The sequence below is a fragment of the Branchiostoma belcheri genome, unplaced genomic scaffold (genome assembly GCF_001625305.1).
Source record: "Branchiostoma belcheri isolate BF01 breed outbred unplaced genomic scaffold, Haploidv18h27 scaffold31, whole genome shotgun sequence".
Lineage (NCBI taxonomy): Eukaryota > Metazoa > Chordata > Leptocardii > Amphioxiformes > Branchiostomatidae > Branchiostoma > Branchiostoma belcheri.
The window spans coordinates 1,458,652-1,523,620 of record NW_017803921.1 but is presented as its reverse complement, the minus strand read 5'-3'; the positions used below and the strand labels follow the sequence as shown (position 1 = coordinate 1,523,620).

Sequence of the window (64,969 nt, the reverse complement as noted above, 5' to 3'; positions counted from 1 at the left end):
CGAATGCGAAAGGCCTTCCTAGCGTAATTTAAAACACAGGCCTGTAGGATGCAAATTGGCCCTAGGTTTGACCTTAGATACCGTGATCAACAACCGGTACATGGTACAGTCATCTGTCATCCCGAGATCCTGTATTTACAATAAATGGGGAGCTGTATTATACCCAGCATAACATCATCGTCAAGCAATCCGTCTTCAGCGGCAACACTTCCCCACTTACATGCACTTCATTCTGCCTGACCTACACTGTTACACTCGGCAATTTGGTTACAGCTGAGGTTGATTAACCCCGCTGTTCTGACATTTAGCGAAGTAGTTTCTCGCCTCCGCTGTCGCCATGAATCTGCCAAGTCCTTCCTCATCAGAGCGGTTCCGGCCGGCGCGAGCAAGCCTCGTCCATCATAGACCGGCTCGCAGCTGCAATATGTTTGATCACGGCGCATGGGAGTCATTAAAACCCGGTATTTTATCCCCCTGCCTGGCCTTAGGTAAGGCAGAAGACATCTGTCACCCTGCTGTGTCATTGTTAGGTTCGATTAGGTCCTTTTTGCCCCCCTGTGGGCGGATGTACCGCGCGTTGTCAATGGCAACACAACGGTGATCACAACTACAGGATCACTATAATTCTCAAGGAAGGAGCACAGGGCGTGCTTCGGAGAATGACATGAATTTGCATAATTCTACAGAACAAGTTTGTCGCCATTATTTCACCACCTTCTACACGTCTATTCAATCACTCTCCCGGTTCATAGGCTGGTCTCTGCCCTGTGTTTTCGATTCCACTAAGATTGATGGGACGGCAAGTGTGTGCAACGTGGAGCAGATTCTAAAGTAGTCTTATATTGATTTGAAGAGGTCATGAGGTTTGCCCGGACCTGATCCACCACTCTCCGGCTGTGTAGCTGCAGCACCGGTTAGAGAGCAGTTTCAGGAAAGGACGTCTTGATAAATGGTGCACACAGAACGTAACTTCCACAGGCATTATTGTTTTACTATCCGGCTGATTAGAAGTTGCTCTGAGGTTGGGGCTGACCACGCTCGTTCTGCAGCTTTGGTGGCCACAGTTTTGCATTGAGGCACTACAAACATCATAACAATCTTACCAATCGTGTGTTTGGAAGCATATCATATAAAACGTTCTGAAGCATCTGGATATTAAGGCTTTTAGTACCTGTTGCCCATGCCATTTTATTCATTTGCAATAGATACTTTAAATATAATTACACTGAAATGAAATTGTTACATATTTTGAAAATGACTTATCTTATATTATGAATGTAAATGCTACCATTGTCTTTTAGAAAGTACCAAGTATTGTAATGATATCCACAATTCAGTAAAATGGTTGAGAGTAATTTTAACCCGAATAAACCATTCATTAATTCATTTACTCACTCATTCATTCATTTAAGCTGGCTACTTCATTCTGGAAGGACTCGAAATGGAAGCACACCACTTAGACTAACTAGGATTTACCACACGCGAGCTAACAAGTACATAAGAGGAAACGTAACCTGATATTTGATTTGCTTGTCAGCAACTGTCTATCGATCAAATCAAGCCCAATGCTAGTAACACACACAAAAAAGAAAATCGATTCAACTCACTAACTCTAAAGATTGTTACCTGAGCCCTCACGTGCAGAACAGTAGATTTTGTAGGCTTCCATATTTAGTCAAGTGCCTGGCGAGCGACTCGGAGGGTTGAAGACTAAAATGGAGAGTTTCGTTGATGTTATGTAAGAGTGCACTTTGTGTTGCTGTATGCTCTCTGGAAATACTTTACATAATACTCAATCCTGGCGGTTGAAAACAAGAGCGGCACCTGCAGGCCTTTGGAGAACCTTTTGAAGCTACCGAGCGTCAAAGACAAGCAAAACGCGTTACTGTTCAAGTGTAAAGGATTTTGTGTCAATCAATGCTGGCTGAATCTTCTTGTGCACGTTTTCATAATTGCTCGCGGGTCTCAAGCGCACTCAAACCATTGCCGGAACTGTCAGGAAATGATTCCCTTAGACGTAACATGTCTTAGTCAAAATCCACCCGGGACTTTTGGTTTGCTAATGCAATATTCGCTGCATTAAGTGGTATTCCGGCACTTCACGTCCCTGGTATCGTTGATGTTCGGTCCAATGTTTTTGTGCAGGGGTGATCCCATACCAACAAATAACATCACTAAAGCCTTTATTTTGCCAATACGGACTGAAGCAGTGGTGTTTGTAGACGTGTAGGTTTATGCCGTTGACCCTGATACCTTTCACTACATTGAATGTATTGAAGTGTACCAAGGGTGTCAGAAAACCTTTAGTTAGTAACTAATAGTAAGAATCCCTGATAATCTGCTAAGATGGATGCCCTACAGAAACAACGCCATAGAAGTGTTTTTGTTGATGGATTTGAGGAAACTTCACGCCAGCCTATAGCCATAAAATATCGAGTCTCACCTTCACTTGTGTTTCGCTCTTCCTACAAAAGTTATTGTAGTTCTAAAACTCAGACCATCTTTAGATTGTGAGAAAATCCTTTTTACCGACATGTGCACAACTTTGTCAAAAGAAGCTCCGCTCAGGATTTTAATCAGACCAAACTCTGCGGGAGGACGGTAACCAGTCTTTCATCACTTCTGTCTTCTTTTAAGCCTCGGTCACAACTCGCCGTGCGTGCTTTTTGTCCGTACGTTTTTGTCGTGGCTACGTCTGCTACGTTTTTTCTGCAAACGTAGGGTGGCCGGCCGAGGGAGTACGTCACTCGCAAGGTGTACGTACGTGGTCTGCACGACACGCCTGACCGTCAGCGGTTGCGTGCATCGTACGTTGCGCAAGTGGTAAGTGAGTTGTACGTGCTTACAACGTACGATCTCTGTGCGATTGCCACGTTGCCGCGTACAGGCCGTACCTACACGTGCGGCGTGCGCACGATTTCCTTACTCACTCGACGTTGTAAGTGCGTGCACCTCCTGTTAACTTCATCATCACTAGCCGCCCTGGTGTCTTCCGCGGCCCGTTTCTTTGGATCTTGTCTGGTAGACTTCTTCTGAGCCTTCCTGGGCATCTTGGAGACGAGTTGGCAGTCGCCCGTCAAGTCGTCTTTATATACTGTAGAAATAAGGTGCGTTGCGCGTGCGTTGCACGTGCGGAGCACCTAGTATGGTGCACGTGTGTTCTGCGTGGTCATTGAGCAGGTCAACTGGGAAGTGAGGAGTAAGCACGGATGACGCAAGCACCGTGCGTGGCACTGACGTGCTTCGTGCGCTGTCCGTACAGCAATTGCACGTGAGAATAGTGAAGTTAGACTCACGGAGTCCGTACGTTGCACGCTCATAGGCTGTACGGGGCACGCGCGTCGCACGTACTCGCACGCACGTGTGGTAAATCCGCAGACCGCACGTAGAAAAAGTATTACATGCACTTAAGGTTCTACGGCGTGTCTGCGTGCTCCCAAATCCGTAGGATTCCGTACGGAGGCGGTACTCACCACGCACGGATGCCGTACGTTTGCCCACGTTTTTGCACGTAGACAGCACGCAGAAGCACGTACGGCGAGTTGTGACCGTCGCTTTAATTACGTCTGGATCCCGTAATTTTCATCGCCAAGGCACGGATGTAATGGAATCTTCTGAGGTGCACTTTTTAATGAGGGATATCCTCCAGGGAAGATCTTCATCACAAGCCATCTAATGTTCGTTTCTATCCTATTAATTTCGTAATTAGGTACACTTTAACTACTCATTTACTCAGATACAGGACGGTAAATTGGAAATTGCGGTATTGCGAATTCGATTCATGTACGGGAGCTTGTTTTCAGCTGCTTGGCAAGACGAGTGCGAGGGAAGATAAACTTCACTCATTAAATCTCACTCCCCCCGGAAGGGCCTTACGGATATGAGGAAGCAAAGGCGTCTTAGTTATGGAAAATTTGTTTGGGTCCTCAAGTCATGATTGATTAGTCTGGGCTTAACACGCCGCAGAATGTTATAATTGTTGGCACAGTGAACTGACATCGGTAAACCATGCAGGTTGAAGCCGAAGCTAATAAAGTTTGGCTTACTTTGACAGGACCTGGTCCCACATAGTCTGATATCTTAGTCTCTTTTAACCAATTTAGTAATTAGTTTCACTGCATCTGCACGCGGCATGTACATAAGCATGATTTAGGTATTGGAATCCGTTAACAGTATTTGATGGACAGTGATCTAACTGTTATGTAAAGAAAAATGGAGGTCCTCAGAGCTAACAATGTTTTAAACCAGTACAGCCGTCTGTTATAGAGCATACCAGTATACCATTCTGGAATTCGGGACTAATTATATATTGGATTAGAATGTATTATTGATTTCACTTAAAAATCGAAGAAGGCAAACTGCGGAACTGATTTCATTAGGCCGATCATTACGGGACATTATCTAAACAGGTAACTGCATATCCGGGTGAACCCTATAGACAATATGCATGGGAGTCACATCCATGTCTAGATGTTAATTATAGATTTCTATTCACCCTGCTGCTGCTGAAGACCAAGGTGACGAAAGAGTTGAGAGAACCTCACTGTGCCGTGCAAATTATTTCAACAACCAACTCATGGTAATGGTTTTCCCTGTATAGTTGACTGCGATAGTACTCTGGAAGTATAGCTGCCACCGGTGGTACTTTCACAAGCAAGGAACATGGAAGACTCAACGAAACTACCACTGTGCAGCTCCAGTGTCGTCAATGAGTGATGACTGTAGTGAAGTTATGTCGGTTAGGGGACTATAAACTAGATGGGTTTATTATCACGCCAGTGATGCTGTCCATAGCAGGGGAAACATTGAAAGCCTTATGTAGATAACGTGAAACTGTACGACATTTACCCGATTCTTCAACTGCCCATGACTTGCAGCTAAACCGCCCAACTCAGAATTATATCGATACATCTTAGGACTGGACTAAGTAGACATTTTCCCAATTTTTCAACTGTTCATACAACATTCTGCATAAGAGTTCCAGGTTAAGAGCATGACTGCCGGCGGATCGATGTGGAGTAAGATTGCTTACACTGTCGGGATCGGGCAGGCCTGGATGATTGCCCTCCAGCCGAGCGGCGACTGCATGGATTTCTGATATTCCTTCTGGACATTTGCAATTTGTGAGCAAATTCTGCCATGCCGTCTTTCACTAATCATTATTCAGTACGACATCATGTCCGAGGGAGAGGTATTGCTCAGAATCGTTTTGTGTGCCCAAGTCTGCATTATTTTCATTTTTACTTCTACCGCTCTTCTTAACATTTACCACATTGGTTGAACAATTGGCACAGCAGGTGACTATCCCCTCTTCAAGATGTCCAACCTGGAAGCAGAGTATAAGGTTTAAATCACTCACACAAGTATAAGGCCCCAACTCTTTTCGATAAGTGCTCAAGGTGTGGCTTTCCCTGAGCACCTCGGCCTGCCAGGGATTCAACCCAAAAAACCGTCGGATTCTGATTCGACAGTTCTGAACAGCTTGCCATCATTCTGTATGGGTCCATATCTGCTGGGAAGACTAAGAGAAAGTATACTTTTATTTCATTATTATGAGAAAGCTTTGGAAATGCATTTATTCATTTATAAACTCTTGAAATAATCATCGTTTTTATTCCAGCAAACGTTTCTCTATTGTATCGGCACAGGGAAAAGTTGGCACCGGCTATGCTCAGATTTTACTGTCCTCACTGGCAGCTGTAAGTAAGCTACGCCAAATGGTCTTTTCGTTTGGCGGCCGTAAAAGCACATAATTTAGCATTTTATTGCAATGTAATGTATATGGTGGATACTGTATGCCTTTATGGCAACTTTAGCGGTTCAGGAATGGATTAGTGTGTCGCCATGCTACAGACCTGAAGGCTGGCCGGGAAAGCCCCTCCTGACTTTTTTCGATTAGACGTCTGTCAGAAATCAATCCGACGTCCTTGTAAATTTTGATGTTAAAAAGTAATTGATTTTGGCCAACATAATCTATATCGGACCAGACGTAGAAATTGAAAATTTATCGAATGTTGTGAACGGTAAGGTTTTATGGCATCACCAAAAAGTTGTCTGAAGTGAGTTTTCGCCTGCCAAACTAACTGGTACTTATTTTGTTCGTCACTAGGTTCCGGCGGGCTCTTCTTACATGTGTCTTAGTTCTACACTTAGGTATTGGTCTATTCCTTTACAGAAAATGGCTTTAGAAAGTTCTTGATATTTCTTTTTACGTGGGAGAAACTAAGTAAAAGTAAGTCTAGTCCTACATTAGTGTTAGGTATTGGTCTATTTCTAGCCAGACAATGACTTACACGCTCCATTGTGTTGTAACTGACATTTTAAGCACTACTCTGCATATTCATCCGCCAGTGGACGTCTCACTGCTATTAACCAAACCCATTTCGCGGGGATTAGAGTAATCCTTATATCTGGCACGTCATGTTTTACTGACAAACTAACGTGGCGCTTGGAATGCATAACAAGACACAAAGCAGTGCTCTCGGTTATGGATGAACAGAGAACAGCATGATTTCATGCCAGTCTTATACTTCTCCAGCCCAGAGATATATTTTCTAAGTTACGGTTACATAACTTGCTTTGAATGATGCAGCTGTGTGCTCAACAGGAAACTGGTCGATACATATAATGATTCTTAACACTTTCTTGTAAGGACATTAGTGGTAGCCACAGGGTGACCATTTTATAAATCAATGCTATCAACATTGTAGACTATTGCCTTTTAACCTTGTGTCGTATGACCCGGTAATATTTTAGTAGCAGGACTTTTGTAGCCAACATTCTACAAAGATGTATTTTCAATGGTATTCTACTGATAAATGAGACATACACGTAACCAACGGCGTTTTCTAGAAACAAGGCTCTGATAACATTGATACCTCCTCATCCCTATGTACCCTTATGACCACTACCATAACGCACATAGGAGGTGAGATAAGATAACGTTTAATGTTCTATTTTGTCTCCATAAGGCAGAGTCAAGGACATTTGTAACGACCACCTAAGAAGAGAAGTGGTTGATATAAGAGATAAGAGCCATGGCCGTACATCTCTTAAAAAACATAGACATACGCTATCGCACGTTTCACTATCTTTTCAGAATAAATCATCAGCAATGAAATATGCAAAAGACAGACTGTCCTTCATGCTTGAAGAGTGCGGTATGGCTTGCATCGTATATCAGGGATAGATGGGAGAGAGGCACCGTTTGTTGGATCAAAATAACGATCTATAAATCAACATCAGAAGGATGGAAGGTCACAATGTCACAATGAATAACCATATGGTGTTGAAGACGGAAGATCTACGTATCTACGACCTACGAGTTCAAATGCAATATTGGAAAACAAAAAGTATTACTATTTTAAAAATTCATTGTAAAGATCAATCTGAAAAGAATACTAGTTATCAAGTTGTAGACATCAGAGGTTGTAGATTGAATATTGCTGACAGCACATGTGCATCTAACACTTGCAGGTTATATTGATTCTTATGTACATGGGCGTGACAAAAGCCGTTAGACAGACTGGTCATTGGATCATTGGATCTCTGCATGTAACATTTTCATATAATCGCTCCTGCAAGAATGCTCGTCACTTTAAATATGCACCAATATCTGGATTATAAATCCACCCATCCCTGAATGCCGTATGTCAAAGACAATGACATATTGATACAGCCAGGCGCGCGTCATTGAGAAAAGTTCCGAAGCGGGATTGTGGTTCAACCGCCCCTGACGGGCTGACGACAGACGACAAATCAGCGCCACGGCATGTAACCATCCGCGAACAACTGACGCAGCCTGCGATGAGATATTGATAACGATCAGCCCGCCTGCTGTGCACCTGTACCCTGTGGTAGAGATATCATCGTTCGTCATCAACTCAGAGCAAGAGTGATCTGGGATGGGGGGAGTAAACCCGATGGGGGAGTAAGCCCTAGCACAAACAATCCAGGGGGATGAAACGCCCCATGTAAAAGTCCTAGGGAGTACACAATAGCAAGGAAAAGCTATACTTCCTAGTAAACCTTATTGTTTTCCGTTTCATCATTGTTCTGAATTACTTACTGTATTCAAAAACGTATGTTAACTTACAAGATGATATGGTCTAGACCAGGGATATATTTACCATAGCAAGTGACTAAGAATGAAGAAAAAAACAATTCTACGACTATGTAAAAAAACGTGCTTTCACGAGCAACCACGATAAGATAAGCAATCAGGCTTCGACTTCATCATTAGCTATAGACTGTGTTTGACATCAACCTATAGCAACTGATTAGAACAGCCTATGCATGCTAGTACCGCCTAGGACAGCCCGTGTGAGATAAAACAAAGGTAAGAGTTATAGGGTACTAGCTACATGCGATTTGAGATCTATATCACTATCGCATGTCGTTAAGAATAACAAAAAATACTGATGTTGGAGTAAATGATACATCCTGGAGCAGCATACGATAGCAACAATGAAGGACCGGGTAGTCGGTCTACTGGCTATATGTATTTGTCAGCAACAATGACACAGTGATGGTCAGAGATGAATATCGCTATCGCATGAGGCTGAGGATAGCAAAATAGCTGATGGAAGACTACACCATACATCCTTGGGCAGGTACAAGCAATCAGTCATATATATATCTGATTACTGGCTAGACAGCGTCTGTCAACGGAGTCACTAACCCAAAATGGCTAATGATAGAAAAATACTACAAAGAGACAAATAATTATCAGTCTGGAGAGTTGGCTTGGCTACTGCCCAGGCCCGAATGATAAAACTCAATCATATTCTTTAGAAAAAAAACGCTTGATACGAGTAATCAGTCTACTAGCTAGACAGTAGTTGCCATTAACAAATTGATCCTTTTCACTATTCTCAGGTGGCTACGAATAGACTGACGTGGCTAACTTTAGACTCCATCCTATATGATGAGGCAGCCCGAGCCGAGTCAATATAAAACTACAAGCGACAGGCCTACAACGAGTCGACTACTAGCAAGACAACGAGGGTCAGTGACTGATAGCAACTGAGAAAATAAATGGTGGTCCGAGATCCATTTCACTAAAGCTTGCGGCTAAGAATTGCAAACATCCACAAATAAACGAGCAATTAGTTTCCAGAGTTGACTACTGGCCAGACGCAATTGATCAGCCAGCTTGGCGAAGTTGAAACCACTTGTTAGGAAACTTTAAAGAAGGTGAGGGTCGAAGTTTGCCCTTACGAATCACACACAAAGCTGGTTAGTACAGATACAAATTGTGCAGATCTGGGGATGTATTGTTCAATCGCTGGTCGGATGCAGCTCAGCTTTTAACCAAATACCTGGGGATCAGTTGGGGGGAATGTGGTCATAATGCTACGGTTTATCACTTACTAGCTTCGCGTTGTCGATACGGCAAGGGAACATGGCAAGCTGAAATAGATGGATGGATAGACCATATTCAACATGGCCAACAATTTGTCTTACTTTAAAGTTTTACTTCAATGATGACAATAAAAGTATATCTTGCTTGAGCAGCGGATTACTGCATGTATCCTATAAGAAAGCCGTAACAAAAGGGGTTTAGAAAATGTACATTCGCACCATTAAGTACCCATGCTGGACATTTAGTTTAATGCATGCAAAAACTTGGGTAAGCTCGTGATATCTTAGATTCTAGTTTCTAGTTAAGAGTCATGCAGGGCAATACCTTCTACGATTAATGTGAAACCTGTTTATACAGAGCCAAACTACATCTTCCTTGGTTCATTGGGTCTGTAAGATTGGGAGGCGTTGCTAAGATTGGTGTTGAAGCCTGTTGAATAGGAGTCAAACAGATATTCTTTGGCTCACTTTCTATTCAGAAGTTACACAGAATTGGATATATAAATATGTGCGAGTCGATTTGTTTGAGTAACGTCTGAAAAAAAAATCGGTGGTAATTAGATTTTTACCCCCGGGAAGGAAAAAAGAAAGCTACGCGAGGTTTGATTGCTGATTTATTTTGTTTGGTGCAGAACTGGTTAGGAGGACATAACACTAATGGGGACATCGATCACTCCAGCATCGAGGATGTACAAACCCATGCTTACATTTCATGCACGAAAAGTCGGATTTACAATGGCAAAATGCCAACGAAGTCTGGTAAAGTAAACGTCCGGTTGTCTTTACAAAGTAAACGTTACCAGACTTTATTGGCATTTACTGCTTTTCGTCGTGCAGTGTTAAAACCTGTGGTCAGGTTTATTGTCTCTTGAAATGTCTTGAAAAGTTGAGTTTATGTGAGGATGCAGCTATTGTGATGTTCATGTTCTCTCTGTGGACACTTTGCTTTGGTACAGTACCTAAAACACAGGATGTGCCGTAAATGTATCCGTGTGTACTAATTAGCCAGCCGAGGGCTTAAAAGTAGCGCCAGGCAACAAAACATCAGGTGGCTACATCCGGCCCAGGTTCTTTGATGACTTGGCCACAGTTTGACTGCAGCGTTCTTCTATCCCCGACAGGTACTAAATCACATGATATTGCTCTTTGCAACAGACACGTTTATATCCATTTATTGCCATTGAGCTTCCACCCTTCAGCTTCCTAATTATCAGTCTCGTCACGTCGCGTTACTCCGCCAGCCGTACTGATAACTTATCATGCCGACAAATAAGTCACGGCGTGTGTTCGGGAGGCAAAGATCCGCCGTATAATTCAATGACTCTGCGACCTTCGTCACGCGTTTAGCCACTTCCCCCATGAAATCACAGGATACATATTCATATCTTCCCGTGTCGACGACCCTACCTTCTGCGCTGCTGAAGTCTCTAATCGAGCCTGTTACTCTCTCAGGGAAGAGGTGTGGGTAATGCTCCCTCTTGTCAGGAGTGGTTTAGATAACAATCATTTCTGGACTGAGAAAGCGTTGCTTTGGACCCAGGCATGAACCGCGACCTGGATTGAACCGCCGCCAACAACCGGACCCGCTGACGGTGCGGGTAGGTGTGTCCCGGCAGGGGACGTGCCAAAGATGCCGGAACTGGTCATATTTAGGTTCCTATCGACAGGCGAGGCATACGTACATGGATCCTGCATTAATCCACAGCTACTTACCGGCGGTGCCGCGCACTTATTAAAAGCTAGAACAGCAGTCTGACTGTTTTCTGACGTACAGTTCAGACGGGGGGCAGTTTTCTTGGCGAACTTGATACCTTGCCGGATCGATCGACGGTTCTGCCGTGATGATGCATACGTCACACTTGGCAGCCGAGGCCGATCATTCCGGATATAAACTGCCATATACCTAACTGCAATGCAATATTACTCTGAAGTAGTTTCACCCTGCCTTTCTGCATCGATGCGTTCCCCGTTGGTTATGGCCATCTATATTTCTGTTAGGCTCACGTCTGCAGCAGCGTGGTTTTGAGAAAAAAACATAAATTTGCGAAGATGTAAATCTATATGGGTTGCAATGTATACGTAAATGCATTGGGTACTTTTAATTTACAATCCGACGTTTTCCGGTCTGTTTAGTCGTTCTTGTAACCCATATTTTCAATCAGAAGTAAAAATAACAGCATATTTTCAGTTTTAAAAACGCTCACGCAATAGCTAATGTGCAATACAGTACATACATAACATGCAATAGGCTCCGTTCGGAAAATATAAACATCTACTATCATGGCGATTTTAGACATTTGACCAACACAGCTGCCTGTTGGCAATTCCTCATCTGGTGTGCCGGGATAATGGGACAATGAGTATAATTTATAAGGGTCATAATGCTTCTAGCGCATATGCTACCTCTCTGGCAGCGCCATATATATACATGTAGCCAGGCCGGTGCGTGGCTGGTCGCTGATTGGTCGTCCTCGGAGCGTCAGTCGCCCCGCCCGCTAACAAATTTCCTTCCTGGTTTTTTTCAAGGTCTGTTGGTTCAGACCACCTGGCCCGCCCGCAGCTGCCGCGTTCACTCGCACGTCTGTAACCATCGGGCGGTTCTACAGGGGCAAGGACGGGTACAGGACTGATGAACGCCAGCCTTGTTATCTAGAGAACGTGCTATCTAGACATCCAAAGGTTTTCCTGGAACGTCACGCGAAGGAATCATCTGCCTTCTCCGGGAAGTGTGGTAAGCACGGTGGCTGCAATTTACGACGTCTGAGCCAGAACCGCCGGTTGTACAGTGTAGGTTTACAGGCGTGGATGGGGGGTATCACGAACCGCGAAGATTTCCCCGTAATCTGGCGGATTGGAGTCAATTAGGCGTATTGCATAGTCATCACGGAAGGTGTTTATACAGCAGACAGGCCCGGTTGGGGACTTACCGTGGCGGCGGCGTGTCTGTGGGCGGAAGGTGAGGCACACGGGGCCCGCGGGACACGATGGGCCGAGCCGGAGGTGTAAATGGACCTCGTTTCACAGGTTGATATCTGGTGACAACCGCAGTGGTCGCCCAGACGTATTGATCAGCGGACACTCGTGAACAGGGCGGCGGAACTAGCTCTCACGAGCAGAAGGTTGAAAGGCGTGCGAGCGTACGCCGTGTACTATCAGACATCGGAGCATCACCTCAACCTAGCTACCCCCTGCATTCATTTCCCGTGTAATCAGCTATCTACAATGCTTCTCTAATACTATTCTGGGTCCATGTAATCCTTTGACTCTGCAGTATAATTGGGGTGTTGCCCAGAAGATGCAGCGTCTACGCTGAGGCTCGGACTGCAGTGAGCCCTGACTTCACCCCGCTCTCAGATCCATACAGGACGCTCTACAGATGACTACCCCCGGCCTACTCTCTCATCCCGTATCTCAAAACAAATTGCCATAATTCATTCACCGGGCGTGGGGAGTTGAAAGGATTTCTGTAGACCCTCCGATGAGTTGGAGTTCCGCTGCCGGTTTCCAGTTGCAGTGGTAGGCTCCTTTGGGAAGCTCTGCAGCGGGGAAGATGGATAATTGCCTGGGGCCGATTCTACTTGTCTCCGTGACATTGGCTCTACTAGGGGCTTCTAAGGAGCAGTCTGTAGGTAAGTCGTGTCTTTTGTTTATCGGTACTGCCATATTTGTCTTATCTTATCTAAGAAAACTGATGGTTGTACCTTTTGTATAAAACCTGAGTAAACTACATATATCAGGTGGGGCCGTGTGGCGAAGCGGCAGAGTACTCGACTCGGAACCCTGAGGTTCGAGTTCTGACATGCCACCGATCTTGTGCCCTTGGGAAAGGCACTTTACACGACTTTCCTCACTTCACTCAAGTGAAAATGAGTATTGTCCCGTTCCGTATTTGTCCTCTGCGTTGGTGACGGTATAAAATAAGTTGATATAACTTGAGTGTGCCGTCACCATGTCCAGTCATGAAATGTTGGAATGAAAAAAACTACATACTTTGCGATGAGGACAACACCAGTAATCATAAGAAATATACTTTCTCTTTACCCATTTTTAATACATTTTTTGTGTTAACAATTTGAAATGTTTTTGTAGTTATCTATTATGTATTTGCATCGCTGTACTGTTTTTGAGTTCTTGAATAAAAAGTAAGAAAAGATCGTTTTCATTAACGCGGACAAAAAAGAGCGATGGGGTGATGATGAAAATCCAAAACCAACAACAAGTTAATGGCAGTATCTGTGCGTTAAAAGTATGTTTTCCTTTTATAATCCATATATGTGGAGATCGGCACTTGATTCTTTCGCTCTACACCATATTTTATGGAATTTCAGAGGTATATAATGCTGTGCTCACAATGTTAATGCACATGTTCCTCAAATTGATGACGACCGGTAAAAAGTCCAATATCCTAAGTAATACCTAATGCCTAATCATCGAACCCAACGTACAATCAATGAAGAGACCTAATAACTCTATTTAGCGGTAGTTAGGTAAGTCGCATCTTCCTTTAGCATCAAGAAAACAAAAAAAAAAGAAAACAAAGTGGTAAAACACAAAGCCCTTTTAGTATGAGTTGTATTCATCGGAGGATATCGTTAACGTACGAACGTATCTAGGTACTAGGTATAACGAACGATGACACTTGATACTAAACACGAAAACGTGGCGAATGAGGGATATAACGCAGTGATTACAATTCTGAGGCACAAATCCCCCATATTGATGACTACTAGGAAAAAAGTCCAATATCCCAGTAGTACCCAGGATTTATCTACCGTCGACTATGGTTCCAAATACGAGTTTTTACCTGCTGCTATGAGCGTGTTCTGCCTCTATAGTACGTGTAACTCGCGTTGGTTTCTGCAGCGCGAATATGAATCAGTCTATTTTTGGGGTTATTTACATCCCTCTTAATTGGTTAGCCATTTTGAACGCATTTGAAGTATCCACAAAGGGACATTAAAGTCTCTAATTTGTGGCGAAGTACAAAATTTACACCTACTACCCAGTTAGTGTCACGTAGCATTCAAATAACGAATTAAAGAAGCTGAATCGTAATTGTATTAACCATATTTTACATCATAGGAATGATTGATGCAACATATCTCAACTTTTAAGTTCAACACATACTTGATCATTCTCAATTTCAGTCTGAGTAGTACTTTGCATGACGACAGAAATGAATGGACCTATACCATTATTGCGTCACAGTTTGTTTACCTGTTCTAAAGAACATTCTAGAACGGTCAGTTAAAGAATAAAGATCATTTCAAAGTTTTCAAAGTAAGGTATGTCTGATTTTTGCTGCATCTAGTTGTGTTGACACAGCATTACATACCACATGGGTGATTTAGTTGTGACGTTAGACAAAAGTAGTAACTGTATTAAAAGCCTTATATCAGGCTAACGCTACACAAACACACGCCGCGCTACGCACCCCTGTACAATATAAACGTCGATTGACCGGCATTCATTGCGGTAAACAAACTGTGACGTAATAATGGTATAGGTCCATTTCGTACCATATAACCAGGACACGCAACACTGGGATGATAACACTACCATGAAATCAAAGCAGCAGCATAACGATATTGGCGACGTACATTATTGATAGATATATGAAATACGTATCAGTTAACATCAGGGATAATGTCATCAGGTTGGTTAATGATTGAATATCAAAGATTTTTTATTCACAATCATTTTTTTACAAGAGCCGACGTTTTGATGACCCTCTGTGATCTTGACTGGTTGGCTGTGCACTTAAGCTGGGTGTTACTGGTGTTATGTACAATATACATTGTATATGTTGCGTTTGAAACGTCGGCTCTTACAAACAAGTGTTTGTGGATAAAGAGAATAAAGAACTGTTGAAAGTATTTACGGCCGTCTCAGTAAACAGTTCGTCAGCATGACTGATTATGTAGTTTCACGGCGGTGCCCTGCGTGAGTGAGATACAGGCGGTAACAGTCCTCCGTCTTACCCGGTTCCATCAGACTTTTGTCAACATCCCCCGGAGCACATCCTATCACCGGGTATTCGCCAGGAATCACCGCGGGCGGGGATTTTATACCCAGATAAGTACCCGCAACAAGCATCCTTATATCCCGCCATTACTTAATGCGCCTCAATAGCTAAATCCCGCGGGTGATCGCAGGAGGCGAACGGAGGCTTCCCGTAATTCAGCTAAAATTGGCAGATCGAGGCAAGCGGCGACGGTGATGTTGGTAATAGGAGGGGAAAGGTAGAGAGGTGGAGGGCGTCACCATGGGTCGCAGGGATGTCGTTTCTACACAAGCTTAAGGTTTTACGGCTGTTTACAGCTAGTTCCATAATGAGTAATGTATGTACATAAAACATCTTAAGTGGTTTCATGAAGAACAATCTACGAAGTCCTCGATTATTTAAAGGATATGGAAGTTACACCATGCTTTCTGTTTTTTCTGTAGCTGTGTATATAATATAATATTTTATCTGCTGTGGTGTTATACTTCTCTTACACTGTGGTTGAAATGACCGAGTGTCTAATTACGAAGGATTAGATTTGGCAGAGTAATGGGTTCCCCAGCATGACTGAACATTTGCGTAACAAGCATTGACAGCAACCCTATGGATGCCATCTTCATCGTTAGAAGCCAATGAAGTCCCACAAGAAAGACAGCCAACATTCAAATCTAGTATTTGCTCACATACTGTCGTATAGCAGCCAGATGACGCCAAACTGTAGGGTTTGTAAACGATACACATTGTTCGGAGCCTACTCATCCCAAAGTCATGTCATGCCTCCCAAGAGACCCGCGCATCTTTCGTTACTTGATTTGGAAAGCTCGCAACCCGGGGGTAATTTGGAGTTCCTCCAGGTTTCCTCTCAGCCCAGATGAACTCATCCGTCTTCCCCCGCCGATCTCGGCTGCCCAACTCCCGCAGAACGAATGTCATATCCCGGCTAGAATTGAACTCATTACGGGAGGCGCTCGCCATAGACGTCTGTGTTGAGGCGCATAGCCTGTGGCTGAAGCAGGCCGGCTTTGTCAGAAAACTTCCATTTCATCCCGTACTACTCCCCAAGCCTTTTGCAAAGCTTCGTCCAGGGTATTGCATAAAGAACCATTCAGTATTAGGAACGCCGGTGCAATGTTAAGTATCAACAGATGGGTTTTTCGCACAAAAGATCACTGCCTTGGCTCTCTGAAGTGATGAACTGATGGGGAGAGATGATGTGATGTTATCTGATCTTACAAAGCTTGGCATAGTATCTAACGTACTAAATCACGGTAGAAGTCAGCAGTAACAAACGGTTTACTTAGTATGGGAGAGTCGTATGGTCTAGATCGATGTTGTAGCATCTGGTTATAACTAGTTTCGATGAATACTGGCTAGGTGATTCTAAAAGTCGTTATCTGATAACAGGTAGATGACCAAAATGTCACATTTCAGGATCATTATTATCATTGAAAAATTCCCACCTTGTTGAGTACCTGTAATACTATTCGCGATATAGTACACCGTGCTTTGACCAAAGCCTTCAACGAAATATTGGTCTTAACTATAAGCAATATCGACAGAACTATATAAATCCCCTTCGCAAAGAATTACAATTATCTCATGGCATTTTGACTATAGTGATAAACTTTGTTACCTTTCTCATCTGGTTGCAGAGTACTATACTAGTATGTATATCACTACAACTATTATCATTAGTTTGTTTTTATGAAATCTAGACTACAAACCAACGCATAAGAGTCCATTTGAATGCAGTAGATAAGTTGTGTAGTCACTGCTAACAACTTTACCCACGGCGTCCCCATCTTCTGTCGTTGCCTCCATCCAATCTATTAAAAGCCCTCCCGTTGCTTCGGCGTCCCCACGTCAATACACACATCAAGTCGGGCCGAAAGCCCGCCGCAAACCCGATATGATTTCGGCGGATCAAGCGAAAGGAATTTCCGGAATCAGCGGGAAATTCTATTTCACGGTCGGGGCAACTTGTCCCGGCTGATAATCTGTCTCCAGGCCCCGGGCTCGGCGACAATTTTATTGATACTATCTGGGGTGGCATCCTGGGCTGTTTGCTTGGCTGCAGAAACATAATGACGGACCGAAATAGACGAAACGCTGCGGGGAAAAACGCTCGATCACTGCTACACATGGTCGGCAACTTTTACCCAGGCTGTAACATCAAAAATTAGTTTCGAAACGCAATCTAGATGTCAATATTTTTCCAAAACTTTGTTCAGGGGTATGGTATATGGAAACACTCGATCACTGCGACACACGGTCGGCAAGTGTTACCTAGGCTGTGACATCAAAAATTACTTTCCAGATGCAATCTACATGTTATTTCTTTACAGAACTGTATCCAGAAGTATCATATGAGAGCGCTCGATCACTGCGCCACGCGGTTGGCTGGTTGACAACATCAAACATACGTCTCCAAAGACAACCTATCCGTCAGGATTTGTGCAAAACCTTGCAGTAGTATGATCCAACGGCGATCACATCAAATCTATCCATGAACTCAACGACTTATGTTGAAGTCACATTTCCAAAAAGCACAATAATGTTGACAAAAGTAATAATGGGAACTACCTGTGTATATCTTTTATATAAATTGATATAAGTTGATTTTTAATAGAAACAGCCCGGCCGGGCCCCGGTTTGGAGATGCGACCTCAGCATTACTAAAGACGCGACGGGCTGCATCTACAGAAGCAAAGAATCCATAATACACCCACCATGTACCATTCCAAACCTTAGGCGAGAGTTTGATGCTAACAGTCCCCTTCAATGACTTGCGTCTTTATAGAGCAAACTATCTCCAGAAGGCTTTCAGGATGACATATATGACCTTGCCTCTAGACGTCAAGGTCAATATAACAACCTTACCATGGATACGACGACCTCATGTTCTACTTTTATATCTTTCATTATTTTCCACTCCATCACGAGCAGAATTTATGTCACCCCTAACCCTAAATGCCTCTAGTGCCTTGTTAGGCGGTGGCTGTACAAAATAGTGTATATAGAATAAATGAACATAGAGGATGGTGTTGCCCCTTGTGTATCTGTATCTTGCTATACTTGTGCCGGCTTTTGAACTTCTTTATCATCCGTATTCCTATTCCTATTCCCGTCTTATTACCAGTAATGTTACATGTTGTATCTAATCCCAATTTCAAATTTTTAACTTCCACCTTTCGTCTGTTCAGGTGGAGACGCGAACATAACGAGCCCTGAATGCTACCCTGGTTCTCCGGAACTGTGTATAAGTGCGTAATTTCATATCGTGTAATGCCATACCCCATTTGCAGCCTGAGATTGCTCGTCTTCCCGTCCCAAAGGGAGTTCGGCCCGTCTCAAAAGTACGTCAATGGCACCACAAGATGCATTCGTGAGTCGCTGTTGTGTAACGTATTGATATCCGATCTGTGACGGGATCCCTCGAGCGAAATGTAATTGAATGCAGCATAATACTGCCGTAAAACTTATTAGAACCAGTGATGAAACTTATCATTCTCGATAATGTATTTAAACGTCGACAACGTCAAATAACTCCCAGGCAAAGATAAGTTTTCATCGAAATGATCGATACCCGTCAAGTGAAGTCAAACTCTGCTTTCCCCCTAAAGCTAAATCACTGTTTGTGTAGTCATCTCATCTATACCTTAATCTGATTTTTCGACCGTTTGGTCACCACAGATGAACTAACAACCAATTTTATCCACTCTTCTGGGTTTTCTGTTTCTCTCTGGTACATTCTCTGATGTTATCATCCTATCCTGTTGCCTACCCTAGCACTTTTTCTTATTTAGTGTTGTAATTTCTATCCATCTAAAACGCTAACTATATTGTAAAAGCAAACACGGCGTTTGCATATGGTCCATCCTCTATTTATCATGATAATTATGTACACGTATCCTCTTCAGAGTTGTTATCCATCCAAACTGATGACTATATTGCAGCCTCCTAACGGTTACTTAAATGCAGTTTTAAACCAGCAGGTATGTCTGCGGGTGTCTTTATCCAATATTGTGTTGACGATGAAATATGTAGCCTCCGCGCAGCAATATTGGCATTTTCCTTTTCAGGCTCGGAGAGAATTATGTTGCAGCAGGCAACTATCTTAATGGCTTAATATTTGATATTGGAACCGGGAGTTGGGGGCTATTTTTGCACTTGTTCATTCTTACATGTCCAAATTTGGACAGGCCACCGGGGGGTCCAGCGGGGACCTATTTGTAACATGGGGGACGTTTATATGTGTGTATATATATATATAATTGCAGAAGTGTGTAGTAACTCATCTGACACAGCCAACTATAGCACACGTTTTTCCTTTTACTAATGATGTACATTTACGACCTTTCCTAATGCATCTAAACATGATAATAAATATATCATTTTAGACGTATTTTGTATGTTACACTACATTTATAGGAGAAATAAACCATGTTAAGACTGTACTAATGTAATATTCCCCTCTTAGATAAATGTGCAAATTCAGATGGAGGTAATTACCTGCGCAGTTTAATTATCCATTTTCATAACTAATTACGTATACGCAAAGGGACCGCCCTGACATATGGCAAGTCGCATTCTATGTACTTTTATGCACATTTAGAAGAGACGGGTTTAGACAATGTTGACTCATACAACAATGACAAAACAATCAATGCGAACACTCCAATAAAGTTATAACCCTTGCAGTTCAATAATCCGTTGTCCTAACTAATTACGTACACATTCGGACACAACATATGGGAACTCGTATTCTACGCATGCTTGTGGTCATTTAGAAGAGACAGTTACGGCCTAACTTCTAATATAAAAACGCCATTATCTGTTCATTTAATTCCCGCTGCAGTTAAGATGGAAACCCCCGTCGGGTTCCGTATTATCCGGAACGCAATCATGACGTGGTAATTGCGCGGCCAGGGCGGAGGCGCCGGGCGAAGTATCTCGTAAAGACTCCGATATAATGTGTTTACGAGATACTCCGGTCGTAATGAAAAAAGTGAACACTTTCCCAAAGGCGCTTCCCACATCAGATGGCCGGTTAGGAGATTGCGGATTTGGGCTGCAGGTGGGGATACTAGGTCGGGGAGAAGGGCGCAGGTGTATCGATGTTCATGACGGATGCACAGAATACCCGTGAGATGCCTTATGAAGAGATATACCGGTATACCGCTCATTCATTTGGCGTGCAAGTCTTCACTCAGAGAAGGGTTAACGTCATAAGAATCGCAGTGAGCATGTTCCAGACGCGAGTCAACGGGAGATATCAGGGGCCACATCTGCCGAGATCTCTTCTTTAAGACGAGGATTGTGTAAGGTAATGGTGAAGGGCTTTGCCGCATCTTATGGCATCGCCGTTTCCACTTACTGACGGATAGCCGCGTGAGCCAGACTCGTTACCCCTCCCCTCGTAAAAAAGACTTCTATCTCCTCGTTTCATTTCGGTTTTACTAAAAGGCTTGAGTGAACAAGACCTTGCAAATCCGCGCCCGGCGCTCTCTGTACGGCTGGCAGAGAATGCTCAATTGAAAGCTCGACATGTGATATAGTGGTCATCCCAGTTTCAATTCTATTGATTCATGGTTCCATTTGTTTTAGCGAAAAAAAAGCTGTTGATGAGTCGTTTAGTATGCATTAAAGACTACCCGGCAATTCGTCATGGTCACATCAAACCTTATGGTTGCTATTGCATTTGAAAGAAATTTATAATATGAGAAAAAAAAAAGCTAAAGGTTCATCGGTAGTTTTTCATACAATGGACTACGGCATTATAATATTTGTTCTTGAAAATAGTATCCGCAAATTCTAACCACATACGGCTATACCCACCAGGGAAGAAACAGCGGGGAAGTTTGTTCCATTAAGATATGGATCTAGGAAAAGAGCTTTTAGCGTTGAACTTCCTCCTGAGATTTAGAGTATGTAACAGGATTATTTTTTTCAGTGAGAGTTACTTACTGAAAGGGTTTACGTACCATTCATCATCTGAAACTCCCGCCTTTATGCAGTGTGTTTTGACCGCTGATGTACATATAGATTGATTCCAGTTATCACTACGCTCCGTGTGACCACAGGCGGGCTAAGATTACGATCTCGGATATCACAGCAGTTTGACCTGAGACAATTTCAGAGTTCACAGTTTGGACCTGGGTGCTGCTGCATCTCAGATACTATGATAACAGTCCATCTGTGTCGTAATATTTGCCCACAAGTGACGATATGGGGATGGATACATAATTTGTTATATTTCTAAAAATAGTTGTATATGGTCTCACATTCATCATAACATCAGCAGCAGAACTATGAGAATATCTTTTTAATTCTAATATCACATGTTCCCATAATCAGATTCCAGGTTAAATTATATCCATGTATGTGCGCAGCGTTGTAAGATTTAGAGGCTTTTCAGATATTATTACATTTTTGCATATCTGGAGTGCAGCAAGATTTACAGGTGACTGAGTTAGAAAACACGGAGTACATACCAAACTAAATGCAGAAGAACAACACTGAAATTCGAAAAAAAATACTGTTTGTGTCAATCTTCTAATGTCGTTCTCCATGAAGGCATTGCGATCTAGCAAAATTCTGAATTTTTTCTGTGACATTAATCAAAGTGCAACGCTAATGCTGATCAAAGTCTGATGTATGATGAGACTGATGTATGATTAGCACGCTGCTGTAGGTGTATGTTTTCTAGTCCGTGCTGGTTACAATATGGGTGACCCGTACCTTACATGCGCTGGTTTCGCTTCATCTGATTATCGCCTTCCTGTGCTTTGATGTGTTCAGACTTTGATCTCCTCTGCTTACCACATGGCATTTAGAAAAAAGACTCAGGCATGTCTAACGGCAAAGTAACGGTATCTATCATGGCTACTGTGAAAGAGGCGCCGTAAAATGGCAATACACGTAGCATGAAAAGATACAATATCTTTGGACATCTCGTCCATATTTATTACTTTAAAGATAGATAGGTTGTATTTAGCACCGCCGTTTCCAGCCCGTCCCTTTCTTTTACCAAATGTCAGACGATCCCCTCTGGTCTTTAGTGCCTCAAGTGTTTCTGACAGCTTCCTATTAATCTCCGTAGATTGGGGGATCCCCAAATGTCACATGGAATAAGTGTTAGCCTTCCTATCACATAAGCCAGGGCTTACGACAAGATGTGTTCTAACCTTGGACGAGAGTGACCTTAAGATCCTTTGTCTGCCGAAGGATGATATTGATACGTGCTGACGGGGATATATCAGCTTCAATTAGAGGCGTCCATGGGCGGGAGGGCCGCGTGACAGGACTAATCTGCCGAGACCAATCGGTCAAGCAACTCTGATCTTTGTGCAGGCTGTCCTTTCTATCCCCCTGTAATAGGATTTTCTATTTCATTTAGTACAAATCCTCCCTTCAGACCGTATTCACACATCTGATACACAGGAGATAAAGGTATCTAGTGAAGGGCAAACCTAAGGCCACAGACATATTCAAATCGTGTCCGGACCTGGTGCTGTTACTGAGTGAAATGTGAGGGCAGTGGATTTTCCTAGAAAAAACATGACCAATTCGGAGAACTGCGGAATAACATATCATCAAGCAGCTTTAAAAAAAAATCAAGTTACAGAACAGCTAGCACTCTCGCCACAGGTTCATAGAAGTTTTGCAAGTATCCTATCAACCGTGTATCGTTTCAATTTGGCTTTCAGGGAACCGCTTGCTTTGATCCGTGAATGAGTTCATCAAGTTGGTGAATGATTAAATATCAAAGTTGCTTACCACAGCCGAGGTTTCGATGGCCTTCTGCCATCTTCATCAGGGCGATTCAGAATTGGAAACTTCCCAGACATTCGCTTTCTTTCATTTATGATTAAAGCATACTGAAGTTAGGATATACGCAGAATCTGATCTGCTATACAAATATCAATTCTTATTATATTTCGTAGTCCTGAAAATATACTAATATACTGAACGAGTCTCCTGTAGCTCTAGCACCACTAACTTCTGTATTCTATTTTAACTATCATATTAAGTGGGCTAGATATAAAATTGAAGCACTACTTTGCCATTTTCCTCGGATATTGCGTGGTTGAATGGGTGGTTGAATCTCGAGGTCCCCACGCAGTTAGGATTTTGCGGTTTAAATAAGTGTCTTTTCCACTTGAGCGCTGTTTAAATTACCTGGAAAATTCATCTATTTGAAGCAATACCCTCGTACTGGAAATTAATGGACAGTGGGGAGAGAAAACATCAAAAAGAGAGTGCCGACTTTGCCCCAAGGCGACTTCAAACTTCAAACCGTCTCAATCGATACTTCCGATCGATAAAACTACGAGACATCCGCGGATCTAAAAACGTCTGAAAGTCTTCATACAAGAAGAGCAATTGAGCAGGATTACTGTTCTTACTGCACGTACGTACCAGCCGGGGCACGGCGTGAATATATAAGACTCAAGCAGATTCCACTGCTTTAATTATCTTTCGATACTGGAAACTATGACCAGGCTGGCTCTATTCCTGTAACGGGCATATCGCCATGCAAGATGACTTTGGCAACTGCTAAGATAAGTGGACATTTGAGTGAGAATGAGACACAGTTTTCGACATGGATAAAATACCCTAACGTCGCAAAAAGCTTAGACTAATGACGCTGTCAACCATTGCATTAAGATGAATCAATAAGGCGATGCTTGGTGCTCTTTCACGGTCAAATTATGGCTTGACCGATTAGAATCTTCAGAACAGAGGAAGAATATTATCTCGGTCGCAGCGCATAATGTACTCGTTAATTTTATTATGAACTAATAAAGATGCAGACTGAAGAAGAGTTTTAACCCAGAGGTGAAGAGTTGAAGAAAGACTTTCTACATGAAAAGGAGGGAGGGGGTGGTCTCAATTTCCATCTTGAAAGGAAAATGTGTACATCGTTAACCCGAAAGAAGAACCCAAAGCGTCTTGTAACCATACACAGAGTCAATACCTGGCACACAGAGTGCCGAAAGTTACACAGAGAAGGGAATTGACAGTAGCTGATTAAGAAAAGCAGCGACATATAACCATGCCAACCCACTACAATACCAGCCACATGTTAAGCTGATGAGATTACGACCATCCCTCTCTCAACGCGTACTTTAAACAATCGATAACTTTCATGTCTAAAGCTTAAGGCAAAGTCCTCGAGTAAGTCAACCATAAAAATCGTTAGATCTTTTAATGGCATTTTTTCTGGTCACGACATCATTGTAAAGTCTCGATTGCTTTGTATCTCTGCGATTGACTACTTTATGTAGATGTGTTTCGTCTGCATTAAAGTTTAACGAGGGCATCTTGCATTTTGTTCCTTGGCAAGGATTTTTATCACCAGACAGTAAGACGAGGTGTGGGGGAAATATATTTAGCAGGTAAAAATCAACGATGCATTTCGCTTTTAAGAAATTCCGATGGTGCAACGACCGATGAAAAATGCATAAAGGTACTATAATGATAGCTAAACCTATAGAAATTATTTAAACAGTGTGTCAGAAATTGTTAGAATATTGATGATGATGTTCAATGACGAACGATGATTAGAAAATGACGAACAAAACGATAAGAAAAAGTTCCTCACTCTTCATAGAACAGTCATTCATATTAATGATTTAAGCACCTACCGCCATTAATGAATTGGTATTCAGGTCTATAACCAGGAGGGGGAGTGACCGGGGAGCATACCGACAAGTTGCAAGCTGTCCCTACGAATTACCATCAAACGCAGGCTGTAGTAAAAAATGCATGCCCTCTTTTCATTGAATATGTCACACGTCAGACCTGATTCGACTTACTCCAATCAGGACGCGAATCAGCTGCAGCAGCCGGCCCACCCGCTGTGTAACAAGTCGCCCCTACGGTGTGCGGAAAAGTCAGGTCCCCAGAAATATCGCGAGTTTGGTGCCATTTCTTGTGAGACTAACAAATTTTCTCAAAGGGCGCTTGTGCACTTTTGTGAAATGACCCACATTTCGTGAGGAATGTTTCCAGCTCCTTGGAGAGCGCGTTGTTATTAAGACCAGGGTGAAGACATTTCCAGTTGCGTCGGTGCGGCTTTTGTCTCCCTGTGAGTACCGTTACCTTTACGTCAGTGCGGTCATACATCACAGCCAGACGGAAAGGTCGGCACCATGCATCACGTCGAGCTCCTGCCATTTCCCAGGCGTGAGGGGTTCAGGCAAAGCCGACGTGAGCAGACGGGGCACCGGAGCAATTCATCTTCGTCAAACAGCATTAGGAAACTTCTGTGACAAGGTTACTGAAAGCGGCGCTCTGTGTCACCGATGCCAATAAAGCAGTAGTACGTTTGGCCACTATCTGGCACAGGTAGCGCAAGAACAAGCTAATCCATTGTTCTTTGATGTTCCGATCAGAAAAAAAATGAATAAAGTATGCTAGATAAATAATTCATATTAGAAGTAAGCTCAAGTTTAAACTACAATGATCCACGATAAGCCTTTCAACCTGCCGCCTCAAAGAAATATCAATCTCAGCAGTTATAGATTATCATACTTTTGGAAAGTTCGTTTGACTTTTAAAACTTTGGTATTACCCAAATTAACTGCATCAAAAGTACGCCAATATTCATCCATTATATATATGAATAGAGAAAGGGAGGGACAGAGAGAGATGTTGAATGTTAAATTGTATTTTTCAGTGGTATGTTTGCATCACTGGGACTATACATATGATTGTGTTTGTCTGTAATCAGGTGGAGTGCCGAGACTGGAGGCGAGATCTGCCGCCACATTCCCGGAAGACAGCCTCCCTCCCCAAGAGAACGACAGTAACGTGGAGGTACGTACTAAAAATAACGGATATAAAAATATCACTACAATTGTACTTCTATCATTTTCTTTCTGAGCCATGTGCGTTCCTCTATGTATGCCTCTGTTTTTTTATTCATCTCTCTATGCGTGTGAATTCATTTCCGAGTCTGTAATATTTTCTTGGTATCTCAAAAAAAAAGAACCCAGTCAATGACATATGGACGCTTATAGTTGAGAAAGTTTGCAGTGAAACTTGAAAAATAGCGGCACAGACTCCATGTACTGTCGTACATCTTATCGTAACGTTTATTTGATCATCTGTCTTGGAAAATTAGGTTTGGACCTATAATGTGTGTAATACGCCTATTTTTCAATATGCCCTAAGTATGATGCTTAGTACCTTTGAACCACGCCTACAACGACTGACGGATGCGAAAATCGATAGGCAGTATTTCATACAGTTATACAACAGAAGGTCGTTAGTTACCAAACCACACGGTACAATTTTATCTGTATACTCACCATGTTTTCCCCTTCAGTTATTATATCAATCAAAACTGACAACGTTTAGTTATGTAGGTTGAACAACCCTGGCGATTACAGTAATAGCTACGGTAATGACTGTAATGCAGATAATGCTAATGTATGATAATAAGCACCATAGAACATCTAAGCACCGTATTCCTGTAATATGGGTTTTTACCACTTAAAAGCTGGCATTCTCCTTCAGCCGCATGTACGTTAAGCACCGCGTTAAGTATATGCATTAGCTTTAAATGCTGCTAAGCAACTACTTGAACATGTCTAATCTATTCAAGTTGATCTATGAAGCAGACTACTGTAATATATCTCTGCCTGACACAGTATTGAATATGATGTGCATACTTATGGTGCTTAACCAGTAAAAACTTTAGAAGCTGATACAACAAATAATGCAAAAAGTTATTCCATTTGAAGGAAAACTTTAAACTTGCATCTCCGTGCCTATTAGACGGACGCCAATATTGTGCGGGTTGCCTTCATCCCTTTTGGGCAGACGTCAAATTGCATCAGCACTTCACCTATCCCTTCATAAAACAGAGAAGTCCATTACAAAGCCCTTCTCGCTCTATAAGTGCCTTCGTGAGTGGTACCGGTATAAATATTGAATCTACCTCTCCGAGAGGACTATTACACAACGGCCGTGCCGTGTTGAAGTCTGATCGTTCTAAATATTGTATCAGCCAATTCAGGGGTACGACCTGTCTGAATAAGTCACCATGGAGGAATCGCTGGACCTAACGCGCAGTCAAGGATGTCAGAACGATTCAGCCGATCTATAGCGGAGGCCCCCGGGTGAAGGGAAGGCATCAGTGTTCTCACATTGGGAAACACTCACGGGAAAAAACAGATGGAATGTTTATTTGAGGAACTCCATTGGTCAAAAACATCAAAGGTTTAAGATTGAAGACAAATTAACATTAAGCGTTAAAGACAAAATTCTTTTGGCGTTTGCTACTATATTGTCCACAGAGTAAAGCGAACGTTCTTTTATTTTCATTTTAACTTGAACTTCATAGTCTCAATGTACACATTTATACATTTGAAAATGTATAAAATGAAGGTTAAAACGTGCACCCGAAAGGTTCAGAAGTACAGAAATCAAGCCAAGATTACAACAGTACATAAAAAGAGAGGGGCTCCAAATTATTGTTATATGAAAAGGGTTGGTTGGCCAAGATGTTTATAGAGAGAAAATTGAAATCAAACCAATCGGAGCCTTTTCGATCCCGGCCCACTCCCCTTTTATCCCCTCTGGTCAGTTCCAGTACGATCACTCTGCAAATATGTAATGAAATTTGTATCGATCCCGACGTACGGAAATGGAAGGAAGGCAATTTTACAGAGGGGCTGATCTCCAGGCGGCCTCAGGCTTGTCTGAAGCCGTATTGCTGTATCATATGGTACTTTCGCACAACCCACACTAGAATCAAAAGCTCTGCCTTATGACTGTGTGGCTACTACATGTATAGACCAACTGAAGAATGTTAGGAGATTTAACTTCCCGTGGACCACATTACACCGATATTGATTCTTGAAGCAATGTTGCTTGTGACTATACAATAAGAGATACGTAGGGATTTCAGTAGCTAAAAATAGCGGATAAAGGCCCAATAAAGTGCCATGGAATAAACTGGAGGAGATAGGTAAAGATGAGGCAGCGTCGACAGAGCTAGAGGTAGCTGAAGGTTATTTACCTCAAATGAACTCGATGAACAGTTGAACTACTCTTAGGCTGACCATGGCATAGCAGACAGACGCTGTGTGTACCGTTATTTGCAGGTTCATTGGTGTACCGGGGAAATTACCCTTTAGGCTAGAACTTTTAGACAAGATCAAATGACTCAAGACTGCGGCCCTTTCCAGCAGCGTGCAATTGGGACCGACAACAGCCGTGTGGGATTCGAGCCCACGACCTCTTTCAGAGACAGGCTCTACTGGAATATGCAGGCTAGCTTGTCCTCACGTCCCCTCACTAGGTGAGCACATCGACAACCAAATGAATATGTTATATCAAAAATTGAAGAAAAAACTATTGATATAGCCCTTCCGATATCATACTTTCCTACAACACGGCTTCCATGCCCTGCAATATCCTTGATTGAAGCTAATCACATCTATGGATTCCCGATCAAGAGGCGGCCATTGCCAAAGCGATATGATATTGACCCCAATGCGTGACCTTGACTTGGTTGACGCAAAAGAGCATAGGGTCTTGACGTCCTCTGTCCAAACGCGCATGTGAGAGCCGTTGCTCTTATGAATTTGAATAAGACTATACGGCAATTTTGCTACTTTTTCAGACCAGCTGATATGATAATTTTCGGAAACTTAAGATATAGGCAAAATATCTAATGTCATATATGGCATTGGTTTCAAGTTACAAGGACCGTATACCGTGAAATACACATCTTCTACATAATTTTTATAGATAGCAGAGATACATTGAGTACATATATGGCGCATCATTCAGGTCAGTGAATCAGTCTAACGTTACATAAGGTGCAGGCGGATGATTGAATGAAATGGGTTTTCTGTGCCCTCCTGGCTTTTCGAACATGACTAAGCCATCCTTTACTGGATTACTATACGCTCTATGGCCCAAATACATACTGATGTTAGTTTATATTATTCACAGAAACCTCAATCAGAAACATCGAAATGAGTCGGCTGATGGCAATGGATACATCACCATAGTTCACATATATTCGTTCAACTGACATCTGATATTTGTCTTTCTAGCCTTGACCCGAATCTGCCAACCCGACACGATGAAACGGAAGAAGTAATAAGAGTGGAGAAGCATGACTGAAGTGTTGCATGACATCCCAGTTCCGCTTTGACCTTTACTGACAAGAGATATTAACATTGATGCATGGACTGGGGTGGTCAAACTAACGGCTAAAATACACATACACACACGCACGCACGCACGCACACACATATACACACACACACACACACATATATATCTATACATATACATACACACACAAACACGCACATACTATTTCTTTCGAGTCCGCAGCAGTAACTAATTTATCAGTCAGTATCTTGTTACCACGTGGTTTACTTTGCCAAAGGACGAATTAAAGGTAACCCTCGTGTGATCAGAACATCCAGGTCACTTGAAGGACATCGGAATACATTGGGCCGCAAAGATTAAAGATCGCCATATTCCTGTTAAAATATATGGCCAGATATAATCAAATCTAGGCCGGCGCCGACTATTACTTTGACGGGACGTCCTTTATTTGTATTAACCTATGGTACACTTCTCACAGCTGCAAACTTTAATATCGTAAAACACACAAGCTGGGAATTCCCCATAAGTAATCTTCGCCTTCCAAGACCTAAAATGTTACACATGTGAGAAACGTAATGTATGCCTGGTGTTCACCTTGTACCTTGGACCGATGCCAAGCGTTAGGATTAATACGACGAGGTTCTAATTCCAATTCCCAGTGGTATAGATGCGCCGTAAACATGCATATTACATGGGGGTTTCCTCCGGGGCAATAAAGTACGTGCGAGACGTGGAGCCCGGGGCACACGAGTGTCGTCTGTCAGGATGTAATTTCCGAAACGTCCCAAAGGATGACGGGAAGGATGAAAGAGATCCCGGATGATACATGGGGAAGATCGCACACCCAATCATTTCTTCTCGACCCCAACACGCAGCTGGTACGACGGGAGACATGAAATTGACGTGCCGGAGTGAAAAAGTCATGATTTTAATTGGGAAGCATGATACGAGGGTAATAACACCTGGCAGTTTCTTTCATACTTAAATTATTGCAGGCCAAGTTCAACCGGAGTCGAGAAACTCAATTATTTCTAAGCCTTGAACAAAGCTCCTCGTCACAGACGAGTTAAACTTCACAAATTATGCTTTGCAAACAAATTGAAATCTGATAAGTTTTTGTCACCTTTTCCATTCTTTGTTTGACTCTAGAGCCGCCGTGAATATTACCAGCCCATCTACATCCCATCGTACCCTCCCGGAGGAGGATTCTGGGTAGAACTCGACCCCGGGGAACGCTGGGTAACCGTTGCCACGGGGCTTCCGGAAACTGAAGTGCAGGATAAAGTAAGAAACCACTTTTCAGAGGTGACTTGTAGAATACGTGATGAGAATAGCAGCTCTGTGATGTATCGATAACAGTACACGTATTTTTTAAAATAATGATTATCTTAAATGTAGAATACTGAAAATAAGCAATATGAATACCATAGATAAGATTTTTGGTATGTTTAATTTCAATTACCTAGCCCTTTCAAGATAAACCATAATTGCTATGATTGTATTTACTAGCTTTTTTTGAAAATATGACAATGTAAGTGTATTCTGCCTTGCATTTTGGAATCGCGTGTAACAAGGGCAGGAATGCCATCTCGTTTTATGATAAATCTTTCTGTAAGTTCGCTCTTGTCTTTTACAGAGCATCAGAACGTCGTTTGACTTCCCCTTCTATGGCCATCCCATCAGAAACGTGTCCATCGCGATGGAAGGTAAAGGTCTCCGATGCGAACTTTCGCCGAGGTTCTAAACGTCAAGATTACGATCTACTATTTGGTGATGACGCCATACCCGTGGTCATAGTACATCACCTTTTTATCGAGGACTTCAAGATGCCACGTTGATAGTCAAATAACGTGAAATTGGAAACCTGTCCAAGCAGAAATCCTGTAGATTAGGACTTTGAGATGAAAGGTGCAGATAAAACACCATGCCCGTGTTTGAGCAACCTGCCAAAAGGTCGAAAAGCTTCTAACGCAAATCAATTGATGCTGATAGCGGCCAAGCTTTGTTACAGGTATGCAAACTCTCTACTGTTTGTGCCCTACAGGGTTTCTCTCCATTGGGTCTCTCCTGATGGAGTCTATGGCCTCCACCCAGTACATCGCACCGCTCATGGCCAACTTTGACGCCACGTTAGATCCCATGTCTGCAGTACGGTATAGAGACAACGGTAAGGCTCTAGTTTAGAAATTAGCGTAGTGATCAATTTATACTTGAGTCTGATAAAACTAAAATCTACGTCCCAGCGAGTGATTGGGCTTGGGGATTTAAAACAAAGTTCATATATTAACCCTTTTTGTCAGTCAAATTGGGCAGCATCATTCTCATAGGACGGATTCTATTACAGCATGTCGATAGAAATCAATTACTGCAGCAAGGCCAACCCGATCAATGGGCAATTTAGGAACGGATAAATCTTTTGATAAAAAAAAATTACCGTAGTCCGCAGGCATGCCCGGGGATGAAACATGATCGTGTTTGATCAATAATGACTGTAATTACATTTCATAAACGAAATGGATTTTATCATGATTCCTGTTTCTTCTGCATATATTTTTTCTGAAGTATAAGGACTTTTTATTAGAACTTGGCTGTACACCAAACTTCTTGAATATTTCGTACACAACTCCAGATACTTAGTGACTTACGAGAAGAAATCCAGCACTTGATTGAAGTAGTGGTTTGACCATCTATCGCGATCACCTGTGGGACTCTCCGTGGCAGAGTTGTAATTAGGAGTGATACATGACGGCGCTAATGCCCCCTCACCCACCGTACATCACATCAAGAACACATGAAGGCGGCATTAAATCCTTCACCCCGATCCCCTCACAGCTTTAGCGATGTAATTGTTATCTCTCAGACCTTACCTGCTGGCAGAATGGGGACGATGTCTCGGAGACTGTGTCTCCTTCCTTAAATCACCTGAGACAGTTATGGGTCACCGTGGGGGCCAAGAGGTGGATAGAACCGTTATCCTGTCGATTTGTCCATTTTCCATCTCATTGGCGCCGGGAAAGTGCTTCTCTAAACGGCCCCGTGGGGATGCCGGGGAGGTTGACACATTAAATGGAGGGAGGGGTTGATGCGGCGTGAATAACAAACGTCGTCTGTGTTGGAAGGACCAGGAATGTGCCGATTTATCATGCAGAAAGCTATACGACGTCTCACACAGCATCCAACTTCCCAACTTAGATAAAGAAATCAAGAAGACTTAAAAGGATCATTGCTTCCTATTAACCGAGTTGTAACAATTACGAGTAGAAAAGACAATCGAAGGACTAAAAATGAGCCGTTTTAGCATGTATTAAGATGTGAGGGTGAACGAGAAGATCTGGCTTTCTTTCTCTTTGCTCACCCCAATGCCTTATCCCAAGAATTCAAAGACTACATCATATGGGTGTGCCGGTTTATAATGCAGAAAGCTTGAACGACTCCCCGAGTACAATACAATACCATTCCTGACAATGAAACTCAGAATAGGCCAGATAAAGGACCAGGCGTGTACCACATATGGTCAGCTATTTGGGTGTGTATGTGGTGATAGTCTCTATCCTTTGACCATATCCAGAAAAATAACCATGTAGCGCAGGACGGATGGAAGGTTCAGGACGTGACTCCTCATATAAATTGCACGTTGCCTGGATCACCCCGGGCTTAAGGGCTCGGCGATCGGGATAAGCCAGCCATCAGTCGCAAGACTTGGGCATGGCCCGAGGTGCAGTCGGTCATTATTAGAATGCATCACAGGAATAAGAAACCCTGACAATAGTCTACGTGAAATCTGGTAAAATGGCAGTTCATTTTGGGACCCTGACTTGAAATTGGCCTGGCGCCTGGAAATATTAGGCCATCAAAGCCCCTAGCCCCGCCGAAAGTAGCATTCAATAAAGTTATCCATCTTTGTGATGTTCGCTTTATGCTGGCTGAAGTTAGATCATATTATATTGTTTCGGCATTCTGAAGGCATTGGGTTCAGCGAAATGGAATGAAGGTCAGATAGGCCTACTCACTATCCAAAAAGACCTGGAAAATAACGGGCTGCTATTGGCGGATGCTGAAAATCTGGTCAAAGATCAAACAAAGTGGAAGAAAATTGCTGTCCAATGTGCTTCGCACGGGAGGAACTAAGTAAGTAAGTAAGTATATATATATAAGTCAGTCCTGCTCATCCTCCCTGCTTGACACCAGATAGAATGGCACAATTTCAGTCCTTTAGTTGTGTGTTGTTACAATCTGGTGAATAAATCTTAAGAAGAGGGCAATTCTATAGATCATTTGCTACATTGTTGTATTCCCCTTTATATAGACTAAAACAATCTCTATAGACCTCGAGAACGGTATGTGAAGGGTAACCTAACCCCCTGTTACGCCTGTAACACACAGCCGAATATGGCCTCCCGAAGACGTACTGTCAAATTTGACTCAATTTCGATTATATTCCTATGGAAAGGTAGGCGTGGCTGGAATCTGGTCAGACTGCTCCCGAACTTCAGCCAGTTGGTTGGCGGTCTGGGTAAGGTTTGAATGCTAAAACTTAAACCTAGCCCGTTGTTTATGGTTCACCAACCTGGTGTATCTGTTCACGGAAAATGTTCTGTTTATATTTCAGGGTCCACATTAACGGTAGAGTGGTTCAGAGTTCGGCTGGAGGACAATGTAGATGGTGAGTAGGTAACCCACATTGGGACACATACTAGCACATGTAGGTCATGATTATAGGTCAATTATTGTTGCTTACGATGCGCACCAGTGCAAAAAGCCATATCCACTCTATAGTGCTTAGCATATGCCATACGTCGATGAAGGTTAGTCATCCAGGTAATAAGATACGCCAAAAAGGAGTTACTCAAGCAATGGATATGGATGCTAGCTGAGACGTCTGACCGTTTAAAAAATTATATCCAGTTGCTTGAGTAACTCCTTTTTGGCATAGCATATGTCATAGTTTCACTCGAAGATCTGTTTTCCGGAAATGACACAGCAACCATTGGCATTTGTAGTGTTTTATCATATATCAAGCTTGAGTGACAGAAAATGCGTCCCTTTTCTTGCAGCTGGATCCTTCACTTTTCAAGTGACCTTGTGCAGCGATGGACGAATCATCTTTGTCTATAAAGAGGTTTGAAGATACAAACCATTGTTTTTCTCTATTGCTCACATTAGTTGATGTAAGGATAAAGCTCATGTGAATCCATGAACTGCAACACAATTCGGAAAACTTCACATCGACCGGCGTACGTGAAAGGAAACAATAGTTTGCCCGAAGTGAAGAAAAACCTTGAACTAACCCCTTGCAACCTCAATAGAACATAATTGCATCACAAGCATGCTATAATAAAATGCCTTGGGCGCAGCACAATTTACGGTGGTATCTTGATTGGGTACAGTAAGTGTCAAGCTTCATCAGGAGTTGGATCAATTCCAAAGTGCTTTTGAATTATCAAAGACATTAGGGATTTGTTTTCATATGCATTTCGGCATCGCGTATGATGCTCTGGCATGTGCAACTGCACGCTTGGGGAACTAGATGTCACCTTCACTTTCGTCTGCTATCTATTTTATTTTAAAAGTGAAGTAACGAATATAACTTTTACAATACAAAGCAATCAGCGATCGCAGACACCGCTAATAATGAGCAAACAAAGTTAAAGCAAAGCTGTAGAACAAAATACGCAAGAATTAAACTTTTCTGGAACTTAACTTTCCTGAGTATATACCTAAAATGAATCATAATCATAAGTTAAGCCATTAACAACAGTTTTGCTAGCTAGTCTGGTAGCCCAGACTATGATTGTCAAACCAATAAATGAATTTTAAAAAATCTAAGAATTTCATTGAGTTTATTCATATGAAAGGACAGGTTCTTTTTTCTTGGATTAAAAACGCATCTTTGGTTGTTGTTGCTTTAATGTTGCATCTATATTCCTGTCCCAGGTTCCCATCCCTACGTCCCGCATAGACGACTCGTCCTACCCGGTACGGATGGGGATATCTGATGCCTACACAGTCGACATCCTGCTTCTTCCCATCGCAAGTACGGAATCTTACAACTTACACTTCATCTGTTACTCACTATCCTCCATTAATGGATAGTCAAACCTATGTGGCTTTTCACATCATTATCTGTAACGATGGCGTAGAACGTGAAAGCCCTAAAATCTGTCTGTGTTGGTGGTTAATATATTTTTAACCCAAAGTATTCATGATTGTTCATGAATGTTAAGCTAACAAAAGCTGTCATAGAGAGAGACGATGCCATCTTCGACCTATGTCTAGTTATACACAAGGCACTATTATCATACCTATCCTAAGATGACCCTTTACATTGTAAGCGTTTCCCTTCTAAGATTTATAACCGACCTTGACTCTAAGACCGGTTGTACATTCTCGTGCCCCCAGATGTACACAGAAAGACAGTATACGAGTATCACACCCTGGACCTCCAGCTACAGAAGGTCAAAAGTCGCTCGGCCTTCCTCTTATCTCCACTCCCAAGTAAGTACCTCTGACGTTGAAACTCGCAAAGAGAGCTGTTTGAAATGCAATAAACTCTGAGAGGTTTGAAACCACCCAACGTTGTGTATGTGGCATGAAATATTGATTATGGCTCCGTGTTTCTTTTGAAGTGTTGCTTTGTGAAAACAACTGAACTGTATGTGTTTTGTTAGACACGTTTGAAACCAAATTAGCGGTTTCTGTTCCCAATTTATGATCCATTTCGGTTATCTTTATACGGTATCCCGTGATTGTCAGCAGAGTCTGCTGGCCGGGTGCCAGTGGGGAAATGCATAGAGAGGCAAAGAAATTTACAATAATATTCCTCGATAAAGATTAGGTATCTAGGTAATGAGATGAGCAAAATGTGATAGTTATTGCTTTTTTGTTTTCAAAACCATTGCTGTTGACTATATAGTAAGTAAAAGTTACCGTGTGAATAAGATATCCACACAAAAAAACTTGAACTATTTTGCGGAGATATAAAATGCCGGATGTGTTGTTGCAGCCTGTAGCCTGTTCACGGACTGCTGGAGCTGTCTGAGCGGGAGAATAGGCTTCCAGTGCGGCTGGTGCGCCGCCGTCAAAATGTGAGTCATTCAATAATCAATAACATGCTGAGAAATGTAAAATAACTGATACACATGTATTACAATCTAGACAGCATGATAAAGGGGTTATGAGAAAGTGAAATATTCATAATCTAACATCCTTGACACTTATAACGCCAGTTATTATCTGATACCACTGCAAGCTGAGTTCTAGCAACATTTTACGATAATAGCACAGGTTATTGTTAAGTGTATTTTGAACGTAGAGCAGGATTGCTACTTGCACTAAATTATTCAGAGAGTGTTTTCATTTAGATCAAAGGCCAGAGTTTGATGATCGGCCAGAGAATAACATGACGCCGACTTGGTGCTCTCTTTTCATGACTTACCAGGTACATGTGAAAAGGTCTGGCCTTACTTGTATCGCTTCAGGCCGTCTTTGCCGCATAATCTCGGGTATTACACCACCGGGAGTTACCCTTTCTGACCCATGTCTGCCTACAGCCCACACAAAAAACATTCCTCCTGGACACTAAAACCGGGAAAAGTTCAAACACTTTACGCGTTTCTGAAGAAACCGCCAACTCTGTTTGCGCACCTACGATCACATTAAAGTGCCTTAATGGCCGTATCCACTTTCTTCAGACGCTCTCAAGAGCCGACAGACTAACCCGCGGCCAGGAAACCTTTCAGGAGGATATGGGCTACAAATCGTGCGCAGTATTCCTCTACATTCTACCGGCGATATGCCAGCTTTGTCTGCAATACCGCCAGATCGCACTCAAGTCCGGTAGACATGCTTGAAACACTATTAAAATGCCCTGTAGCCCTTATCGTCAGGATGCACATCTTTTCAAAGACATGGGTCAAGCATTAAGCAACCTTTTACTTTCCCTCTTATGATGTATCGCCTCTGTGGTTTCCGTTCAAGTCCTATGACTTGTAGAGAAAACCACTTTAAAAGGTCAGCAGCCTAATATAGGGCTTATCAGGAAGTTGAACGTATTTCCATTGATGCCGCTCATGCAGAGTCAAACTGGTTTATGTCCATCTACCCTCTTCATGGCATGAACGGGCTGGACTTGTGCTCGATGTTTTACTAGTAATTTCAGATGTATAATAGCCTTCTTATCAACAAATGGGCGTTGATGAAATATATAAAGGGCTTGAGATTGCTCCACCTCTCTTTAGGTTAGCGTCTTACAAATATTGCGTACCTACAGAACTTCTTCAGTGTATCCCTTGCTCCTGCTGAAAAGAAAGTGATCACGATCCAGATGGCAGAGAAGACATACGCTATGTACAGTATTTACAGATTCATTGTACCAGAAAAATACTCTCTTTTCGAATTTCGACAAGCACAATGAACAGTGGAACACAGCTTAACGTAGCGCCCTGAGAACTGCAACCCTTTCCAGTAGCGTACATGTCACGTGAGCGACAACAGCCAGGATTCGAACTCCCAACACCTTGGTCCAGAGGCAGGGTCGCTATTAAACCACTGGACACGCTAAGTCGTCATTCAAACCAGTGACGAAGTAATGAGTAGAAACTAATAACTACGTTTTATCCACGATACGGCTGTTTAGGCACCTTATTTATTTGTAGCCCCAACATGTTGGACGAGACAGAGAGAGAGATGGCAGATTTAGGAACTAGTGCTAACCGTTTCTCACCTTTCACAGGTGCTCGGATGGATATGACCGCAAGAGACAACAATGGGTGGATGCTGGATGTGACCAGGAGGTACCGAAGACTTTTGCCTCTCTACATCTTTTCCGTATTGCCGACTTGTAACATTTGGATAGGTTAACTCACAATTTCCTTAAAATTTGCACATCTTGAAATATGCATTTCAAATTTAATGTTTACGCAGTCCTTATTTATCATGGTATGATGCAATCGTATTTCACATTTTCGTCGCAGGCAGTGACCAAGAAGTGCGAAGAGGAAACGCTGCCACCAGAAACGTTAACAACCTCGTCAAAGCCAAAGGAACCCCCACCACCACGCCCACCTAAAGCCTTAGACGTGTCTTACACTGGGAGGGACGAGGTAGAAGAAGCAGGACTTAGGGGAGGCCTGGAAGCAGGCACAAGAGATGACTTAAGCGCAGGGACAAGAGATAACTTAGACGGGCCTCTACAAGTGGTTAACCCCAAATCCAGCCGCGTGCAAAATATCGAAAAGATCAAGGACAGTAAATCGAGCGTCAAGATGGCGGACGCAGGCGAGCCGAGCCAGGTCGTGCGCAGATTCCGGTCTGCGCAGGCGCTGGAGACCGAGGTGATCATTGGGATACTGGTTGCCGTGGTGATTGTTGTCGTGGCGATAGCGTGGATCATCCACGCCTACTCACGGAGATCAACACCCGAGCTGGTCGTAGTGGAGGTGGGTACAGGAGCAGAGTTTCTGTAGTTGTGTCATCATAATCTATTTTGTTTGTCTGTTTTATAGCCTACATGCAGTTTCTTTATATCACATTCAGTGATGTATTAAGTGAAATTCTTTAGTTCGGACCTTCGCTATGACTTGCGTTTTAACTAAGCACACCAAATACATTTCACTTTTATCCTCCTCGGTTCAAACGTTGCAGGACATCACTATACATAATTTGATTTCATATTTCGTTTCTCCTCACGACCCTTTAAATTCCAACTGAGCCTGTAGTAGAACGATTTAGGAAAATCCACAAATCATCTCATTGGAAGCAGCTCCCATTGTATTTGCTTAAAAGCCATTAAACCAAAAGCCGAGACATTCAAGAACTACAAATTTTTTGTCATCCCAGACGTGCTGTTAAACTAATCGTATCTCTAATCCCTGTTCCTGCAGTGGCGCCCACCAGACCCACGCTAGACCGTGGGGTACAGCCAGCTCCTGAGACGCCTTTAAAATGTACAAAGACATTCCCCACGATACCATCAGCTGACAGCATCACTACCCAGCAGTATGTCACAACACCTGAGGTAGAATGGACGCCAGAAGCACTTTTATGGACCACATCTAATCCCCCAGATTGTCATCCACAGTTTGAGCGACCAAAGCAATATGTTAGACCTCGCTTTATTGATGTCTATGGCACAATGAAGCTTAGCTGATTCCATTAACACAGAGCCCCTAATAAAACAGCTTGTTGTAAGTCGTCCTTACGCAGCTTCTAGAACATTACGTTTACATCCATGCCATCGCTTTACCGTGTTTTATGACGATAATATGTACATACCAACGAGAACGTACTGTAAGTCAGGTCCTGCAGCTTGTACCATCCGCAGTTTCCGCGTTGGGTCGAGGAACGTGACGATGATATTTGTCGTTATGTCTAAAACACTAAAGACAGCCTACTGGTCAATGTACAGTGCACATTAATCACAAAGTATGTTTTCTTCTTGTTAATAAAGAACCTTGAGAAAATTCAGGTAGTCTGTTGTACTTCTACTGTCTTGTCCGAGTAAGTGTATAATCCGCCCTCCCACCATGAATCACTTCAGGTTTTTAACTGCGTTACTGTCTCATTTTCTACAACAAAGTTCTTACGGTGACACAAAAAAATGGTTCCCACGCCCGTGGGTTATCAACAACTCTGTAACAACACTTGTGTAATTGCCTAACACAATGGTAAGTAAGATGAATGCCACGCTAAGCTAACAGTCAAATTAGCAGACGACAGCAGATTCTGTAACTATCGGTGGGAGAATGCCAAGGACACAAAGTTCTAATATGAATATTGATTGCGCTGTTGTGAACTCGGTAGTGATCTGAAGTTTGATAATAAGTTTTAGACCTTTAAACAATTCCCAGCGGCGATGATTAACGAAGCGGGTTCAGCCAGGCGGAGAGACGGTACAGAACACCACACGTGCGCGCTCAGGCGTGAGGGGAAGGTTGTGGCAGACATGTCCTCTGATCTTCATCCGTTCTCTTATCTAATAAAGGATCGTAATTAGATTTATGACATTAATAATCTTGAGTTAGGATGACTTGAGTTGGCACGGAGACTTTTTGGCTCAAATAACGAAACGGATACATGGTATTAGGAAGTGAATGAATTCGCGCGATGAAACCTTTCATCAGATGCATTACTTGGCATAGTTGTGCATGTACGTACGAGACTATCCAGTGGGTATAAAGTAGTTAGTGGGCATAAAGTAATTAGTTCATGAAGTTGCGAAAGAACTTCCACAGCCCAAAGTGGCGTCTATCAATTGTACTAATAATTGCAAAATGCACTTTTGCAATCTAAATTAAAGCTAGTGGCATAGCATGAGAAACTGGGCAATAAGTACGAAAACGTCAAGCAAACGAATATGTCTAACAAAGAAACTTGAATTTCGCCGGGAGTGAAACAATGAACTAGGTAAAACAAATTCCGTACGGTGCGGAGGTAAATTGACTATGAAATGAAGAAATCCAGCGCTTGACAAATGGCTAACGGAAGGAGAAGCCCACCAAAGTCACCTATTAGTTTCCCGCATGGCCGGCACGATAGTAGCAGAACAAGATAGCGTGGATGATGTTCTCATTAATTCGTGTGAACACGCGTTCCGTCCTGACAATATAATCTTTACAGCCGGGGAGAGGTAATTAACATGAAAGGAAATGCGACTACCAAGATGGATGAGTGGTCCAGTTTTACCCCTCCTGCAAGCCTTATCTAGTAGGATAGCAGGATTCTGTGCTAGCATTTCGCCATTTGGACGTGTAATCTCGCCGCTTTTCCCATTCTCCGGGCGGAGGAAACGTGCAAGACCGATGGGTAGATTAACGTTCCGTATGTTACGTGTCGCACCAAATGCCACTTACTACCCAGAGAACTAATACTTACATTCGTCAAAGTGACGGTTTTAGAGCGGCCATATTTCTCTCCCATTGAAGCCATGTGTTGTGCAGAGTATGGTGCTAGAAGATAAGGGGAAGGCAATTATACTGTAGGGACTTTGGGCGTAAGTGGGGTTCTTCTGCACAAGTGTAACGACTCTATGGACGGCTCAAGATTTGATACGTCGTTATTTTTGTCTGGAAAGAAAACTTGTAGCGCTATAACTTATAACTTTCACTATCCGTATAGGATTTAGTGGTGGTATAAGAGGTGGAGGGCCCAGCATTTATTAAAGTGCAACACTGGCAGAACACCGAGAAAAGCAAACTTTTGAAAACTAAAGTTAACTCTTTCCCGTCACGACGAAAATGACAAATACATTACCCTCTACGCCACCTCATGCGGAGCAGCTTGAAACGGTACATTTCTCAAAGGCAGTCCGACACCTTAAGCTTGTTTTCAGCGGTCTTGCCGAGTTGATACATTGAGTGAGAGAGAACCATATAACATTATAATGACTGATGGGGCCATAAAAATCCCGTCTCCAGCGGTGTTCAAAAGGTCGAGAGTGAAGTACAATTGGAAGGACTGCAACTCGAGCCCGATCTGCATTTCAAACGTGTTGGTTCCGCGTCATTGCGGCCTTTACAGCGGAGATTCTGGTGATTTACCGCTATGACGGCGCGGTTCCGGAGGGTGGTGCACCATTTCAATGGGGTAAAAATGTGCAATCTTACCGCTAATGTTCCATGTCGGGCGTGGACAATCACATCATGATTCCAATGTACAGCTGTCTGCTAATGTTATCATCGTAAATTTTTAAAAGCAGATCTCCTCTTGCAGTGTCGAAAAATGATAAAACAGCATTGTTGGAATATGAATGACACCGAAGTTTAAGTACGGAATGGGCGTCAAAAACATCCAAGTTTGTGTTTTCTTTTCATATATTGGATTAAACTGTACGATACCACTCCAAAGGTTACACGCTAGGTGGCGTCAAGAATCAAACATTGGAAACTCAGACTTCGGGGACCGTTTTTTAAACGGATGGAGCTGATTCAGTGTAACAAGATGGGTTGGCTGGACGATTCATTCTATTGGCTTTCTTGTGGCGCAAGTGACCTGGCTAATCATGTATTTGAATCAGGCACATGTCCCATGTCTCATGTCTCAGACACTGATGCTTGAATAATAAAACGGTGAGGCATAATGGTGGTGCATCGACGTTATTGGCCTTGAGTAAGGCGTTGTCGAGTCATTCTGGGTTAACATTACCTGCTGCTTGGGCCTGTAATTTTCACAACGTCCTCCTATTTATCAGGCTGTTTAGGCACATGGTCAAATCCAAGTTCCACTAAAACTAAAATCCTCCCGTTGTGATCCCATGTCCCACCAAATGATTGTCAAGTGTCTACCATATGCATCATTTTACTTGTTTACCACCCTAGTAAGGCAATCTAACTTTCTTCACTAAAGCAGAAACTTGAATATTAAAACCCAACAACCCGAGCAAAGCTTGCCGGTGATCTCGTCACAGATGACCTTTCGCATCTGCTGCAGATATGGCCATTTCGACTCCCGTGGTGCCTTACGCAACTTCTGGCATTTCTCCCCACGCGGATGGTTAGAGTGGAGATTACATTGATTAAACGCATGCAGGTAGTCACAACTGCTGTAGATCGGTATATAATTACTCAAGTCTGGGTCTATCTTATTTCATCTTAGAAGCAGTTATTAGGCTTTGAGGTTACCATAAGATCCGGGATGACTACGCCTTGCAGGTATGCATGACGTCAGCAAGGAGAAGATTATGTTTATGACACGCAATGTAGAGAGGGGATGTATAACCTTTTAACAACGCGCATCACTGAGTTTTTCCATGAATAGCATGTGCTGCCTGGTGAGTCGTGGGAGCTCAAATGCTGCCGCGTTGCCTTAGTAGGCTGTATGGATCTTTACCAAAGTTCAGTAACCAAGACAAATATTGATTGATAAAAGTGGAATGAATCATGATAAAGAGAGATATAAAGGAATAAGAAAGGGTTTACTGACAATAATAACTTTTTCAAAAATAAGGATTGCAAGAACACCTAAGATCACCTAAGACTTACATACTTTACATGGTCAATATTGAACAACAGCTAAATATATTACAAGGACAAGATGCATGCCAAGAAAAGCAGTCCCAAAACCTCACATCATTGATGCCATCAATTACTTAAAGACTTGGTACCAAATGCCTTGTTAGATGGAGCTGCATATTCATGATGGGCTGGCATTCGAAAGGTGATGCAGAAGTTAGATAAATAGTCCTAAGACGTAGACCTTGCACCTTCTTATCTATTTCAAATCACTTGTCAGACTTGGAGGCGGCTTTGCAGATTACAGAAGTCAGATGTCTGGTATGGGTGAGTTAGTGGGTCACGTGTAAGCGACATTTTAATCAGTTCTTTGATACATTTGATGATATTTTCTGAATATATCAAGTAATGTACCGTAAGACGAGTATAATCTCAAACTTTCTAAAAGAGAGGTGATGAAACCTCTGTTACCATATTCAAGTTAGTATGACCCAAACCTGTTAGTTACGTACAATAAGCCGCCTTTACTAGTGAACTGAATTAAATGAATAAACAAATTCGAATTGGGTTGCCCAGGCCCAGACCATTTTGCCTTTCACTGGTCCTCATCAATAGTAGGGAGCTGGGATTTTATAGCCTCGGATTACCATTCCTGAGAGAGGCGAGGCTTTGAATTCAAGTTGGTACAAACATGAAATATGAGTAGATATGTAGTTGGATGTTCTAAAGTCTCTGGATGGAATGACGTTATTGTAACCATAACTATTAACTGATACGGTCTGCTCTTGACTACGGAGCTAGGAGAAGAAAATACTTAGCAATAATTTTACGAGGACTGAGGAAAAGCTATACTGATGATCGAGCCCCCCCTCTGCTCCCACATACGTGCAATGAACGGAATAACAAGCAAGTAACAATACTGACATGAAAAAAAAAACAAAGAAAAATTACATTGAAACATACAACCTGTGAACAAGCACGCAGTGCAATTAACTAAAGTGACCTCCTCTGCAAAACAAAGTTGAAAACGACGTCAAATATCTGGTGGCTACAATTGAACAGATACTTAGCGACGTCATTACGATGCAGAGCGGCGCCTGCATGGAACTCGTGCCGGAATGGGATCCGACAGACGCACTCGTTATCAGGTAACAATGTGCAGAGAAGCGCAGTTATTAGCGTCAGCACAATGAAAAATTGCCACAGCGCCTCCCGGTTCCCGCCTGGTGTCAGCTTTCATTTATCACGGTGACAGTGATGTATCTGGGACCCTGGCATGCTAATTAGTCTGACGTGCCAGTGTGGCAATCCATCCTCATCATCCCACTCATGCAGCGAACTGCAGATTGCAACAGTAATTCAGGAAAGTTGTGCTGTATACAGTTGGAAAGATTTTACTGCGTACCGATCCTCCCTTGTGTTTTTGTATACAGCTGTGGGATCTGATGCCATACATTTCCTCAGACTTACAAGTAAAGACACATGCAATTCGTCACCTTATTTGCACATAAAACATAGACGGCAACACCAGTAACTCCAATGACCAATCGGCATCCTCGAAACCCAATAGCTTGCATAAGAAATGAAACCCACCGTTTCACTTCCAAGGAGAAAGTAGAAGAAAGTGATCTCTTAGTACCGTAGCTCAAATAACGATTGAGCTACTCTCTAGTATGTACAGTTTCTATAGGTTCATTCCACAGGACAAATTTCTACAGCTCTGTTCGAGTACAACGAACAGGGTACTATACTTTAAAATCCCGTCTGAAAGACTTAACGTTTCTTTCCAATAGCGTGCAAGTCGGACGACCGACAACATTCAGCAAGCTCATATCAGTAACAGTACAGCGCACGCCGTATGCTGGGCTTCACCCCAAAACTTTTGACCTGCACAAGTTTCACTTTCTCCTCAATAAATCACTTCCTCGCGGCAATGGCGTCATTGTATCAGCTCTAAGCCGACCCAGACTCCATTTGCCTGGAGTAATAGATCTGGACAGATTAAGTGCTGAAGTACTTTCCTGTCCGGGCGCGGCTACATTGCCTTTTCCATCTATATTCTCATCTCTCCCGGTGACCCCTGCGTGGTCAACTCCACTAGGCTCCCCGATGACGTCAAAGCCATCTATTTGGACGCTTGCTGCTGGCAAAAAACCTGTGTAGTCATGTGTGGTCCAGCTGGTAGCAATCGTACGTTTGGGCTGATCTGAATTTTGGCTTAGGAGTCAGCAATCTTCAACCAGATTTGCCAATCATTCCCACGTGGGTTTCCTCCCAAAAATGTATACCCAGAGTGTAAAGAGACTGTACGCAAAGACCACTGCTGTGTCTGGGGCTGTCATATGAAACAGCGTACCTGAGGATGGTCAATGTGATCCGTCAGTAAGCATAGTAAGGCCTTTGAAAGAAAGGCTAATGTACCGGTAGTTTGAAATTGATATTAATGAAGATTTGCGCACTGTGATTCCGGTCAATAGTTTAGAATTATATCGTATTTGTTTATATGTTTTTGTATTAATTCATTTATTTCATGTGTTCCCCTGATCCCATCCTTCAGCTGGACCTTTGGGAAGAGTGGTCAAGACCGACAGGGCATTCCAGTTAAGCTTGGTTGAATTTTGTACGACACAGCAACGACTTTCCCCATTGGACAACCCACAAGTTGATTTCGCACGAGGAATGTGTCCTTACTTTGTTACAACATCTGTGAAAAAGTTTTCATTGTATCTTTACCCTGTCAGCTAAATTTAAGTATTTAGTGCCAAACTTTCTTCTGATCGATCGACAGCGATGATTTAATGACAGCTAAAAGACAGTTTAAGGTTTAAGCTATGCCCAATAGTACTATTTAGAGCATTAACAAAATACCTCTTTCATCACGACTCAAAGAGCGAGCATTACAAAAACCTCTGGCGACGGACTGAATCGTTGGAAATACGATTTTGATGAAAAAAGATTGCAGGCGGAATGGTTCTGCAAATAAAATGAATGTTGCTGCATTGCGGTATGGATTTTCTGGGTGATGAAAATGGCCGTAAATTACCCGGATGTTCCCGCGAGATCTGCATTTACGACGTCTGAAGGAGCATTAGGATGGTGAGTAACGGGGGGAGTCATATATAACTGACTCCGACCTGTCACGTCTAAGGAGTCATTCAACGAAGGAATTAGAGGCAACAACAATAGTTTGCTGCCTTCATGCATTCTGCATACTTAGCGTAATGTGCAGGCGATAGTGTGGCATTGTTATAGAAAACACGATGATGCATTTGCCATAGATAGATGCTTGTCAGCTTTATGGGCATCCGTTGAATTTCCAGCTGCATCGTTCAGATGGGATCAAATATGGCAATAAAATTATATGATCCAAAAGACTACAATTTATCGACCAGAACTGACTACAAATCTTAGTAGTATTGAATAGTAATGAATATTATCATTGATTAAGAGAAACAAAACTATGGTAATACAAACAAAATACACTAATCATCGACAAAATCCCTGTTTTCCAAGGTTAGACAGTCATTCATGCATGCAAAGTGCTTCTATTGTTGTCAGTATTGCAAGGGTTTCTTTGTTTCTTTGTTTACTCTCTTTAATTACTAAAACAAAGCGATCTAACAGCACTAATTCGTCTGTGATTTTATTGAATCATCTACTATTGTTTTTGAAGTTCTGATTTATTTTCCTGTAGTCATGTTTCGTAATTATCCCTACTGTCAAATATTATGCTTTTGTTTGCAACACAGATAAGGCCATTTGTTAGGATTAACAATGTGATATTTTATATCGTTAAGTTCTGGGCGACGTTTTTACATGCGGCGTAGCAGTTCTAACCTCAAACGTACCTTTACGTTCCATTAAACTGGAAATATATTTCCGTTAATATGTACTATTAAAGCAAAGAACTAACAATGTATGGACTAATTGGCTCTAAAGGCACCGTAAAGCGTTTTTTATGATCCTTAAACACATATACGCGCCTGGCGTTGAAGTAAATTAGGAATGTAAGATTGGCACATTTGGAATAAATTGTGGTTTGATCTTACAAGGTAGTGGTGAAAATATATTCTGAATATTGAAGTCTAACTTGTTACAGAGGGTAAACGTATCTAACACTAAACAAAGTTATAGTATGAATATATGATGAGCATGAAGTTTGCATCTGCAGCTCAATAGACGAATTTAATCAAATGCTTCTATAGATGCAGTTATGTCAGCATATTTTATAGTTTGCATTTCCAAGCAAACAGATATCTAAATGCCTATGAAGTCTGTGTAACCTTTCTCTGTTGTTAAGCTTTCAAAGGACCCAAAAAGACAATGGACAACGAATTTAGTTTTTACATACTACATGAGTGAAGGACTGAAAAAAGTCTCACCAGCTTTGCTGGAAAGTTTTACTTTTCAACATGCATCACTCTTGCAGTCATCACTCATCTCTTCTCCCATCAAAATAATCCTCCTCACCTACCAACTTCACGTGAATTTATAGTTCAGACAGGTAAGCCCTAAAGTAACCCCCACTTTATCATCTGACCGCATTATTGCGTTTCCACAAACGATATTACACCGACTGTAAGCCAGACGTCATAACTGTCGCGACCTTCTATCATCCACCTTGGAGCAATAACACTACGCATGACCGGGCGTTATTACCAGCGCTGACCCTCCCAGGATAGGGTTGATGGAAGTTGAGAAGGTTTACCCCCATTTGACGCTTTTTGCTCGTCCTAAAACTGCAAATCGGTTGTTTTATGGTCCTATCTTAACGGGCGTAACAGTAGAATGTGCCGTAATTGGGAGACGCCGGCCTTCCGACATAATCTGTAAGCTAATTTTAGAGTTTGGCAACATAATCAGAATAAGCAGTTGGTAAGAAAAGAAAATATCACTTTGTAAATTATTTCAGATATGGTTAAAGTTTTTATCATTATTATTTCAAGTTTGTCCGGTAGACAAAATTTCTTCACTATGAATAAAAAACACTGGACTTTTTTTTAGACAAAATGAAGCAAGAAATCAAAGCAACACAGATTTTGAAGTATTCATGAGTCTAAAAAAGGATGTAAGGCCATATATTCATTTTACGTTGTCTCCTAATGACCTAGTAAAAGTATGTTATATGGCAAAATTAGGACAAAGTCGTCATTATCGCATCCACCTGCGCTCTGGGAGGAAGTCGGCAAAATGGGTCGCATAAAACCACCAGTCTAATGGACAAACGGTACATCAAATCTCTAATAGGCCGGGTTTTATGGACGCTTCAGTATCAGCTCGTATGATTTTCACTGACAAGACTTATTGAACTAGAAAGGCCGACATTTGCTTTGGAGCAAATACAGCAATGGCTTCACCACATTTTACGACATGGCAGGGAAAGAATGAGAAACACAAGGGAAAACAATGCTTTACATTGATATAACTATAGTATGAAGTAACATACAACTAAGACTACAACAGTTATTCCCTACATTATTGGTTAGGATTTTTAATTGCATAATGCAAACTGTTGATTTTCAAGACAAAAAAAGAAGCGTTCATGCCCCGCATTCCAATGCTGGAGCAGGAAAGCTTGAAATACCTACCAAAACACTTGAATACAGACATACTGTCAGTATGGAATGGCTCTGTGCAGGTATTAATTAAGTTAAGCCTGTTAAATTCCAACAGCCAATCAGCAAGGAGAATAGAGGAAAGCTGCATGCCTATTGGTTAATGCCCTGCATTCCATTGTGATGACTCATGCCCAAATGTGGTAACACTGCACACTAACTCAGTAATACATTTGCTATAACACAGCCAAAAAACTCAAATAAAACCATTCTAAAAGCCTGTATCACAAAAATTAAAAAAACTCCTGAGGGTATTCGCCTACTGTACTTCCATACCAAATTTCAGGTCCTTAGGCCCCAAAATGAAGAAGCTGAATCCATTTAAAGAAATGGCAGGAGAAGGAGGAGAATCATGAGAAAAAGCAATATGGTTTCACCACTTTGTGGTGAACCCATAATGATAGCAGGGGGAAGATATATGTACACGAAGGGGCGTAAAAGTATGATTTGCAACGCGTTATGTTTCCCCTTCAGGTTGACAACCTCAAAGTTAGAGCTGGAACAAAAGTCCTCAAACAACATGAGCAGCAGATACGTTTATCTACGTACTAGTTGCTGTCGGACTTAGAAGGCCTTCAAATAGATTTCCTGGCCGGAATTTTGGTATTTTCTAATGATACTGGCTTATAATTGAGACCGTTCTCTATCTAATGGCTGTCATTTGGTGGTCTGGAAGACATGTAGACACCTTCGTTTGTCAAATTACAGTCACCTTGTGATGTCGTTTAGGCCGTAAAAATATTTCGCAGATCAAATCCAGCGATGATGCGCCCCCATTCCGGCGTGATGGGCGTCATTACGGGACCGATGCGGGTCCCCTCCCGGACCTACCTTACCTCGTTTTGCCAAATCGTAAAGTTGGTACTAATCTGTCAGCCGTACGTGTTACGTTTTCAAAAAGATTCTTCAAAAACTGTTTTTGGGGTGTTTTTTCTGAAACTTTCGTAGAGTGTAACAAAGTCCTGTAAGGGTATCATCACTGGACCAGATACTGAAAGTAAGCATGGCAAGAAAATAACATTTTCTTTGAAAACGAATGGTCTAGGAGTTGATCTTAAACAATATGCACACTCCCAAACACGTAAAGAGAGAGGCCGTCAACACACAGCAGACACATCACAAGAGCCGAGGGCGACGTAACAGACTTCACGTGGTGCGAAGACAAGTCGTTAGGTTTTATTGCCCTGCGGTAAGGTTTGCACCATTAGCTGTGTTATAGGTGGGGACTGGTGGACGTCCCGCAGGTAGAATATGTGTAGTATTACCACGAATCTCTTGAATTGAAAAGTGATGTGTAGGATGATTATCTTCAGAGGAAGAGAGCTACAGGCGCAGCGTTAGGATAAAGAAAGGATACAGAATTACAAGACGACTCCAGGTTAGTTTAAAGTAAAAGAAAAAATATTACAGTTTAGGTCTGGAAGGAGGACTTATTACCAGCATGTACACACATATGTAACGAATTCATACGCCTTTAAGTGAGCAAAAGAGCCAAAGGCGCCATAACATACTACATAAAAGTGGTCGTTACGTCTTATTGCCATCTCGTGAAGGTTGGCATAAGCCCTGTAACTAGACGGGTTGCAGCCTACGAAGGGTGCCTCGGGACAAAACCTGTAAAGTTTCTTGAGTTTGGAAGTCTTGGCTCTAAAGTATTTCATGCCAAAAAAAGAACCACATGCCAAATATCAACCGTCAGAAAAAAATGCACATAATGGTAAGCCAATATTTCACAACAGGCATGGTACCGTAGAGAAAAGTTCACGGTTAGGGTCGATGCAGTCACGTTCGATTGCCGCACGATCGCAAGGCGTTCTTGGGATAGTCTTGCTCTGCCTTTGATCCTTGTCGGTGGCTGGGTCTGTCACGGCCTGCTTGGGTGGAAATTCTACATCAGGATCCTATGACCTTCGACAGAGGTGACCGCGCTGTAATGCAGCTAGGGTAAAGGGCTGAATCCTTGGATCACCACAGCGTAGTATAAAGCAACTACCGCAATCACAGGCCGTATGTTTTACCTCCATCTCGTCAAGCCTATATCACTACCTGTAGCTGTGGCAATGAGAGGGCATTTATTGATTGGCGTCAGAAGTGGCGTACACAGGGAAAAAATGACGGACCTTGAAGAGCTACATTTGTATTGAGCCAATGACCAAGGAACGCCTTCTTGGAGTTAGGCTGCTTCCAATTATTGCTACGCCGTAAAAGTAGCAACATCACTCTAAGCAACAAGGCGTAATTGTCGTTAAGTTTGGAACATTGAAGTTGGAAGTACCACGTACACCTACGTAAGGAGGTAGGCGTTGACGCACAAGTTGGTAGGCAGCAATGAGCCACACAGGGCACTACAACTCGTAACGCGTTATTAGCTAGAATACGACCATCTAATGCATGCTTGGAAATAACTACCTAATCATCAATCCTTACCCAAGACAACGTTATCATAAAACTGCTGATCCACTGCGATGCCCACATGTAGAAGACCCCGCACTTTAACTGCCTTTGATCTATAACCACGCAAGGGACACTAAAATCAGTCACACTAGTTTTGTCGGTCTGTGTTTTGTTGTATGGCAATGTGGCTTTTATCTATCCTAATATTGGTCAAATGTCATATACACACAAGGGATAAAAGCAGAAGTCCATAAAGTTTTTGCTTGTACCGTTTGTTGTTTTACTACTCTGTCGTAAAGTTCGCTCCATTAGCTAATGGTGTAAGTGGTGAGAAAGTGGTGTGTAAGGGACGTGTCACAGGGGGGTTACGTACCACGCCCAGACACGGGAAGGTGGCATCTAAGTACAGACGTCTGTCACGTACGGAAACGCACGAAATGACAGGTCAACTGCGCAGGTTGCCGTCTAAGTAGAGACCGTTGAATGTTGGCAGAGGACGACGGCGTTTTACAAGCTATCAACCTAATGTGCCGCACTGTACGGTCCTTGTTACGTACTGTGACCTCGTAAAATTGGGTACATTTAAGTGTGCTGGGAGCAAAAGGCGCTAGCCTAGTGAAGGGTTATGCGAAATTGTTGGAGAGGAAACTGGGTTCTAAAAAAGTGTCCTTGGTATTTACTTCAACCTTGTAAAGTAGAGTTTATTGGTTGTGTTAGGGGATGACGTGGTGGTATGTTTGGACATATTGCAAATCACTTTCATGGCGGAAAATAAAAAAGCCCTTGAAGGATGTGGTATGGCAAAGGGGCGCCATGGAGCCATTTGGTTACAGTGGTTCTTAAATGCGAGGGTGTGAACACATCGGAATGACAAGGAAATCTCTTGATTTCGCCGTGCAAACTAAATTCAGATGCCTGCGTGGATGTATTATTCTGTTTAAACGTTTGATAAAAGGAAGGGCTGTGTGTTGTAGATTGCAAGATGTAAGGTAAACTAGCTCCCCTGGACTCATCGCAATGAATTTCGCCAGGGTACGCATGCATAGGCATCACGAAGGGATATGGGTAGGTGCGGTGATGTGGGTAAAGAAATAGAAATGAAGGAATGTCTACAAGCAGAGTCTATCAAGTCACTGTTTCTTTTTGCTGCATTTTTCAAACTTTGATGTCCTAATGAAAAACATCATTACATTACTACTCGCTTTCGATCGAAAAGAGGGTGGTTGTTTCAGTGTTTACTTTACCTATCTAAAAACGCCCGGGGGGGTCTTTTTTAACTTCTCCCTTCTTGCCAGGGGATATTGTCTCCAGTAAGACCCCATCTGGTGCAAGGAGCTACAAATGTGCTCAAGAGTGTTAGCTGTCGTTTAAGTAAATCACCAGCCTTAGATACTGCTGGGTTTTCAGACCGCCGGCTGAGCTTTACGTGCGGGATGAGCTATTTAGTTTCACTCATGACTACGGGTTAGGCTCAGGTATACATGTGGCAGAATTAGTTCAAGCTTAAGAGTTTGATAAAGGATCAAAGAAGAAAAATCGATGTATTATGAAGTTTTAAATATATTTCAGGGCTTACGAAAGCAACCGTGCAAATCAAATGTAAAGCTCTTGGTGGTGGCTGAGGCAAGTTATAGCGGCACCACAGGGTGCATTTAAGGTGATACATATCCAGGGCTACCGATAGGATTCCCTTACCAGTACTTTGGCAGCATCTATTGCAACAAATCGGTACCAGGGGGAGCTATCTTATCTTATATCTTACAATCTACAACCCACAGCGCAACAACGGAAGTTGCTAGCGCTAATCCAATCACCACTGGACAACGCCTTTTAGAAAATCTGACAGTTTTGTTTAACGCGTGCAAACATGAGTTAAGAGCCCTGCCGAATATTTAAGCAGCGCTATTAGCTGGATGTGACAATGAACTGTATATACCTAACTATTCTTCTTCAGATGATAATAATAGGGCGATGTTAGGAAGACAGATACAACAGAGTATTGTTGAAGCATTTAGTATATCCTAAAGAAGTGTGAGACTAATTCGACGGACAAACCTCACCTCAGGTGTTACCAACACGAATTCGTACCTGCAATACGGGAAATGTCTTAATGCATCCCTAGCACTGGTGGCAAAGATTATCGAGAAAATATGACAGATAGCTTTGGACACGACAACATGGGTAACATGTGCACCTCTTTTGACTACGGTAAATTTGAAGAAGTTAGTAATCGAAATTTCCCATTCAAACATCTTACAGAAGATTGTTCAGAGAGGAATGTTACACATAGACTTTACTATATGCCAAATCAAAGTGGGGTGAGGAAGTAGTTTGAGACGTATCCTCCGTGAACTCTTACCTTACACACTCACGGGAAAGTCTCTCAATCTAATCCTACCACTGCTGGGAAAGACCATTAGGAAAATATGACGGATTTGTTTAATACACGCCAGCGTGAGCTGGAAGACCCTCCTGAGGCGCGTGCCGAGGAAAGGTCGCCGCTCTGCCGCCCGCAGCAGGTCCCTGGTGTTCGCTACGATATGGGACCTGGTCGGCACAAATCTATCAACGTGTAAGTGTGGATATACAACACCGCCACTCAACACACCCGGACCACCACCACACGGGCAATTACGCACGTCGTGATTAAGCCATGACGTCCCAGGCGTCCCCGATATGTCAAAAAATAGACATCATTTACTGATGCTTTCTCACAACAATGGTCTGGTCTGCTAATGCAACTGACACCTTACACCGGGTTGTCTTACATGAAAGAAATGATTGGTAATAAGAACAAACCACGGTAAACCCAAAACTCCATTAATTTCCATCTAGCTGGTCCATTTTTCTAAAGTTAGCCAAACAATGGCATTTGGACATGTATTTGTTGCTGAAGAGATGAGGGTGTATTGTTTGGGTGTACGATGGAAGAATGATGCCTATGTTTGCAGTAATATAAATGTGTAAGGTCCCCATCGTGGATCAGGTGTAGTGCGCCAGGCCTCTTCCTGTAAGTTAATTATAGCTGGCGGGAAGGCGAGAAGCTGGGAGGAGATAGGACTACATGGGGAAGGTGACCATGGGTTCATGGCCACCTCGGTAATTGCTGAATAGATCGTTTTAGATGTTTCCAGCCATCTTGTATGCTTATGGCTAGCTTTACAGTTCCATAGTCTGAATAAAATGCGCTCCCAGCGTACACGTCCCCACAGTTCTAGCTGAAGTTACAAAGAGCCTCCCAAACACAGTTTTTTCTGTACTACAATGTGTGGCAGATCCCAAGGGAAGTCTCCTTGGTTTAATTCTAAGAACACACCAATAAAAAGGCACAGACAGGTGATTGATGTTGGACATAAAACTCGCCCGACTGTGTGACCAGTTGTACCCGCTGACGCCGCCATTTGCAGCGAAATTGCGAGATAAAGTCGGGTTGGGTAATTAACTCCTTGATTGTTTCTGTGTATTGCCGACGCCGGCTTCGCCAATTCAACCACTGATGATGAGTTCTATCAAACCGATACAAGTTTGTCAGGAGCCGGAAAATAGAACGATTCTGTGACGTCCAGGTAATGAGATACACAAGAGCATTGTTACTCAAGCAACTGGATAGATTTTCGTTTGAATTGAGCAAAATTATGACAATCAGATTTTTTGGGGGGTCAGCTGCTTTGCTAAGGCGTGGAGCAAATTGTTTTTAATATCGATGGAAAGGTGTAGAACTAGCATTACCCAGCTATGCTTGGGATATTACTTTTTACACAGAAAACGCAAACAAACAAACAAACAAACACACCTTAAGTCTACATGTTTGTTAGCTCTAACTGTCTACATTGCACATACTTGCATCGTAAAGTAAAGTTGAACCATATGTGTGACATACACAGAAGCCTGCACAAGCTGAGCGCCATATGGCTGTTCCACTGTATGGGAAGACTTTGAACTAGCAAACCAGTCTGAATAAGGCCACACGGAATAACTGAATACGCCGCGGCTGCTGCGTGCTTCTGGGAAGATGATATCGAAGAGGATGGTCCTCTGCTGTAATTGGTCATGTTCAACAGAAAGGGCCGTCTTAGGAAGAGACGACAGACTTAAGATAACAAAATCCTTATCTCTGTAACGTCTAGACGGTTAGTTTCTACACTGCGTCAAAACTCAATATCTTACAAGGCACCGGAGAATTGCTGCTTTCACGCACGGGGAGAGATATTATTGTTATATCGATTCACAGAGCGCAACAGTGGAGAGGACATTTTCTACTTTACAATGTACATGCGATTTTATGGTCACCCTAATCATTTTTATCCCTCAAGTCATAAAAAATACATATTTCGATCTTAGTTTCAAAGTTTATCACTTTGTTACAGGTTGGCTTTAGACCGCGACAATTTGTGAAGTTTACAAAGAAAAAACACAATATGATGTCTTTAAAGAACCTGCCCGTCAATATATACGTAGATGTATTGGTTAGCAACATCCGCATGGGGCGCTGCTGAGCATTACATAACGTGGCAACACTGACAATGACTGCCTAGAGCATTATGTTGAAAGCATGCTTTACAGGCCTATTTCTGCAAATTAACTAGAACCTTCACGTGTCCTCCAAGTCTCCGTACGAGGGGAAAAGCCAGAAGAACGTGAAAAAGCTGAGGATAAGGAAACAAATAGTAAGGAAAATAGTCCATCTAAGAGTTCAGTTGGTACAGGTGAAATCGGAGCTGTGCAGGTATTTCTGATGCCTACTTGCACCTAACCTGCACTGTTCCATTTACTAGGTTCAAATACACATTGGGTATATGTGGATTTTTGCTGCATTGACGGTTACCGCATTTGAAGTAACAGTATAGAAGGAATAATGGTAATAGTTTCTGAACAGTTTTAAAGTGATCCATACTTTCTAAAAATCTGAGCAGTGCAGGTAAAATTTTGTGGTGCAGACGCATTTTCAATGTTACCTGCACCAGTGCAGGTATGCAGAAAAAAGAATTTTGAACCCTGCTGTTGTTTGTTAATGTTGATCAGTCCCAAGGGGCTCGCTTTGATTCAGACATATAGGTATATTGATTGAAGAATCCAATTTTGCATCAGGGTGTTGATGTGATTTGTTCCATCACATGCTTCTGATCAATGAGGAACTGTAACAGGAATCTGCATTATCTTCTCCATAAATCTCATTGATTAACTTTTAGAAGACAAAAGGTACGGGGCGGAAAATTCTCTTTTGATGAGGAGCAGTGTTGTAAAACGCTCGTTTATTTCTACACTGGGGTACACTTTATCATAAAACCTTCCTGGTGATGGATTTCTTTGCTCTCCAATTGAGAGGATGTTTAGATGAGTTGCGTGGTTTCTTGATCATGTAACAATCTGGTACATGATGGTATGTATGCTTACCAGATCGTTGGCATTTGACATCTTATACCTGGACAAAGATGGTATGAAATATGATTGTGATATGTTTCTACACAAAGAACTCGAAAAGGTTAGTTTATACGTACCCTTATACATGTACGTACCTTTAGATCGACTACGTCACCAGGATGGCGGCTTTTTTCACTGGTTGTAGTCAGCTTCTGGCAACACTGACGAGATGCACCTGGGCGCAGCATAAATGTGCATGTCCTGTAGATGTAAACAGTAATGTATGTGTTGGAACAGGCAATACTTTTAATGGGATTGTTTAACTTTCCAGAACACATCAACTGAAATAAAAGTAAAAATAAAAGATTTCAATAAGATAACTTATGTCTTAGGCAACACAGCCATGCTGTATCGCAATGTTCATTCATTAGTAAAATACATTAACTCTTAATTGAGAAAGCTAATATTGAATGAGTAGGAGGACATTTAGGATGCTCTGAAGATAAGTGAGACTCCTGTGCACACAGTTGATACGACTTTATTGTCTCCACACGAGATAATAAAAATTGTGAAACTAAAAACTTATGCTACCTATGTGCTAGAAGGGTGACTGCTGAAGCACGGGACTAGCAGTTTTACGCCCCTAACAAGAAGACGTCTCTTAATGAAGCTAGCTACTCATTTTCACCAGAGTCGAATGGGGAAATAGGTGCAATGTGACTTTTCAAAGGGCAAAACATTTGGGGCTGCTCAGGATTCAAACAGTCAACAACTCTAACCGCAAGACCACCTTGCTACCGTGTGCGCATTGTCTCGAGATTTACTATGAAAGAATAATGCGGCCTGGGTTTCAACCCAAAAATCAGGGGGCATACGTGTGTGTCGAGGGAAATGCCTTCCACAAATGAGGTCGCAGCTCTGCTCTACGGGAAGGTGGATGTTATCAGGAGCAGTGATCTGTCACGTCTGGGGGGATTACACCGCCAGGACCTCTGCACCTCCCTGTTCATCGCTTTCCCGCTAAACCGGGTCGGTTCCTGCCCCGGGATCAGACCCACAGACCCGTCTCTCGAACTCTAAGCCTTCGGTTGTTTTCCGGCTATACCGGGGTCGGATCCCGAACCGGGCCGGTTTCTGTCCCGGGATCCGACCCGTCTCTAGAACCCTAGGCTTTCGCTCGCTTTGTCTCTTCATTTGGCAAAAAAAATGCAAGGTTTAAAAGAATAGTACTCCTTTTGAACAAAAACAATTCGCCTGTAGAGAAGTTAAGTTGTGACCGCAGGATCGGCGGTGTTACAGACCCTTGTTGAGCTTAAAGCCCAAAGTCTTTCTTCAGTTGGCAAGGTTTTGAAAATAAATCTTTTCCGTTTCAAGTAAAGTCTATATATTTTTTTTACAAAAACAGGGCTAAGGTTATGACTCTATGCATGTGTATGCAGTCATATGTATGCATGTGTATGCAGTCCTCACCTTTCATTCTTATCATCGCCATCTTGTTTACCTATAATCATGTATTGGAAGCCACTAGAACACATTTGAATTTCATTATCATCATTATTATCATCTCTGTTGTTGATAAGCTCCTTATTTTCGTGAATTTGAGTTTTTATCTCAAACATAATTCAAAGAAGTGTGTCATCCAGGGACATGAGTACCAGTCTTATTGGTGTGCCAGTCAGCACCAGGGACAGGTGTATAATTCAAAGAATGATGTTTGCACACTACAAGCCATTTTTCTTAATAACATTCATGAACATGAGCCGGCAGCAGACGTGGGAGGGCGGGCTCATTCCCGGTGAGTTACGGCAGGCCGTGGAAGCGATCTGACCCGGAGCGAGCCCTCCACGTTCCCTGGCAGCGCCCATAAACGGTCCGGGGACGGCCGGCTGCCCGCCAACAACCACTTACCGTGAAGCACCCGCCGTAAAACACGGCATGATTCGCCGGGACGACTCTCTTCTTCAGGGCAAAGGTCAGCATCAGGCGCTTGCGTGGAGGGCCCAGTTTTATTAGCAGTCTGAAACCAAATGTAAATAATTTTATCTTGGGAAATGTTGTTGTTTTGGAGCTGGATGGTATATGTAAGGGTTGAAGTATTTTCATTTTGTTGAAAAATAACACCTTTCAGCCATGATTGTGTTATCTGGTTCGCTAAAGAAGATATAGTTTTTCATCCAGTCATCAGCTGTCCAGAGTGGTGGGTTGGGGCAACTTCTCAATGTTCGGGCAGACTAAAACTCAGATATATGAATTTGGACCATTTCCCTTATATTAACATAGAAAAAAGACAATTACTGGGATGTGGCCGTCAGCCTGACCTGGTCATGAGAAGGTGTGCTCGGTTCCACGGTACTGTTCGAAGAGTGAGAAGGAGTGCTCAGTCCCAGGGTACTGTTCGAAAGTAGCCAGTGAGCACGCAAACTTCTGTCGCTGAAATGACATTAAAAGCGATTACGTTGGTTAAATACAACGTGCTACTTATTAAAGTCACTACGTTAGGGTGTAAATCTGTGCCAATGTTAATTCCAAATATTCTTCTACTGACCTCACAGCGTTCACGGATTGGACGCATTTCAGGCTAGACGGTAGCAGGCTAATTGTTGCTTACATGTCAACGCAGAAGCAAAAACACCAAATACCTGGAGTGCTAACACCACAATAGGATTGTTAACTCACCAAAAAACTGCAAGCAGCCCTGAAATGTCGGTCTGGGTCGAAAATAGGACTGAGAATTCGGCAAAACCTTCGGTATTTTCAAACAGCCCGCCATGTTGTGAAGGATGACCCTGTGACCCAAGTTGACCTGGCGATAGTACCTGATAATCCAAATATTTCGCATCATCACCGTTTGTCGTATTTACAATGTAAAAGCAAGCTGCACTGTAAAAGTCAAATTAACAATACTATCATTGTAAATGTAACGCTCAGGAGTGTATTCAGTTAATTTTTTTCGTGTGGATTATCAGGTTCTCATGACGAAGAGGATACAAGCATTATCGGTAGAAATTGTAATTTATTGTTAGCAGTCTAATTCTGTCATGTCACTTTATCAGTAAATATATTCAGCCTTCGGATGAGACTTGTGATATAGGTTGAAGTCCTAATAAACCATTACTACAGACCAAGCCCTTGATAGTCATTGAAGCTGCCAGAAACAGACCGCAAATACAAACAACAAGTATGAAAACGAAGATACAATGATATGAGAGACTATGTGCAAGGCTATACTACATTCTACAGCAAAAATATACCATCATCAGCTCGCTCAATATGTCGGGATTTTCGGGATGCATACTCTCGGGTTCTGGCTCAGGAGCAAGATCACTAAGCCCTGGACCACAGGAGTTACTCAAACACATGGAACAACTTTCTCCTTGCGGAAGAAAACGGCTGGCAATGACGGATGATCACCGTAGGGATTCACTGATTTGCCAAATTCTGGGGATCAAAGACAACGACCGTCGGACAGCGTCCAACTTAAACGATAGCACACTGATGGAACATACGCTGATATCAGACCTGCCAGGAGCGAAACAGTGAGGACGAGATACGCACATGGTATGATTGAGTGCGGGGGATTAGCAGCTCATAGTACACACGGCAGCTTGTACATAAATGCCTGCTCATTCTGACATTGTTCTTTATGTTGGTATTACCACTGGAGTGATGGATGCCGTTTCTGCATGGCAGAAAAAGGACCCCGGATCTATTAGACATACATGACTGATTGCAGTACTTAAAGAATGGTCACTTTTAAAAAAATTGTATTCCTCTTCCAAGGACGTATAGCTAGGAAATATCAGTCCCATCTAGCTATTAATGGTTTATGCCATGCAGAACAACTTGAATTTGGAATGCACTATATGTGCCAATTCAATGAAAACATAGTTTTCTACGTAGTAGACCTACTTATAATTCATGCATTCGTACATGTAATAAAGGGAGAAGCGTATAATTACATCAGATATTGCCATGCGCTGAAAATGCCAAATATTTAGTTTATTTTCCATATCGAATGTTATATTTTAAAAGGTTGTGTAAACAGATTTTTAAATTGTAACGGAAACATTCTCTAACAATCAGTGTACCTCTTGCCTATGGTCTCTGTAACCCTCAACTGATTTCACTAATGCATTTTCACCACAGCAGAAGAAGAAGGGGTCGACTTAAATTACTCCACAGGATCTTTTCAGTATTCATTGCCTTGCAATTGCCTGACTTTCTGAAACAACGAATTGGTTCCGTATCTTTAGATTTAGATACTGTTGCACAATCTCCTTCGTCTGCAACAGAACAGCTTACAAAGAACGTCCGCGGCAAACAAATTGTCCGATCACTGATCTGATCTCTTATTTCATCCCTGCGCCATTAGATCGAGTAATCGCAGTCATTTGTTGATGTACGGTATCGGAATGCATCAGTTGTGCAAGTCGTTTGGAGGCGGGACGCGCGCGTAATTCAACCTTTGCCTAAACATTACTTCCTCCCCTTATTTATTTGTCGGATCAGTTTCGGTAGGAACTCAATGCCGTGTACGTATTGTACACATGCCAAATACCTGATAACATTTTATCAATGAAAGCATGGTAAATCAGAAGACGATAGGCAGAAACTTGGGATGCTATTTACCATCACCGTATGCATGCTAAATATAGCTGTCCTGAAATGCCTTCTATAGGTTCTAAACGTTTACAACATTTACAAATTACTATTATATATTAATGTTTTCTTTTGTTGGTGTCTTATAAGCCCATTTGGGCCGGGCGGCGTGTAGTCGCAAGACACAACAATAATATAATTCGTTCATTCACAAAATAGCGAATTGGCGGTTTCCTAAAAACTGTCTAATCTCCAAACGTCAAAAAAATTCATCGATTATTCAAGAACTGTTACATATTACCAGTACAGTTAAGTGCACTGACGCCACATCGGAATCGGTGCCTATAAGTAAACCCTTTCCTCAAGTTTGAAGAAGTGATACTTTGGCTTGAGGCAACACATTGGGCAAACATCTGTAAATCTTGGCTGAACCTAAAGATTTTCTGCAGGTCGTACTTACCTCCTTTATCTCTACACGTTCAAAAGTGTGTCTGTGAGGAATGGCGTGTCCGCTGGCTTTTTGCTTCACGTAATGCACCCCATATGTCATCTCTACCTGACTTAGAACTCTTGAACTTTGCGTTAAATCGGGCATCAATACTCACACCCTCTCTCACTTTTTCTCTCTGTGCTTGTGTGTATGTGTGTGTGTGTGTGTGTGTGTGTGTGTGTGTGTGTGTGCTCAATAGAGTTAAGACCATTGTCCCACTCCCTGAGCCTCCCTGCCTCATTAACTGACAGCCCAACTTTCAAGTGTAATGTACACTTATTGGGTGGTTATTTTCTGATATTTCCTACAACTACTAAAGCACAAGGTCAAAGGCAAACTATCTGCCTACATAAATTTTGTGAATATCTTGCTAATATTATAATATTGATATAATAAGCACATCTAAATTTATAAACTTCAAGTGCCCGGCGGGACCCCTAGACAAACTTTTTTTCAAACAAATTTGGTATGTATCTATTCGTCAGTAAAAACTCTATAACATCCCATCGATCCCAGGTGTATCATTGTTATTACAACAGAGATATTATCTAATATGTTCAGATTTTTGGCAAAAATAACGTGCTTGCATTATTCATACAAGGCTAGCAAACTGTTGGAGATGTTGTGCACTCTGGGCCCGACACAGTGTTGTAGTACAACTTGTCTACTTTCTTTACATGTGTTCAGTAACTCAATAGAACGTTGTGTGTGGATGCGCTTTTTAGGCAAAAATAAGATCACAAAAATTGAACTTCTGGCTTCTTATGAACTGAAATCTGATCACTTTGTTGGGATAAGTGGATAATACAGCCAATTAACTTGTTGACATAGCACCTTCCTTGTTGGGGACCAGACTACCCGAGGAGAACAATAGGCAGTTCACGGCTTGTCCACACCTTTACCTGCTAGTGCCAGACAGTCAGCTTGGCTTGTTTTGTCAGCAATAAGCAACCATTGTTTCAAGGTTCCAAGTACTAGTACATTGTAAGACTAGAAAAAGACTATATTATCAAAAATCCATTTCTTGATCCAACATACTCTACAACAACATAAGGAACAAGTCGATAACATCAAAAAGTATAAGTATAATTTGGTTGGCGCTAGCTTTTTAACAAGATGATTACACTGGCGCACTCAATATCCAGTTTATCGTCTGTTGTTCCCCGACGCAAAAGGGTTCTATAGAGCTGCTACAACTTACCAAAATTCGAAAGAAAGTGTGTGAAAGGTTTTACCAAGGAGGTTAAATTGGTTTTACCTATGTCCAACCACAGTAAACACTAGTCTAAGAGTACTCTCCTAAGTCCTGTAATGAAAATTGCTCATCAAAACAAACAAAACCGGCATCAAATCCAGAAAACATGGAGGGTTATCAGACTTTTGATTATCAACAGTACCCCTGGTGTTATAAATATACTCAGGTTCACCTTTACTTAAGTCTCTGAGTGTTATTGGTTTATGCCTTGTCAGGCTATTTGCAATGAAAATGTCATATTTGACAGAACAATTGTGTTGCTGAGATCTAAGAATCACACAAATTAGAAACACTAGACATATGGAATCCTTTGTCAATTACAATACACATCCAGCACTGTTCCCAGACAGCCAAACATTTCACAATCCACAGAGGCCAGGTATCACCTCACCTGGTCCACCGGCACCCCTCTTGCAATGTTTTCACACTGGGCAGGGTCAGGGCAATTATCAAACAATAGGAGAAATCTGGAAAATTCAGGGTCAAAGGTTGTATCTATGTGTTGCTAAGGCGGGCGACGCCCAGATTGCTGGGGGGTCGTGAAATGGTCTTAACTTTACTGAGTGTGAGAGAGTGAGTGAGAGAGAGAGAGAGAGTGTGTGTATGTGATTGTGTGGGTGGGCGTTTGATTGTGTTTGTGTGCGCGTGTGTGTGTGTGTGTCTATGCGATCGTGTGTGTGTATTGTGTGAGTGTGCGTGTGTGCGCGCTCGTTCATGTGTGTATGTGTGTGTGTGTGTGTGTGTTCTGTGTGTGTGTATGCGTGTGACCATGCGGTCGTGTGTGTGATCATTCAGAGATCATGTAGATCGTCAATCGCCCACTGAAACGCCGTTGAAAGTTGTGCCAAAGTTTGGAGGCTCCTCTGTGTGGATTGATGAATACATTGGCAAAACACCAGCTTCAGCACCATCAATTGTGTAGATTGAGTCAGAAGTACTCCTGCACAGTCTAGGGCAGATAACGGCTCCTTTCCAATCTTACCCTCCTTACTTCGTCTCCGGTTGGTCAGATTGCGTTGCCATGGTGATTTGTCAGGAGAAGAAGTGCAGAAGTGGCAGTGGTCCAGGCCGAGTGTTACAATGTGTGTTTTACCCATGCATGGACGAGATTCTCACAAGATCCATAATAGATATGACCCACAGGAATTCGTTAACACATTGATTCACGGAAAACTGACTTTCTCATTTCCGGTTGAGCACTTCTAGATAGCATGGCAATATTCAAGAGTCACGATTCCGAGAACTTTCGGAAAATACCATTGGTCACTTAATATGTAAAGCACAAGCAAGCAAAAACGTTAAAGCGGTAAAACTTTACAAGAAGGGGAAGGCCTTTGACTTTTGTAGTGTTTTCAACACGAGTCACGATTCCTAAAACTTCCAGGAGATACTTTTGTGCAAAAAATGTGTGGGTGAAAAATGTGCGGAACAGACTGAAATGAAACTTTTCATAGTATGTTTTCATCACAAGTTTGAATGAGGTAACTTAGAGGTTACATGGAAACGATATGAAATTGCCTATTCGTATAAGATACGGTAAATATTCCCTATGGTCGCGTTAGGTTCCCATTGAACTTCACAACCGTGTAGTGAAGCCTTTCCTTTCCCCAGGCTGCCTTTTGAACACGCCAGACTGCCTGTCTGGCTTTCGGTTATTTGTTCATTATCCACCAGGGCAATGTGGCCCCGCAAAACGATACCCAGCCAGTAAATCTTTTGATTGGAGAAATGAGCGGAACGTCCTTTGCGACACCTGATCTGTACCCTCATTTCTGTAACGTTACATCCGGTAGGCCCGGT

At 42.4% G+C, this 64,969-nt stretch overlaps 1 protein-coding gene across 1 annotated transcript; it reads left to right on the top strand.

The window, feature by feature from the left end:
- The first annotated feature begins 11,903 nt into the window (after positions 1-11,903).
- On the top strand, positions 11,904-39,953 carry LOC109474573 (plexin domain-containing protein 2-like). The gene is made up of 13 exons (XM_019774905.1): positions 11,904-12,992; positions 26,106-26,191; positions 30,659-30,793; positions 31,146-31,215; positions 31,554-31,676; positions 34,119-34,172; positions 34,564-34,628; positions 35,444-35,543; positions 35,909-36,004; positions 36,513-36,594; positions 38,241-38,301; positions 38,482-38,946; positions 39,391-39,953. Exons 1-13 carry the CDS (start codon positions 12,914-12,916, stop codon positions 39,412-39,414), a joined length of 1,440 nt encoding a protein of 479 aa, XP_019630464.1. The 5' UTR covers positions 11,904-12,913; the 3' UTR covers positions 39,415-39,953.
- The last annotated feature ends 25,016 nt before the right edge of the window (positions 39,954-64,969 follow it).

Bases quoted from the DNA above. Each gene is read 5' to 3' on its own strand.
- LOC109474573 (XM_019774905.1), top strand. From the start codon at position 12,914: ATGGATAATTGCCTGGGGCCGATTCTACTTGTCTCCGTGACATTGGCT. The intron at 34,173-34,563 runs GTGAGTAGGTAA...CTTTTCTTGCAG, and splicing joins GCTGGAGGACAATGTAGATG to CTGGATCCTTCACTTTTCAA. The intron at 36,595-38,240 runs GTGAGTCATTCA...CACCTTTCACAG, and splicing joins TGGTGCGCCGCCGTCAAAAT to GTGCTCGGATGGATATGACC.